The 70,748-nt window shown below is 53.6% G+C and overlaps 1 protein-coding gene across 1 annotated transcript; it reads right to left on the minus strand.

Annotated features, from left to right (window-relative positions):
* Nucleotides 1-3,215: 3,215 nt before the first annotated feature.
* Nucleotides 3,216-49,244, minus strand: SLC6A17 (solute carrier family 6 member 17). The gene is made up of 12 exons (XM_066352814.1): nt 48,888-49,244; nt 33,530-33,899; nt 30,108-30,265; nt 28,348-28,474; nt 27,113-27,294; nt 25,635-25,745; nt 12,221-12,462; nt 11,773-11,965; nt 9,821-10,013; nt 9,460-9,619; nt 7,529-7,691; nt 3,216-7,073 (listed from the first exon to the last, which is right to left on the minus strand). The coding sequence occupies exons 2-12, from the start codon at nt 33,813-33,815 to the stop codon at nt 6,705-6,707; spliced, it is 2,184 nt and encodes a 727-aa protein (XP_066208911.1). The 5' UTR covers nt 33,816-33,899; nt 48,888-49,244; the 3' UTR covers nt 3,216-6,704.
* Nucleotides 49,245-70,748: the final 21,504 nt, after the last annotated feature.

The following is a 70,748-nucleotide window of genomic DNA, read 5'->3' on the forward strand; positions in this document are numbered from 1 at the left end:
CTTTTCTCACCAGGAATAAAATTATGGCAAAACTAGGAAAACACTTGCCCTGGCCTGGTAGCTCAGTTGGTTAAAGCATTAGCTGGATACCCCAAGGTTGTGGGTTCGATTCCCAGTCAGGGCACATACAAGAATCAACCAATAAATGCACAAATAAATGAAACAACAAATTGATATTTTTCTCTCTCTAAACGCCCCCCCAAAAAAAAAGCAAGCTAGAAAGGCCATGTTTGATTCCAGAGTGACACTGACGAGGGCTTTTAAGCACCTGTAGCTTTTCTAGAGCCCCATAGAGAAGGCCCTTGCTCTCAGAGCAGAGGCTGATCCCACCAGGGGAAGCTTGAGAACCCGACATCAAAGCCAGCTCCCCTTCCCCGTGGGAGCTTGGCATGGGGCTCAACCACATTGGGTGACAAGAGCCCTCCAACCTCTTCTTTGGACTCTGCTGACTTTGAGGGACTCCAGGCCTAAGAGCAGGCCCCACGGCTGCCAAGGCAAGGTTCCAGGGATCACCCCTTCTCCCTCGGGGAGCCAGCCTCCTTTCCCGGTGGGCCCTGCTCCCCAGCCTGGGTCACTGAATTGCTGTGTCAGCTATCATCACTGAGGGGAGGGTGACAGGCCTTTCCCCTCCAGGAAGGAGAAGGGCAGGGCGGCAGAGCAGGCCTGAGCCTCCCGTGTGCTTATCAGTTCATTCCACCCTGCCTGCATTCCACCCTGTGCAGCCTGAGGAGACAGGCAGGCTCCAATCCAAATGCAAGAGCCTTCCCAAAAGGGGACTGGAGAGGACCCAGCCTCAGGGACAGCCCACAGCCAGTGAAGGTCAGCTAGGATGTCTCTGTACAAGGGCTAAAGGCAGGATTTGGGTTTCTGTGAAAATCCTAGTGAAGGTGAATTTGGGACTCTGGGGAGCTCCAAAGGTGGCCTTCAGTGGCCCAGCTCTTAAAGGGAAAGGACCAGAAGGCTGCAGGCCACAAGCTTAGGCCTGGCCAAGACTCAGAGCCTGATAAACCATGGACTTGGAATCAGAGGGCTGGAAGGGACCTGAGAGCCAGCTTACAGGCACATTCTCTTTGAACTCTGGGAGACTGGACCGGGCCTGGGATTGGGCCAAGGGCAGAGACCAACAGGGGCCCAGGGGCCTCTGCACGTGGAACCGTGTTCCTGGGAATCACAGGGCCAGGGCCAGCGTAAGTGGACCCCCGGAGCCCTCCTTGCTCGAGGCTCCTGGCCCAACCTGTGTCCAGAGAGCACACACATGCACTTATGTTAGCTAAGGATCCAGCTGGCAAGACTCACTGGCACTCAGCATGTCTCCACTAAAAAGTACAGATTCCTCCCACCTGGGTTAAATTCCAGAAAAAGTAGTTCATTAGGGGGTTGTGTGTCCCTCCTGATGAGAGGGTTGAAATTTCAACCAAAAACATTACTTTCAACCAACAGGTTGAAAATTTTTTTTGAGGAGTGACATTTCTAGTACCAAGACATTCCCCTGTTGCAGAGATCTATGGGGAGATTTGGAGTTGGGGTGGGTGTGGGGGAGGAGGGGTTCCCTTCCCTTTCCCATACTCAGGACAGTGGGTGGTGATTTATTTATCTTTGTGTATCCATAGCTGGCACAGGGCCTGTCACAGTGGATGCTTAACAAATGTTTGTTCAACAAATAAACTCATCCACAAAGAAGTGGTGGAGGGCAAGAAGACCAAGATCTGGATGGAAAGGTTTTTCTGCCATCTGGTGGCTATTCCCAGAACAACACTGTCTTCTCAGGCAGGAGAAGGAAATAGCAAGTTCCTTGGGGGACCTTGACTCTGTGCGTGCGTGTGTGTGCGTGTGCGCACGCTGGCGCAGATCAGGCATCATCGTCCCAGCCTAGAGAGGGGTGCATTGGTGGGTGGTCCTTCCTCCACCCCCAGGAGACAACCTCTTGCTTCTTCCAGTGTCTGGCTTCTTAAGGGCAAGGCAAGAAGAAGCCCTTCCCCTCCCACCAGCTCCTTAAGTGCTTGATAAATACTTGAGATTGAAATTTGAGAAAACAGGTAATGACAAATCTCGTATTTCTTTTTTATCTTTTATATGAAGAGAGGGACCACTTCCTCATAGCCTTGGAAAAGGCTTACTCCTGCAAACCCTCCAGTCCCCTGCTGTCCCCTACCTGGCTCTCAGGCCCTCCCAGCCCCCAGCCCTTCCCTGAGCTGGGCCTCCACACACCCCACCCTTACAGAGCTGCAGTAAAGCAGGGCAGGACTCCCTCTGCCCCCAAGGTCCCCTAAGTGGACATGAAACACCATCCTCACATTGGATGAAGCTTCATGTTCTTCAGATGGAACACCTGGACAACAGAAACCTGGCACCAAGCCGACCCTGAACAATGCAGTCATGCAGTCAAAAACCACTGTATGGTCAGGCCCCGATATAAAATGGCACGGAAAGATGCATAGAGTCAGGCTTCCCAACTGCAAATTGAAAGTTCTGCTTTGCCTGACTGGTGGTGGCAGCACAGTAGATAGAAAGTCGACCTGGGAAGCTGAGGTATCATGTTTAAAACCCCGATGTCGCCGGCTTGAGTGTGGGCTCACAAGCTTGAGCGTGGGGTAGCTGGCTTGAGCGTGGGATCATAGGCATGACCCCATAGTCGCTGACTTGAGCCCAGACATCACTGGCTTGAAGCCCAAGGTTGCTGGCTTAAGCAAAGGGTCACTGGCTCAGCTGGGGCCCCACGTATGAGAAGCTATTAATGAACAACTAAAGTGACGCAACAAAGAGTTGATGCTTCTCGTATCTCTCCCTTCCTGTCTCTCTCACATACCACACAAAATAAGAGTTCAATAAAGATATTTAAAAAGAAAATTGTCTTGATGTGCTGTTGAATTCATAGATGTGAAACCCGTAGATACAGAAGGCCGATGGTATATTTATTATGAAAAATTCCACATATAAGTGGTGCCATGCAGGTCAAACCCATGTTCTTCAAGGGTCAACTGCATCTTTCGCAGAGAGCTGTTGCAAACACCACAGAAAATCCGATGTGTGGAGTACTTGGAGCCCAACAACGCCTGCTACAAGGACACACACACACACACACACACACGTACGTCCCTCCTCATCCTCCCCAGCCCCCAGCCGGCAGCCGCACCCCCAGCACCCCATCCCAGGTCTACCCAGCGCTTCCCCACCCCCTCTCCCCAATCCTGAGCAGAGCAGAAAGGCAAGAGGGGGTTGGTAAGAACAGACACTTTATTGTACACCATGGGGGGAGTAGAGAGGAAGGCTGGGCTCCAGGGTGACAATCCCTTGTCCCCTTCCCTGGCCTGAGTGGTCTTGACCGACCCAGGGCTCTGGCCAGCCGTGGGTACAAGGACTTAAATTGTTCTGAACTAGGTCAGAACCTAAAGTGATGCTTGCTGTGTGTACTTGGGTCTGTAGAAAGCAGTGCTGGGGGGAGGGGAGACCCTGGGCGCCCCTCCCCAGCCTGTCTTTAGGCCCAGTTTCAGGGCCTCGTGGATGCTCTGGGGTCAGGTGCTTGCCCTCCAGCCTGTTGTCTCTTCTAACCCACCGTGCGGAGTCTCTGGGCGGGGCCATGGCAGGGGCGCAGCTGTGAGGATGGCAGAGGGCAGCCCCTACCCATAATACTGCCAGCCGCTTGCTTGGGGTCCGGGACCACGCAGCTCCGGCCGGCTGACTCAGGAGGGCCACTCCCGGCGCTGAGAAAGCAACAGTCTCTGCAGATTTATTGCTGAGGGCGAAGCCACCCTAACTGGCATCAACTGGTGTGCCCCACCTGTCCAGCTCCACCTGGACCTTGGGCTTCAAGATGCCTCAGTGGAGATGGCTCCCTGAGCAAACAGCTGGTGACTGGGCTGGAGGGCAGGGACGGGGACCCTTTCGGGCGCACCCCTGCCCTGGGGTTCGCTCCCTCTTCTGTGGGCGCTGCGTGGACAGCACCAAAGCCAGTGGGAGGGGGGACCCTGTGCAAGGGTACGGGGCTGCTTCCTCTTCCCCGGGGAGAGCTGGGGCTGGAATCTACCTGGTCACAGGCCCCGCCCCACCCCTCCCGGTCCCGCCCCCTTCCGGCGCCCCTGAGGGTGAGCGGAGGCGGGTGTCCGTCACAGGGCCAGCAGCGGTTCCCTCCGGAGCGCAAGGACCGGCTCAAAGAAACCCAGGACAAAGGCGCCGTGAGACGCCCTCCCGGGAGTCTCACCACCTTAAGAATCCAGGACTTTCCTCAGGATGAAGAGCTTGTGACTCCAGTGGTGGCAGCAAGACGCTGCCCAGAAAATAAATTTGGGTACTCCCTAGAAAGGTTCCCCCTTCCCTGTTTCTAGCAAGCCCAGTGGTGTGAAGGCAATGAGTCACCAGCAAGAAAAGCTGTCTTCCCCACACCAGGGGGCTTCCCGCAGGCCCTGCCCTCGGCTTGGCTGAGAGGGGGAGGGGGGACGCTGGGGGAAGGGGAGGGGTGGCGGGAGGGCAGCTGGAGCCCCAGGAACCTGGTGAACACTGGGATTCACAAATCAGCACCCTACACACACCCACACCCACGTATGTGCATACACCACACACGTACACGCACGCACGCACGCGCACCAAGCTCTGGGCCCTACGACTAACACAGCAGACACCGCAAAAGGCTAGGAGCGTGCCCCAGCCCTCGGGGACCAGGCAGACGCCCGGCTCAGAACCCTGTGCAGGCTGGCAGGCTGGGGCCTGGCCCAGCCACAAGCTACAAAATTAAAAATATATCAAATATACAATGAAAATAGATCTGTGCAGCACTGAGGATGAAAATAGTCCTGCAGCCACAGTATAATATTGGGTTTGTCATTTAACGGCATTTACACCCACATGTACAGACTGACTATACAATAGAAATAGAATACACAGACGAGTATATATAGCTGAGCGTCTCTCCTGGGGCCCTGCTTTTCCTGTTGCTAAATCAGCTGAGACTAGGCATGGGGCCAGGTGGGAGGTGTTGTCAGGTGAGGGGCCTGGGGGGAGGGCGTGCTCCAAAGGCTCCTGTTTCTAGGGAGCTGTGGGTCTCTCTCATCCCTCACACTCAGGAAGGCAGGTGGGGCTGAGGGCAGGAAAGGGAGGCAGTGGGGGAGGGGCAAGTGAGGGAGCCAGTGGGGGAGGAGTGGGTCCCCAGGCAAGGGACTCAGGGGTAAAGGAGGAAACCCTGGGCCTAGTCTGTGCTCATCCCCGAACCCTCAGTGCTGAGGGTAGTCAGTCACAAGTGACTCAGGACCCTCTGCAAGGTGTGCAGACCTAGTGCTGTGACCTTTCCCTCCCTGCTCACCACAGCTCTCAGAGGTCTGCTGTCCTAGCCCGCCTGACTGGCTGCCTTCCTTCCTTCCTTCCTTTCCTCCTTCCTGCCTTCCATCCTTCCTTCCTTCCTGCCTGTCTTCCTTCCATCCATCCATCCATCCATCCACCCGTCCATCCATCATCCACTTACCCACCCATTCATCCATCATTTATCCATCCATCTGCCCACCCACCCATCCACCTGTCCATCCAACCACCCATCCATCCTTCCATTGGTCCATCCATCGCGGTGCACACCGCCTTCCCCTCAGGTTCCAATCCCAGCCAGTACTCTGAAAGTAGCCCTGTTCCAGGGTCGGCCAGAAGGTAAGAGGGGGTTGGTGCTGTGGGGCTGGGCCCCAGGACAGAGACGCAGCCCCTCTTCCCTTTGGCAACCCTCAGTGTCCACAGCACTGCCCGTGGCCCTGCCTACCATGGGCCAGGTGGCTTGGGAAAGGTTTCCAAAGTGCATGATGTGCACCTAGGTAGCTGTGTTTACACAACAGAGGGTGAGTAGTGGCCCAAAGGGATAGTGAAATTGTCTTTCCCCAGGTGTGAGGGGTATGGGTCCCTGAAACCCAGGACCCCATTCCAGGGGAGAAGCTGCCAGTAGACAGAAAGCTGGGCCCCAGGTGAGAAGAGGCGGTGTGCTTTGCAATTGTGCTCCAAACCATCCGAATTGTGCTGTGGACACATGTGCTCTGGAAACCTCAAGGAGAAGACAGAGGCCACCACTCTGGGCCCCAGGAAGGGGCTGGGCACATGGAGAGGACAGGGGTTGGCTAATCCCTAATGGAAGCAGGAGGAGTTCAAGCCTAGTCTTCACTCTTCCAGGCAAGATGCAGGAGCACACCCCACCAACCCAGACAGGGCCTAGGGCGCCGGAGATCAGGGCTAGAGCTGGGGGGTGGGGGAGCCTCCCACCTCGGCGGCCAGGACACCATCTGCCTCATAACAGAACTCCAGCCCGAGCCCGAGTCCCAGCACAGCTGCCCCGTCCCCAGTCCCCAGCCTTAGCTCAGGCAGCCTCTGGGATCCCCTACCCCACCCGGTGCCTGTCAGCCCCCCACCCCACCACCACCTGGAAGCACAGAGGGACTCCGAGACCTACGAGTGGCAGGTAGCAGGTTAGGGGGAGAGAAGAAGGATGGCATGACTCCCCAGGGGGCCACGTGGAGTCTCCCCTGTGCTGGGAATCAGAACTTCTGGACTGTTTCAGTTATGCGGCTGCTGTTTGGTGAGAAGATCTCAGAGGGTTAGATGGTGTGGCCCCCACTCAGGTTGAGGAGCAGAATTGGCGGACTGGGGTGGGGGAAGAGGCAGGGCAGATTCCCCCCCCTCCCCAGGAGTGGCCAGGCTGGGACGGGCTCTGGCCTGGTGTGAGGGAGAGGCGAGCGGGAGGGTCACAGCTCCGACTCAGGGGTGCTGGCCAGGAGGTAGCCACTCCCATAGCGTCCATTGGGGTCCCTGCTGGGCTCCAGGGGTGACGTGCTGCCAGGCCCCAGGTAGGAGCGGTGAGCGGGCATGGGGGAGGGCGCCTCGCTAGGCACCTTGCTGAGGATGAAGCGGGTCTCGTCATTCTCCTCCAGGTTGGAGATGTCCTTCATCATGCGGCCCTTCTTGTAGGACACGGAGAGGGTGTTGGAGCCGTCGGAGAGCAGATGGAAGTGTCTCAGGACGAACACCACTGGGATGGGCAGGGTGGCCACGACGATGAGGGTGATCAGGATGGCCATGGCCCAGTTAGGGAAATACAGGTAGCGCTCGGCAGCCTAGGGGCGGACAAGGGTGAGGGCTGCTGCCCGACGTGGCCACAGCCCCATCGCTCGGGACCACCTCTTCTCGCCCTCTCCCCACTTCCCTCCCACAGTCCTGGCCCCGGTAGAGGTGGGGGTCAATAAGGGTTGCTACTTGAGGTAGCCGGTCACCGGCGTCCTAGTTTCTGCACTTGGGAAAAAGATGGGTGATTCCACTCCCCAACATGGGGATGAAAAACGGGTTAGAAAGACTGGATAAGTGCATTAATCTTTCTGACCCTCAGTTTCCCTATCTGTACAATAGGGAAAATGCCACCTCTTTCTGGGTCGTTATAAAGGTTACAGGTCAGGTATGCCATGCCCCGGGCAGGGCCTGGAGCACAGCAGCTGCCCTATAAGGGTGTCTCTATCACCTGTTACATTCAAGGTCTGGGAAGGTGCCCCTGGGGCTCCGGGCTGCCAGCCCTCACCTCCTCTTTGATCCAGGCGCTGTAGCCCGGGGGCGTGACCCCGAGCTGGATGATGCTGGCCGTGGTGAGCACAGCCATGCACAGTGGAGACACGAACTTCCACATGTAGAAATAGAAGCGGTAAGGCCGGAAGCCCAGCATCTCCGTCAGCTCCTGCATGAACCTGCCCGGGGCAGCAGAGGGGCCAGGAGTTGGTACCCATGCCGCGCCTGCGCATTCCCTCATAGCCGTCTCCTCCAGGAAGCCTTCACTGATCATTCCATCCCTCCCCAGCTCTTCCATTGTTCACATTCAGTGCTCCTGGTATATTATCTGTGGCCCAGCTGGCCTCTGGGAAGGCTCTCCTGTCTTCTTCTAACCTCTTCTGACCACATCAAGTCACACCCCACCCAGGGTATGACACAACCCATGGACACAGCCTAGGCTGGCAGATGGCATCAGGTGGCTGTGTACTCGGGCCACCCTCCCCCCAGTCCCAACTGGCCTAGCTCTAGACTCCCCCCACTGGCAAAGAAGTGGAAGTGCACCTTCCCCAGGGTCCAGAAGGTTTCTAACTAACTACCCCTTTTGTGGGTGGAATTCTGTGGGGCTTGCAGGCTGTGTCAATGAATGGCATTTTAAAAAAAATCATCTTTATCTCAATAACACCTAACTGAAATCTTGCATTTCCTTCTATTATAAATATAAATACAAGCAACCATAGTAGCATTAACAATACCTGGACTCTGCCAGCAACAGATTAAAGCTCAGGTATTATCTCACGTTACAACGGAAGATACCTACAAATACCATTTATGCTCACTGCTACTTCGAAATGACCATTGTTATTAGACCCACAGCTAGATCTTGTAACTTAATGCAGCAAAAATAGAAGTACACACACAGACAGATATTCCACCTCAGATTAAACATTATTTTGCTCATTTTCAATATAACGAATTGCCTGTACAACACTCTATACTTTATCATATGCATTTAAAAATAATATTCTGTCTTATCACCCGCCCCTCCTACACTCTCCTGGGAAGTGAGGGACTAAGTCAGGGGCGGTGGGAGGGCCTGATTCTAAGACGAGGCCCAGACATCACAGGAGGGCCAGGCTGAGTGGGTTAGTGGAGCCCTGGCCTTGCTGAGTGACAGGGACCTAGTCCTGGGGCATTCTGGTGATACAGATTGTTTTTGCTTTTTTTAAGTATATTTCTTGATTTTACAGAGGCAGGAGTGAGAAGTATCGACTCATAGTTGTTTCACTTTAGTTGTTCATTGATTGCTTATCTTATTTGCCTTGACCAGGCAAGCCAAGGGTTTCAAACTGGTGATCTTGGTCTTTCAGGTTGACCTTTTAGCCACTGCACCACCACAGGTCAGGCCAGATTGGTTCCTAAATGAGGACTGAGGCCAGCAGCTAACAGTGAGTTTAGGTCTGCCCTGGGCTCAGACCACGAGACCCAGTCCTTTCTTATTGCTGGATTTTTACCCATGCAACCCAAAACTCAGGGCCCAAACCACACCCTGCCTCACACCCCTATGTAAATAGCCGTACGGCTGTGACTTAGGCTGCTGAAGTAGATGAGTGCTTGCAAGGCACGGGCCCCGGTTCACCCACTAGGTGCGTAAGCTTCGCAGAATTCTGAGGGGTTGGTACCCGAGAAAGGTGCTATGATCATTTAAGGCAGTTCAGGGTAATTGCCGGGTCCTGAACCCAGGAGACTCATGTCCTCAGCCTGGCTCTGCCTCTCACCAGCTTGAGCAGTGATGTCCTCTCTGAGTCTCAGTTTCCCTAAATGGTCTGTAAGGTACTTTCGGCTCTGGCATTCTGACTAGGACCCCCTGCCCCATCCACAGCAGCCGCGGGAATACAACGCTCTCGGGGGAGTCAAGCTAGGTCAGATCCCTCCTCCTGTCTCCATCTCTCCCCACGGCCCCCTTACTTCTTGGTGCCATAGATCCAGGCCACAGCGATGTTCTCAAGGATGACGATGATGGTGAGTGGCAGGGTGGCCGAGTAGTCATCAAACATGGTGACAAAGTAGTTTCCGGAGCGCTGGACGAACAACAGCCCCACGAAGAATGCAAAGACACAGCAGCCCACTACAGAGAGCCGGGAGGCCGGCGTGGGGGCAGAGGCGCAGGTGGGCGGGGCCCGGGGGTCTTGGGGGCACCCAGGCCGCCCCATCCCACCCCTACCCCCATCATGACTCAGTCAGAACCCAGTGTTCCTAAGTCAGAGCCACAACCCCGTCGTTGTCCCTGAGGGCAGCCCACCGGCCGGCGGAGGCTGCCGGGAGTTACCTGTGAACATCTCCTTGGGCACCTTGAAGGTGTCGATGATGGGTGTGGTGATGCCTGCCATGGTCCCGATCATGCTGCCCAGGCCCAGGTTGATGAGCATCAGGAAGAACATGACGGACCAGAACGGGGAGGCGGGGAAGTGCGTCATGGCCTCGGTGAAGGCGATGAAGGCCAGGCCCGTGCCCTGCACGGACTGTGGGTGGGGGCGGAGGGTGAGGGCTCCGGCAGGGCCCGTGCCCACCCTTGGAGCCCCTTGCTTCATCATCTCTGAGCGTTAGGGTTAGCTATTTCCTCTTTCCTGGGGTTCCCCACCCCGCCTACATCCTGCTGCTTTGGCCAGTGGGTCTCAAATTTGAGTGGACATCAGACTCCATCCCCACAAAGGGAGTAAGTCACCAACCAATTCAGGAGCTCAGCTGTGAGGCCTAGAATCGAAAAGTTGTACAAGGATCCCAAGTTAATTCAGACGAAGAGGCCCACTTTTAGAAACACACCCAGCTCAAGACATGCCTCCTCTAAGCAGTCTTCCCTGATTGCTCCCAGCTCTGAAACCCAGACCTTAATGTAGTGATCTCAGCCACAGCTGCCCCATGGAATTATAGTGGAGCCTTTAAAAACACCAATGCCTGGGTCTCACCCCAGGGACAAGTAATTGATTGGTCTGGAGGTAAAGCTGGGTATTGGGATTTCATAGGCTTCTAGGCGACTCTGATGGGCAGCCAATGCTTGGGCCCCTGCTCATGGGTCAACTGACCACAGGCTGCTCACTGACATCACTTCTGCACTGTCCTGTAATATATGGTGACTATAGGGAGTACCTCTCTAATTGTGTGAGTGTGTAATTCTTGTCATTTGGATGTTATCAAGATTGTAGCATATAAAAATATGCTATGATCTTAGTTTTATGGGAGGACCAGGCCACGCCCATGAGAATGGGGCAGGGTCTTATGGGAGAGGGCAGTCTCTGATGCTGCCAGTCACCTGGGGAAGAAACAGGGCAGGGGTCCCCAGACAGGGCCCTTTTGCTCCTGCTCACACGGGAACAGATCAGGGGGTTCGGGTCAGGGTTCCCTCGGCGTTAGGATGGTGACTGGAAAAGGCAGCTGACTTAACGTGGCATTCAGACATGTCACAGGGGGTGTCACCTTCCCTGGCCCCCTGGAGCAGCGCAGTGCTGGCTCAGGGGGAAGGGAGCCGGCTCTGCCCTCCGAGAGCCTTGGCATCAGCTGGGACCCAAAGCCCTCTCTCCTGTTCCCCCTCTAACAGGACAGTCTTTGGGAAAGTCTGAACCTATACAAATAGGAATAGAGCAAGGTATCCAAACTTGGGCCTGGACACTAACGAGGGGGCAGTCTCCCCCTGCCCTCCTCCAGGGGCTGAGGGTCCTTGTGGCCCTGAGAGTGGAGTGGGCCGTGGGGACAGCTGGGGGAGGTGGCAGAAGCATCGAGGGTTGACTCAGAGACTGGGGACCCGTTCCCCTACTTACTAGCTATGAGACCCTGACCCAGCTGCCAACTTACAGGCTACTCACCTCACCTATAAAACTGGAACAATATTAACACTCAACTCAGGGCACTGTCACGAGGGACAAAGGGGACAGGCAGCAAAGGGCAGTGGCTAATGTAAACAGTTATTGTCTGTGTGCTGGGTACAGGCACTGTCCTGAGTGGATGACAGGTGACGGTGACTGGCACGCAGGAAGCCCATTCAATAAACCGGAAGGTCGTCCCTTACACTCCCTATGATTTCTGTGACATGGGTATTAACCTCGTCCTCTCAGCAAGACTCAACCTACCTCAGGGCAGGGGTGTGGGCTGATGCCTTTCGTCTCTCCCTCCTTGCTTATCAAGTAGATGAATGAGTCCCTGGTGGCTTTCTGGAACCTGCACCCAAGCCCCAGCACCCATGGCCTGTCTGCCTCCGGCCCGTCCTGGGAAGGGCCGCCCGCCCACCTTGTTCAGCTCGTCCTCCAGCAGGCAGGGGTCGAGGCCCAGGGCTGAGAAGTGGTCCTCCTTCACGGTCTTGATGACCTTGTACATCTCCGCGTAGTCCTTGGTGGTCAGGTGGGAGAAATTGACGTGGGGAGGGATGAGGTCTCGGCTCAGGACGTTGGAGTGGAGGTAGCCCAAGATTTTCTCAGCATTCCTGCAGCGTAAAGAGGCGAGGACCAAGTAAAAAGGCAGAGGTGGGCATGATCCTGGGGCCACCTCCCAGGCACCCAGCATCAATAGAGACAGACATCTGTGAGTCTGTCCTTGGGGTCCAGGACTCGGGATAGAGCTCCTCTGATTCCATCCTCCAGCCCAGGAAGAGAGGGACTCCCCCCACCCACAGTCCCCCCGCCCCTCCTGGGTAGGGTGGACAGGGAGGGGCAAGGACAGAAGGAGAGAGGCCACCTACTCGACCACACATTTTTCATTCATGATGTTGGCCTTGAAGCCCAGCACAGCAAACACCACGAGGGTGGCCAGCACCGAGGTGAAGAAGTTGATCAAGGACACCAGGGCAGCATCGAAGTGGCAGTTGTTGTCCTGCTTGTTGTAGCTGGAGAAAGCGATGACACCCCCGAAACCCAGCCCCAGGGCGAAGAAGACCTGCGTGGCCGCCTCCCGCCACACCTGCGGGTCCAGCATCTTGTCCAGCTACGCGGGAGGGGACCGTGGCAGGGGAAAGGACAGAGACACACAGTCATCGTTTCAGCCAAGGGCGGTGCAGTTCCCACCACATTCCCCTTCTCCAGCCTCCAACAGAGAACACCAGGGGCTCCCTGAGACTTCTTCCACCTCAAACCATAAAAAAAGACACCAACGTCTTCCTCCCACCCACTCGCTCTCCCTTCTATCAGAAATAAAAGACCCGACACGTTCATTCATTCCATCTACACGCTCCAGCTCACAGAGGAACCCACCTCGCCCCGCCCACCCTGAAGCACAGAACCCGGACACCCCCTGGCGGGGGGAAGCCTTGCCATCCCCCCCATCTGCTCTCAGACCCGACAGGAGCCTGAAACACAACAGCATCGAGCCGGCTCAGGGCAGTTTCCAAAGTGTTTCTCATCTGGTCTCCTTTCATTGTTTGTCACTCACAGTGCGGTCCATGACTTGGACCCAGCACAGGGCTTTCGAGACAGGCAGACCCCCCACTCTAAATCTGAAGCCCATTGTTAATTAACTGAGAAGACTTAGGCAAATGGTAGTGTCTGGGGTTTTTTTTATTGATTTTTAATTTTTTTAAATTTATTATTATTTTTTTTTGTATTTTTCTGAAGCTGGAAACTGGGAGGCAGTCAGACTCCCGCATGCGCCCACCCGGGATCCACCCGGCACGTCCACCAGGGGGCGTCGCTCTGTTGCAACCAGAGCCATTCTAGCGCCTGAGGCAGAGGCCATAGAGCCTTCCTCAGTACCTGGGCCAACTTTGCTCCAATGGAGCCTTGGCTGCAGGAAGGGAAGAGAGAGACAGAGAGGAAGGAGAGAGGGAGGGGTGGAGAAGCAGATGGGCGCTTCTCCTGTGTGCCCTGGTCGGGAATCGAACCCGGGACTCCTGCATGCCAGGCTGACACTCTACCACTGAGCCAGCTGGCCAGGGCTGTAGTGTCTGTTTTATGAGCCTCAGTTTTCTCATCTGAAAAGAGGGATTGTGAGTGTCAAACGTATACAGTCACCCTCAGCATATCGCAGTTCACTTTTCGTGGTCTCACTGTATCGCAGATCTTTAAATTGTATATATCTAATTTTATATCGCAGATTTTTTTTTTGCTATCACGTGGGATTTTGCGGTATATAGGTATTTTTAGATATTTATTATTTTAATTATTTTTGCAGTAAAATAAGCATTTTCTAGCCTAAAAAATTTAAAACAATATAAAAATATTAATTGAAACATATTAAAAGAATATTAAGTCTCAATAAAATATGTAGCATACAGCAGATGAGTAGACAAAGACTCACACGTATGGAAAACGCATAGGAAGCGTTTATAAGAGCGTGGGAAAGGTTAATAACAGTGTGGGAAAGGTTTATAAGAGTGTGCGGAGGGTTCACGAAGCCTTAAAAAATATATATAAATAATAAAATAAATATAAGGTCACTACTTCACGGATTTTCACCTATCGTGGGGGGTTCTGGAACCTAACCCCGCAATAGACGGGGGACCACTAAAGTCACCAGTCATGTCTGGCGCATAGCAGCATTTAATCAGGAAAAAAATGCTGCTGACCTTATCAGGGATTATTACTCACATTTTGAAAGAGTAAAGTGAAGCCCAAAGGTGAAATGATTTGCTCAGAGTCATGGAGCTCGCTAGTCGGGGCAGAGGAGTTTCTAGAATACAGATCATCTGGTGCTAGGCCCTGGTGCCCTCCTTAACACCATCTCCTGACTCGGTTGGCCTGTAAAGCAGGAGGTGGTCACCTGCTAGGGTCCAGGTGTGCTGGGAGGGAAGGGCCGGACGCTCAGACAGGTGAAAGCGGTTTCAAATGGTCACAGCGGAACAGGGAGAGCAAGACCACCAGAGAAACGGAGCGGGTCCTCATATTCCGAAAGTAACACAGGCCCCCATTTTCTCATCGACACGCCCCGGGGCCGGGCTGGTTGTGGAAAGCAGACTTTTGTTTCCAATTTTATTATAGAAAGGTAACGTATGATGCATGTACCACAGAGTTATGGAGCGCCCCAGGCGGGGTCTGAGACTAACCTGTAACATTTGAATTTCTGCCGCAGAATATGAATATTCACAGCAAGTGAATCAATAAAGACTAGAAAGAGCCTCACATCTGTTCAGGTCATTTTGCCATGAAATGAGTTCCAGAGAAAAAAGAAATTAACACTTGTTTTTCAGGGCTATTTGGACTTGGTCATTATGAATAAGGAACTGGGGGCCTATACATGCTCCTAACAGAAATCTGAAGATCATTAAGAAAAAAACACAGTAGTCCCCTCTCTTTTACCTGCGGTTTTTTTTCCCCATGGTTTTAGTTACCTATGGCCAACTGCGGTCCGAAACTATTAACTGGAAAAGTCACTGATGTAATAGATGTCAATCATGGCTATTCTACCAGTCTGAAAGCTGGACCTAGTGGGAGGGCTCTGGGTAGTTTGGTGAGTTTTAACTATAAAGAAGCAAAAGATTTTGTAACAGAGCACAGGCGGAGATGGACATAGCTCTGGTCACGTCATTTGCATGTTTAAAAGTCTTTGTTGGGTCCCCACTGTCAGCCAGAAAATCTCTTCCGGCTTTGTTCTGAACATGCTGACTGCAGTGAACTTACTACACTTTAAAAGCACCTGATCTCCCACCTGTGGTTCTTGCCCAGGCTAGTCCTCCTGCCTGGAATATCCTCCCTCCTACTCACTTTCTGGTGAACTCCTATTTATATCTCAAAACTCAGCACAAATATATCACCTCCTCTTTGTAGCATTCCCTGACTGCCTCTAGCAGAGCTAGTCAAGGTCCTGGGCTCTCACAGCTCTTGTCAATACAGCTCTTTCCACACTTTGTGCTTCTTAGGGATGGAGCCCACCTGCCGTCATCTTTCTATGAGCAGCCCTTGGGACCCGGCAGAGAAGGAAAGAGTGAGGTGGGGGACAACAAAAGAGACAGACAGGCAAAGGCTGACCTGTGTTAAGGTGAGCTGACTCAGGCACCGTCAGTACTGAACGCCTGTTGTTCCCTGAACTTAAAGGGGCTTTTTCAGGGTTTCAGGGGTGGTGGTGCATGTTCTCACCATGGTCCTGATCACAGTGTCAACAAAGAAGGAGCCCATGGCCCGGCCACAGGAAGCTCAGCATCCTTTCGAGATGTCAGAATGTGACTGCAGGAGGAGAGGTAGGAAACCGAAGACAAGGCTCACCCTTCTCGGGGCGCCCCCTCCCCCAAACCGGGTGATGGCTTCCTGTCATTTCCTTGGCACAATGGCTGAGTCACTTCCTCACGCAGGGAACGAGGTGTTTTATGGCATCTAACTCGGCGGCGTGAAGATGTTTTCTGAATCCAGGAGCAGCTGTGGAGCGCCCAGCCTGAGCAGCTTTGTGACAGGCACAAGCCCTTGCTCCCTGGCACTGCCCAGCACCTGCCCGTGTGAGAGCCGGATGGGACCACGAGACACCAGGTGGCACTGGAGTGCCAGGTTCCCACTGCCTAAGAGCAGTGTCACCTTCACGAGGGACAAGAGTAATAATAGCTAATGCTCACAGTGTGCAGCGTGCAGTCCTGCACACCCTCCTGACATCTGTGACGGGGCCACCATGCTCCACGCCATATTGCAGCTGGGGAAACTGAGGCACCAAGAGGCCAAGGAACCTGTCCTCTGACTGCTGAGAGATGGGCCTGGGATTGGGACCCATTCACCTGGCTCCAGAGCTCACCGTCTGGGGACAAGGCTGGGCCACCCCATCATCCTACTCCGAAGCCTTGCTTTAGCTGCGTGAGCCGAGTGCCACCACTGACCTCCACTCCTGGGCCTTCAGGACTTGCAGGGACCCCACTTCTCTTCCCTAAGGACTAACACACCCTTGACCCAGTGGCCAGCTTGGCTCACTGGTCAGAACTGCTCCCTTGTCTAGGGCCCAGAGGCGGCAGTGCCCGAGGCTCAGCTGGTACCGGCCCCAGCCCGGAAGACAGCTGTGGCTTCTTCCTCGTGACTGCTTGTAAGTAAGGCACTCATGTGGCTTAAAGCTCAAAAGGCGGGAGAGGGTCCACAGTCAAGTCCTCTTGCTCACCTCTGTGTCCCGCTCCGCTCCCCTTCCCTGGACATAACCATGGCGTCAGTTCCTGTGTACCTTTCAGGGGATATTGAATGCACACATCAGCCATTATACATATATATACACGCACGTATCTGTGTACACGCCTGTGTGTGTATATTCCTCCCCCTTTTTCTCTTACTGTCCACACCAGAGACGTCCACGGAGCTCTCCCCCCTCCTGAGCTTCTGGGCTCGACGCTTCCTCAGTGCGCAAAGCTGGGAACGCAGAGTTCCAGGGCTCCTGCCAAGCTGCCTACTCTGCCCCTCCCCGGCTTGTCCCCATGGGCTGCCTCAGGGACCACCAGGCAGGCCCCTCAGGCCCTGGGCCCCATGTACCTTGGCTGCTGCAAGATGTCCATGACTCCAGGGTCACCCTTCTCCACCTGGACTGCACCCAGATGACTGGTCCCCTGCTCTGACTCAAGCCTTCACTTCTGCCAAACTGCCGGCAGTTGTCACCCAGCACCTGGGACTCAGCCTGACGCCAGCGACGTCCCCCACCTCTACACCCTTCTCTGGAGGTGAGGTTCCTCACCTCCTTGCTCACTTCGGGGTCCGCCTGCCTGGCTGCCGTCAGAATAACCTGGTGAGCACGGCAGAGCCTGGGCACTGCCCGGACCCCACCCTCAGTGGTCCATTCATCAGTCTGCTCGCTGGACTGGGACTGTGGGGGGGGGGGGGTAAGAGGGGCTGAGGGCTGGCGCTTCTGCCCTGTGGCTACAGCTCCCAGGCAACCTGCCGCAGGGGGAAGGGCTGAGCACACCCAGTGCCACCCTGAGCCCTGGGGTGTCCCTTTCCAGCACACCCTCGGGACACTGGGGCCTGGAGGTGGCCAGGGTGCTGCCGCCCCTCTCAGTCCCTACGCCACATCCCACTGCGCACCGCCTCCTCCCTTCTCAGGACAGCCCCTGCCGTCAGCCCCGCGACTTCAGTATTGACACCCGTGTCCCTTTCACCAGGCTGCCTCTGGTCCCGTCACCACCGCCCTTCCCCCGAGCTTGCCCTTCCCCCACTCCTCTGGTCACACCACACCCTCCATCGTACTATCTGAGCTCTGGCTCCGGCTCCAGCTCCGGTGTTAAGGACCCCACACTCCACAGCACTCCGTCTTTCCAGCCCGCTTCCTCTGGTATCTTGACTCCAGACAGTCTTCAGCCCCACTGGGACCTACCTCTCCTTCCCTGCCGCTCACCGTTCGTCTCCTCCGCTCCCTTCCTGACCGGCTTAGTGGGATGGTCCACCCTTTCAGTCTCTCCGTTGTCACCACGTGACCAGCTCCTCACCCTGGTGCCGTCCAACCCTCCACTTGCTCAGGGCTTGCCCCAAGCAGCTGGAGAAGCCACGCGACACACACCTGGGGCCCTGGACAGGTGGGACCATGGACAAGTGACTGAACCCTCTCTGCCCTTCAGTTTCCCACGTGCAAAATGGTCCTAGTAATGTCCACATCGAGGGTCGGTATGAACCTAAGTGAGCCAATAGACGGAAGGTGCTTGTGACAGGGCCCCGCACGTAGTGAGCACCGTCCGTTGTACAACACGTGATCATTCCAGGCACCAGGCTGGCCCACGTCGCCGCATACTCCCAACCCCTCACCTTCAGGAGTCCTGTGTGCTGCACGCACTGCCCCCCTTGCACAATTACTTCACGCTCACTTCTACGTCTCTGAGAAAAACGGCCCCACCAGGAGAGAATGCCCGCAGTGAGCACTTCCACACTACAGCGCCAGCTGCCCGCGTCTCAGCCCACAGGACGGCCTGTCCCCCTGCTCCTGTGGGGACAGTGTGTGCTCCCCACTAGATCAACTCCTCCACTCGGGCACTGGGTCCCCTCTCTCCTGCTTATTCAAGGACACTGGTTGCCTTCTCTCTGACAACATCAATTTCCCCCTTAGCTGGATTTTTTTAAAGTGTATGATTCCATGGTCTCAGTAGAGCAGAGGACTGTGACTGGTGAGCTATTTGGTCTTCATCCACAGTTCGCCGCACAGCTCCTGACACCCTGTGGAATTCCTAAGTGTGGAGAATGATAAAGGTGCCTTTTGTTAGGTGAGTGAGGTGGCTTGTGGAAGCACGTAAGGGTGGGGGCTGCTTGCCAGGAGAACCAACTCCGGGATCAGAGGTTTGGAACTTTCAGTCCCCCGCCACCTCTGGGGGAGGGGAGAGGGCTAGAGCTTGAGTCAATTCCCAATGGCCAGTGGTTTCATCCCTCGTGTCTATATTATGAATCTGCTGTAAAAACCAAAGGGGACAGGTCCCGAGAACCTCCAGGCTGGGGACCACGTGGAGGTGAGGAGAGTCGCTCACCTGCAGGGCAAGGAAGCCCCGCCCCCTCTCCCCCCTACCTTGTCCCATGCAGCTCTTCCATCTGTTCCTGAGAGATATCCATTTATAGTATACCAGTGATCTAGTAAGTAACATGCCTCTCTGAGTTCTGGGAGCCCTTCTAGGAAATTAATCAAACCCAAGAAGGGGGTCGTGGGAAACCTCTTATTCATAGCTGGGATAGGTCAGAAGTACAGATAACCTCAGCTTGTGACTGGCGTCTGAGAGGGAGGGGGTGCAGTTTTGTAGGACTGAACCCTTAACCTGTAAAATTTGATGCTATCTCTGGGTAGTTTCAGAATTGAGTTGAATTCTTGAACACCCAGCTGGTGTTCTGGGAATTGCTTGTTGAAAGTGTGGGAAGACCTCCATCCACCACCACCCCCATTGGAAACTGAGTCTCAACACACGATTTAACAGCCATGACCACCATCAATTTTAGAGAATCTTCATCACCCCGAAAAGAAAGGACATACCCATTAACAGTCACACTAGATTTCTCCCCCAGCCTCCCCACAAACCCAGTCCTGAGCATCCTCTAACTTGCTTTTTGTTTCTATAGATTTGCCTAGTCTGGGCGTTTTGTGTAAATGTAATCATACAACATGGGGTCTTTTGAGACTGGCTTCTTTCGTTCACCCATCTGGAGCATGGCTCAGTCCCTCATTCCTCTTTATGGCTGCCTAATAATTTCACTGGGTGGATATACTATCCTCTATTTCTCTACTCATCCGTTGATGGACATTTGAGCTGCTCCCACTTTTCGGCTAATGCGAACAATGCTGCCATGAACACTTGTGTACAAGTGTTTGTGTGGACATGTGTTTTCAGTTCTCTTGGGTAGGCACCCAGGGGTGGGACTGCTGGGTCATATGCTAACTCTAACCTTTTGAGGAACTTCCAGACTGTTTTTTCCAAAGCAGCTGCACTGTTTCACATTCTCACCAACCATGGGTAATCGGTTATTTTTATCATCCTATAAAATTCTGAATAATACCTTTGATCCCATGGCCCTGTCCAGTTAACGCCCCATTTCTCAACGTCTCTGCCTCCCTCCTTTACAGCAAAACTCCTGAAAATAAGTGGTTTATATTACAGGCCTCCAATTTCTCACCTCCAATTTTTCTTTGAACGCATTACTAGGAGATTGTCCCCAGCACTCCACCAAAACAGCTCTGGTCACGATCACCAGGGACCCCTCTGTTGCCAAGCGCATCGGCCATTTCTCAGTCCTCATTACCCAGTTTCCTGGCAGCTTTGGATGTGGCTGACCATTCCCTCCTTCTTAAAGCGCCTTCTCCACTTTGGGGGATGGACGTCTCCTTCCTCCGTCCCCTCCTCCCTCATTGGCTCTCTCTCCCCCAACCTCTAAACTCTGGGACTCCAGTGCTCAGCACTCAGACCTCGTCTCTGTCTACCTTCCCCCAACCTCTAAACTCTGGGACTCCAGTGCTCAGCACTCAGACCTCGTCTCTGTCTACCTTCCCCCAACCTCTAAACTCTGGGACTTCAGTGCTCAGTGCTCAGCACTCAGACCTCGTCTCTGTCTACCTTCCCTCTCAGGGTGGCTGGAACCAATCCATGGCTTTAAATTCTTGGACCCCCAAATTTATACTTCCACCCAACCTCCAGACTCGCCTATCCAACCACCCACTCAACATCTCCACCTGGGTGTCTGCTAGACATGTAGACCTGTCGCATTCAGAACGGCACTCTCGGTGTTCCCTGCCAAACCTGCTGCTCCCACCGTCCTCCCCAGATCCGTTGATGTTAACTCCATCCTTCTACTTGCTCGGGAAAAAGGTCTTGGAGTCATCCTTAAGCCCTCTCTCCCACACCTCACATCCAATACAACAGCAAATTCGGCTGACTTTCCTTCCTCCCTATATCTGACCACTTCTCATCATTCCCATCGCCATTACCTGGCTCCAATCACAGGCACCTCTCACCTGAAATGAATTCTATGTAGCACTTGGATGCAGCCTCCTAGTGGGTCTCCCTGTCCTGCCCTTGATCCCTCAGATTCTTAATGGCAGCCGAAGTGATCCTTCGAAGATGAAGTCAGATCATGTTGCTCCTCTACTCAGAACTCTCCAATGGCTTCCCTTTCACCCAGAATAAACACCAAAGCCCTTCCCTGGCCTGCAAGACCCTCGTGAGGTGGCTTCCCACTGGCCCTTGACCACATGTCTTACTGCTCCCCCTGCCCGTTCCGGCAACACTAGCCTCCCTGAATGTGCCAGACACGTCCGATCTCAAGGCCTCTGGCTGACTGTTCTGTTTGCAATGATGCAATGCGCTACCCCCAAACATCCACAGGGCCTGCTCCCTCACCTCTCTCGGGTCTTCACTCAACGTCATCTTCTGAGCAAGGCCTTCCCTGTGCACACTCTCTAAAGCAACCTTTCCCCCCATGCCCCCAACCCTCTTTCTCTGCTTTATTCTTCTCCTCACCAACACCACCCAACATTTCCTCCATCTTACGCTGTCTCCCTCCACCAACACGCGAGGAAGTCTGTCTGCTTTGTTCACTGCTGGGTCCCAGGACCCACAGCAGTGCTCAGAATATAACAGGCATTCAGCGAACCTTTGCCGAATGAAAAAATAAGTGAACAAAAGTCATGTGGGTTGTTTTCAATCTTTTGCTACTAAAACAAAATGCTGTGATGACCAGTACCGTGCACAGATCATTCTGCTTGTGGATGAGCACATCTGCGGGACAGAGACCGGGAAGTGAAATCCCTGGGCCGAAGGACGGGAGCACTCGGACTTGTGATAAACATCTCCTTGAAGTTTTGAGGGTTAAAAAAATCTACCATAATCCATCACTGTAAGTTGCTGAGCAAGTCATACGCTTAATTGCATGGCACCCCACACTGACTTGGGTTTTTCACTGGATGGGAAGAAAGTCATCGGGATAGAAGGGGCCTTAAGAATTCCAAAAAGTTCACTAGCCATTAACATGAGATAGTGTCCCAGCAAAACTGCTACTACTGGTCATCATGGTACTCGCCACCCTCAGTCACTGCTTGGAGCCACGGACCGAAAGTGCAGGTCTTAGCAGAGGTCTCCAAACTTTTTACACAGGGGGCCAGTTCACTGTCCCTCAGACCATTGGAGGGCTGCCAAATACAGTGGTCCTCTCACTGACCACCAATGAAAGAGGTGCCCCTTCCAGAAGTGCAGTGGGGGCTGGATAAATGGCCTCAGGGGGCCGTAGTTTGGGGACGCCTGTCCTACAGCGTGGGACATCTCTGTTGCTGGGAGACTTGAGAGGAGGGAGCACCGTCCAGGTCACTCAGGGTCTCCATGGAGACACCCTGCTGCTTTCAGGATTCTGAGATGTCCTAGCCCAAAGCCTTGGACTCTGCCATGGCTGCCAAATGGCAGGACCCCCGTCGTGGACACTGTGGTCAGTCTGATCAGGGCAGCGCACGCACAGCCTGTGCAACCGCGACCCGGACCCTGTAGCACCATTCCCGGCGAGAACTTGCCTGAGAGCGGTCCTCACATCTCACCCTCACACTCACCTATGCTGAAACAGTCCCAGCTCCGCAACAGTCGTCGGCCGTGACTGGGCTGTCAGACGACTGTTTCCGGGAGCGGGTCTTCCTGCAATCGACTTGGAAGGATTCGTACATAGTAACCTCACCGCAGCCATGACCACTGGCCTCACCGGCCTCACAGTGGCACAGGCTGTGAAGGAGATCCTCGCTGGAGGAGTTTGACCTCTGAGGCCCTCAGGCCCCCTTTCCTTACTCACACATCCCTCCAGGGTCAAGGGCAGGAGCTGGCCCAGAGAACTGTTGCTCAGTGGGCAAGGTCTCAACATGGGCCCCACAGACTGCAGCCGGCCTGAAAGTCACAGAGCTACGTGAGCCAGGGCCACACCTGCTGGTTCTTGGTGGCCTGGTTCCTCTACAGCCTTGCGGATTTATTTCTTTATACTTCACCTCGTGAAGACTCTGGCCTCTGCAGATGCTAACGTGGGATGACATGGTTCTCAGAACATCCAGGAAAGGGTTTTGGAAAGGAGGGTCCCTGTCGTTCAAAGTGCACATCAACCATTTTGCACCCATTTGATTGACAATAGTTGAAGATAAACAAATGTGCAGCAACTGGGCCTCTCCTATACAACTGGTGGGAGTGTTAATAGATGCAACCACTTTGGAGAGCAATTTGGCCAACATCTAGTAAAACTGAAGATATGCATACGCTTTGGGACAGCAATTCCACTCCTAAACACATACACTCCAGAGAGACTTGTGCACATGAAGGCCTGTGTAATGATGTTTATCGTAGCATTAGCAATGATGAACACTGGAAAAAACTTAAATAATCAGCAACTGGGGAATGCATAAATCAACTGCAGTTTAGTGCTACTGTGGAATACCATATGCAGCAGCTATAATGGATGCACTAGAATTATGCATATCACGATAGCTAAATATCAAAAAACAGTGTTGAGCAAAAATAAAAGCAAGTTGTTCTAGCTTGCATATATGATGCTATTCCTGTAAAGTTTAAAAGTATGCACAAATGTCTATATGCTATTTATGGATATACATATATATATTACAAAAAAAATTTTTTAATGTGTTACCAGGATAAATCCCAAATTCAGGATAGTGCTTATCTTTGAGGAGAGAGAATGGGATCAGGTTGGGCTATAATGATATGACATCTGTAATATTTTCTTTCTTAAGAATATTTTCTTTCTTAACTGGCCCTGAGCGGTTGGCTCAGTGGTAGAGAGTCAGCCCAGGGTGTGGATGTCCTGGGTTTGATTCCCAGTCAGGGCACACAGGAGAAGCAACCATCTGCTTCTCCACCCCCCCTCCCTCTCTCTCTTTCTCTCTCTTCCCCTCCTGCAGCCATGGGTCAGTTGGAGCAAGTTGGCCCCAGGTGCTAAGGATGGCTCCATGGCCTTGCCTCAGGCACTAAAATAGCTCGGTTCCTAGGAAACAGAGCAACACTCCAGATGGGAAGAGCATCGTCTGGTAGGGGGCTTGCCAAGTGGATCCTGGTTGGGGCACATGCGGGAGTCTATCTCTGTCTCTCTGCTTCCCCACTTCCCACTTAAGAAAAATAAACAAGAAAAAGAATGATTATTATATTATTATGTATGTGTTTATATGCCTGAGATAATTCATAAATAAAAAAGGTGTTTAAAGAGTGTCTGAATCAAATGGGGAGCAGTAGTGTGTGCGCTGGGACCAGCAGCCGATGTCACCAGTGGGTTCCCTTGCTCCTGGAATTAAACACCGGGCTTTCCCAATACCACCACAGGGCCCCTCTGGAGACCGGCGTGACTCTTCACATGTATGGCCATCTCCAGAGTAATCATTTCCTCATAAAGTTTACTACTGAGGTACCACCGAAAGACTCAGTGTGCGCATTAGGCTGGTTCTAGAAATGCAGCTGAAGTACTCCATAAAGCAGTTGGCTTTCTTCTCATGGCTGGTTTCCCCCAAGGAGACCAGGTTTGCCCTGTTCTCCTCTGTCAGACACCACGTGGTCACAGCAACCCTGCACCAGCCACGTTGCCCAGGAGTCACCCTCATGCTTCCGGTGAGTCACTAAGTGCTTCACAAGGTGGACCGCCGTGGTTGTTGCCAGGGAAAGCTCAGAAGTGACTTCCCAGCATGCCGAGGGCCGGTTTCTGCTGCCTGGTGTATACGGAGTCGTGTGTGTCCTGCACATGGCCACCCCCCACACGAGGCGCTGTCACAGGTGCACGGCAGGGGAGAGGATGGGGATTTCCAACCCCACTAGATCAGGAAATTCTTCCCCTTGTGCCACTTGCATGAGCTTTCTGTGTGTGTGTGTGTGTGTGTGAACAATGTTGAAGGCATCATCTAGCAGGGTTCTGACCCATGCCTGTGGACTGGAGTCTCACCAGGCCCTGCTGGTGGCTGATCGGTCAGCTGGCATTGGAGGCGGACTTCCCAGCCTGCCCAGCGGGATTACTAGTTACATTGCCTGGGGCACCTTGAAGAACATCCCAACCTGCATTTGAAATTCCTTTACTCCTCAGTGGACTGGCTCGTGCCAGCTGTGCCCAGTGGTCCGGAAGGGCACAGAGAGGCAGGGACGGAGGCTGGAGAGACCACCGGGAGGAAACCTGGGTGGCCATCTTCAGGACTCCCGTGCAGGCCTGTGACACGGGTACTCTGGTCCTGCGCGGCCCCCTCGCCAGGCTACTGGGAGGATTCTATGAGATGCGGATGGATGAGATGAGGGTAAAATCACTACCCATGGGGTCTATCATCTTTAATAAAAGAGTAACATTGTTCCTCTGGTCTGGGTACGTGCTGGGATTCCTGGGGGGCTTTCTTCTCTTAGGCGTCTTCCTGGTTTCTGCAGTCACAGAAGCACCCCCTGAAACCCACACGGCTCCCTGTCCCCGTGCCCCCGCCACACCTGACTTCCCACTGTCACCTCAAGCACGCCCAGTGCTTTTCCACGCTTGCTCATGTGGTTCCTTTGTCTGCAATGTCCTCCTGACACTCACTGAAATCTTATCTGCTCCCGAAGGCTCAGTTCACATGTCGCCTCCTCTCTGAAGCTTGCTTCTGATTTCACCCAAACGAACGTGATGTCCGTCCCCCGGAGACCCAGAGGGCGGGGCCCGTCCTCGTCTCCAGCGCGTCCCCGCAGGGTCTGACCACAGCAGGTCCCCCGCCAGCGCGACCCTGCGTGAGGCTGATGAGCCCGTGCAGCCCCGGTGGCCCAGGACGCCTACCTTGGGAGTGAACATGTGCAGGATGCCATCGACAGCCCCTCGCAGCAGCAGCCCCCGGACCAGGAAGCAGGCCAGCACCACGTAGGGGAAGAGGGAGCTGAAATACATCACCTGCAGAGAGGACAGGGACCCACCGTGGGACCGGGCCCTCCTGCGGCTGGCACCCCCCTCCCTGCTCACAGCTGGGGCACATGAACCGCCTCTGATAGCTGCCGAGAGCAGAGCCCCGGGACCCCTGGGACCCCTGGGCACGGGGCCAACCCCACTGCACGTCTGGCCTGGGGCCAAGGCACAAACAGGAGCACAGAAAAGCTGGAGTCAGCATGGCTGGGCCTGGTTCTCTCCTTCTAGGGCCGGCGGGGCTGCGCCCGCGGCCTCCCCACCCCCCAGACCCGTCAAGGCGGCGAGGAACCCTTTGCTCTCCGCTCCTCATTTTTTTTGTTTTGTGCCTGCTCCGTGTCCCTGGCTTCAGTCCCCCCCCCCCCCCCCAGGATCTCCCCTGTCCTTACAGCTCCTTTGACAGAAGGCATCCAGGAGGTTACAGTCATGGCTCCCAAGTAAAAAGATCAAAAGAAGGTCCTGCCTCTTGTGATTATAAATTGTGTGCTATTTTCTAACATGTGTGTTTCCACATCCCCATGTGCCTGGCACAGAGCCTCACGCAAAGAAGATGCTCACGCAACGTTTGCTGCGCTGACACAAGTCGGGGGGCTGCTCGCGCCGCGCGGTGTGAAGGTTAGGAGCGTGCGTGTCCGCAGCCAGACCACCTGCGTTCTCATCCTGGCTCCACCACTTAAGAAGCACGTGATCTTGGGCTCTTTACTTAGCCTTGGTGTGCCTCCACCTCCTCGTCTATAAAATGGGTGCAGTAACTGCTAACTCATGGTGGATCAAATGCATTCATACACTGGTAAGTGCCACAATTTTGTGTCAGTCACAATTTGGCCTTCAGAGAGGCAAGAGGAGGTGGCTGAGACCGTGCTACTGTTCCAAGGCTTAGCTTCCTTGCTCGCTGAGTCTGGTAAAGACCCTGGGGCCTCGGGCAGACAGCCAGGGCTCTGAGTCCAGCTCTGAGGGACAGACTGGCTGTGTGGTCTCAGGCGAGGGGCTGTCCCCTCTCTCGGCCTCAGTTTCCTCATCAGAATAATGAGCGGATTTGGCTCCAGGATCCTTAACATCCTTCCCAGCCCTGGCAGTCTGTAACCACTGACACGTGACAAAGGTGAATGAGCCCGTATCTGAAGGGGATCTAAGCTGCACGGAGGAGGTGTGTGGGGCTTGGCTGGTCAGCGCCCGCTGACAGCTGTGTGGAGCCTCCTCAGAGGGGCTGCCCGCCATCGCCTCCTCAGAGGGTCTATGTCCTCATCTTGAGTCACCCTGAGGCCACGCCCACCCCCAGGACCCTGCGGGGGCGACCCAGACCCCTCAGCGGCCTACCCTCCAGACTGTGTGGGTCTGAGTGCCCACTCCCCACTCACCTTCCCCGAGGATTGGATGCCCTTGACGACGGCCATGCCCACAATTGTCCAGGCCACAAGGAGGGACAGGGTCATCTTCCAGTTGAGGCCTCCGCTCTCCGAGATGGAGTTGGAGATGTCCAAGGCTTCTCGGTACCAGAAGTAGGTAGTGGCCGAGCTCTTTTCACACTCCGCCTCCACCACTGTGACAGCAGCAAAGGCCTCAGAGGCAGGCTGCGGGGCCACCTGCTCGTCCCCCAGGGCAGCAGTGGGCAAGGGGACAGCTGAGCGTGGCAGGGGGCAGGGGGTGTGCCTGTTCTGGGTTAACTAGGACCTGGCAGACCTGGGGACTCCGGGGCTCCCGACACGGCCGGGGCGGCGTCAGGACACAATGATTTAAATGCCCACCTGTGCCGCCCGCTGTCCACGTCTGTCTGTGGAGGGCGGGAGGGGTCAGGCGGAACTGGCCTCTAGCCCAGTGGTCCCCAACCTTTTTTGGGCCACAGACCGGTTTAATGTCAGAAAATATTTTCACGGACCGGCCTTTAGGGTGGGACGGATAAATGTATCACGTGACCTAGACAAGCGTCAAGAGTGAGTCTTAGACAGATGTAACAGAGGGAATCTGGTCATTTTTTAAAAATAAAACATCGTTCAGACTTAAATATAAATAAAAGGGAAATAATGTAAGTTATTTATTCTTTCTCTGTGGACTGGTACCAAATGGCCCACGGACCGGTACCGGTCCACGGCCCAAGGGTTGGGGACCACTGCTCCAGCCCCTCGGGAAGGTGCTGAGCTGGGAGCTGATGACCCGGATTCCCATCCCTGGGTTAAACCAGCGGTGTGGCCATGGGAACGTTGTTTCTGGGCCTCGGTTTACCCACCTGGGAGGTGGGATAAATCACCCAGCCCTTAACTGAAATGGTTTGCAAACGAAGACTGTTTCCAGAGAGGGTGGTATTTAAGAAGTACAGAGTAGTCGGTAACAACTAAAGAAAAGTTTCCATTTCCAGAGCTTTACTGCACTCGCTCGTTCGTTTAGTCCCCACGAGAACCCCATGGGACAGGCTGGAGAAAGGGCATCAGAAGGGGGAATGAGGATCAGAGAGGGCAGGTGTCTTATTCAAGGTGACACAGCAAGTCAATGCAATCCCAAATCTGTGCCAAAGCCTCTGAGGCTCATTTGACTCCTTCCTGGGACAGGGCTGACCGGGGTCCCCAATTTGGGCATACTCAGAGGGTCCCGTACTTGCCTGCCACGGTCCCATTCCTGACGACAGGACATTCGCTCCAGGGCAGTGGGTACTGGAAGGACTTAAAGAAGTAGAATATGCTCCACCCGATGATGACATTGTAATACAGCCCGACAAAGAGGCAGACCTGAGGACCAGGGGCCAGGGCAGGGGTCATGGCGGTGGTGGGGAACGCCCCCACCTGTCCCCCCCCTCCCAAGGCGCAGTGCTGGGCTGGTTGCACACAGCAGAGCCCAACCTGGGAGGAGGAGGGGGAGGAGGGGTGAGATCGGGCAGCCGAAGGCCCCTCCTAATCCTCCGTTCATCTGGTATTCAAAGCATCCACAGAGGAATGTTTCTGATATTAAAGTTCTCTCCTTTAAGCAATAAATTCTTAATATGTTAATCCTTTCCAGTTTGAGATTCTTCTAAGATGCTCAAAGCACTTCCCCATCATTTCCTGATGACTGAGGAGCACAACTCCAGAGCTGCCCCCGAGACGGCCCTGGCCTCGAGAGTCCATATGCCCAGACCATGGTGCTTTCTGGAATTTTCTGGATGCTGCTTACTGGTTTCCTGTGTCCACCCTTCTCTCAGGACTTACATCCGGTACTGTCTGCAGCTCACCTCTAGAAAGATGTCAGTTCTCATTTCTCGCCTCTAAAAGGATGTCACTTCTAATTTCTTCGAACTGAGGAGCCCAGGTATTTCTTTGAAAGCAAGGCTTTCTCATACACAAATCTGCTGCATGGATGGTGACAGGTCCCTTCTATCTCCCGGGGCCTGGCTGTATCATGCATCAGTGACACTGCTGGTTGATGTGACAGCTGAGGGCCTCTGGCTTCAGTGATGTCACCCGAGCCCCGGTGTGCAGGAGCAGACAGTCCCGCAGCACCTTATAGGGGATGTAGAGGGAGGGGGACACCCACTTTCTTCACTAGGGTGCTTTTGTTCCAAGGGAGGGCCCACTCACACTCATGGACAGCCCCAGCAGAGGGGCTGTACCTGGCTGTGCCCACCTGTGCAGAGGCAACGCCCAGCACGAGAGGGGCAGCTGCATAGACCCTCCTCCGGCCTCTGCCTGAGCCAGGCTGGGGCTGACCTGGCAGAACCATACACCTGACAGAACCCTCAGGCCATTCCAGTAGCAGATTCCAGTTTTTATCCCAGGAGTGAGCGTGAGTACCTGTGGGCTTTGTCCCTGCGGGAGGCTCGGTATCCTCACCCAGAGCGCCAAGCAAGGCCCTGAGGGTGAGCCGAGGGCCCTCACGAAGCGCCCCCTCCGGGGCTGGCTCCTGTCGGAGTCCTCCTCCAGCTCTGCGCATGAGCACAGCACACCGGCAAGGAGAGCCCGCGCCCCGGGGTACTGCCTTTTCCTGCCTCCCGCTTGCCCCACTGAAGCACTCTTTAACCAAGGAAAGAGGAAGGGTCTCCCTCGCGGGGACCCAATGGGCCAGCAAGCAGAGCGGGGTCTCTGGGGTGGTCCACATGTCCCCGGAGAACTCCGGCAGAGATATTCCAGGTGCCCCCCCACCCCCTGTGAACATGTCCCAGCCTTTCCTCCTTACTAACAATCCCAAACGTATTCCTGCTGCAGGCAGTGGAGGCAGCTCCCAGTTAGGGAAATAACGTGCTCCTGAGACACCAGCTGGGAGGAAATCTCACGGCGAGGGTCTCCTTCCCTGCCCTTGACCTGGCCCGGGGACGCTGGTCTGGAGACCCTGTACCCCAGAGCGGCTCCCCCGCCTCCCGGTGAGCGCCCGCTGCCAGCCCCGACTCACGATGCAGCTGGAGAAGCCGATGCCCCCCAGGCGGGGGCACACGTAGTGCCACACGCCGATGCTGCCCCTGCGGATCCTCTGGCCCACGGCCAGCTCCAGGAAGAACAGCGGGATCCCGATGACGATCAGCAGCACCAGGTAGGGCACCAGGTAGGCACCTGCGGAGGAGGGAGGGATGTCCGAGGGCGTCCGGGGCATGGCGCCAGGGCAAGGGAGGGCTGGCAGCCCAGGCCTGCAGCCCTGCCCACGGTCCTGATCCTCTCAAGCTGTCCCTGGTCCCCGGCGCTCCTCCAGGAATGGTCTGGCTCAGGCGTGTGACCTGCCACTTCCCCGTGACTCCCCGGCCTGAAACACTAAGGGGAGATCCAGACGGACATCAATGCCTCCCGCTTACAAGACTAGACCCAAAGACAGACAGACGGACAGATACTGGACTGCCTCTTGGAATCCGTATGTCACATCGCATGCCAATAGACACACTCACCTCGCGACATACTCTGCGGACACCTGTTCCCAGCCCCTCTCACCCACAGAGCGGCAGCCCAGATGGAGGGGGCCCCCCGGAGGCACAGGCCCTGGGCACAGCCTTCCCTGTGTCTGAGCCAGATGCTGACACAGCAGACCGGGCAGCTCCCGGGAAGCGGAGCTTGGAAGCTCTCCAGGGAGAGGGAATCGGACCAGCGTGGCCATTAATCTACAGCTAATTGGGAGGAACGGGAGAGAAATGAGCAGTTCAGGAAAGTGTAGCAGGGAGGACCATAAAGGGTAGAATGGCTATCACTAAAGATTCCAGACAATAAATTAAACTCGCTATCCTGGGCCTCACTGCAGACACAATCTCGTTTCCAAGTGACAGGGCATTTAGCTGGAGAATTAAAACCATGTCTGGACACAGACGAGTGATCCCGTCGAGAGCTGTGCCAATGACCTAGTCCTGTTAGCAATGCTGTTGGCACAGCCCTGCCTGCCCGTCAAATGGTGCCAGACCAGCAGCAGTCAGCAGTGCCCTGATGGTCACCCAGCACCCCCAGACCAAGCCCTGCAAGCTGGGTGTCTCCAGAAGACCCTCTAGCCACACCACTCTGCCCCCCATAACGTGACATGCGCCCCAATATGTGCTAGCCCACAAGAGCTGGCAGGAATCCAGATTCACACAAGCAAGGTCAACACTGTGTGTGTGTGTGTGTGTGTGCGCGCGCGCGCGTGCGCACACACACACACACAGAACCAACTGAGGGGTCCAACAGAGCTAATCAGGAAAGGCTTCCAGCAAAGCAACCGACTGAGCCTGACACAACAGCATCCAGGTCACTTACACACACACACACACACACACACACACACACACACACACACACAGAACCAACTGAGGGGTCCAACAGAGCTAATCAGGAAAGGCTTCCAGCAAAGCAACCAACTGAGCCTGACACAACAGCATCCAGTTCACTCACACACACACAAACACACACACACACACACACACCCACACACAGAACCAACTGAGGGGTCCAACAGAGCTAATCAGGAAAGGCTTCCAGCAAAGCAACCAACTGAGCCTGACACAACAGCATCCAGGTCACTTACACACACACACACACACACACACACACACACACACACACACACAGAACCAACTGAGGGGTCCAACAGAGCTAATCAGGAAAGGCTTCCAGCAAAGCAACCAACTGAGCCTGACACAACAGCATCCAGTTCACTCACACACAAACACACACACACACACACACACACAGAACCAACTGAGGGGTCCAACAGAGCTAATCAGGAAAGGCTTCCAGCAAAGCAACCAACTGAGCCTGACACAACAGCATCCAGTTCACTCACACACACACACAGAGTCACATGTAAATTCCACTTGTTACTAACAAGCAGCGCCATCACGGTGCTAAAAGGAGAAAGGTTCTGTCTTTTAACCTAGTTCTGTCTGGGTCCTGGGCTTGGGGAGGTGGGAGGGCGGGGACAGACCGGCAGGGCAGCCGAGGGACGCAGCCGCACTGGGTCTGTGTTTCGGCCGCGTGTCCTCGGATGGACAAGATGTTCAGGGAGATGGGTTCAGGGAGTCGGAGAAGTAGGTTGGCCTCTCCTATGGATGTTTCTCTTCTCTCCCCAAAGAACCAGGGAAAGACTCCAGGTAAGTACTGTCCAAAGAGGGGTCCTGCAGCAAAGACCGGCCACCAGCCACCCGCCACCCTTCACTCAGACCCATCCACCTCAGCCCGGCCCGGGTCCGCTGCCTCGACAGCCGGTCACCCCACCAGGCTGAGTCCTCGCTAACCACAGTGCTCGGGGGATGCGGGCTGGGGGCGCAGAGTTTCTGGGTAATCAGAGGTGCTTTTTTTGCATCAGCCCTTGTTGAAATCATTTGAAAACGTGCCCCCTTCCACCTTAAGGACACGTCTGGATTTCCCTTGATGTCCCAGCTGCCTTCAGGAGCCTCGGGCCGGCTGTCTGAGTGGCGGGGGAACACTGCTCAGGGCATTAGGAAACTTAACAGATGGCTGTAGGGACTGGGTTCCAGGACCACTGAGGTCTCCTGGGTAGCTAACAGTCTATGCTTTAAGTCTCATTTCTGGCCAACCCCCAGGTTATTCCTGGGATTTGAAAGCTGGCCTTGGTCTTGGCCTTCTGAGATGCATACTGAGTCAGGGTTGAGACCCAGACTCTGGGGAGCAGAAGGGGTTTGATACCAGAGTAAGATCCTCTAGGGGGATTCAAACTCAGGGCCCAGCATGAGGGCCCCTCCTACCTGGGAAGCAGTAGGTGTGATAACTCCATCTCAGCCAGGCCCAAGGGCCAAGATGTCCAGGTTTAAATCCTGACTTTATCACTAGCTGCATGACCTTGAGCAAGTTACCTAACCTCTCTGTGCCTCAGTTTTGCAGTCTCTAAAATGAGAATGATAATAACATGGGGTTGTTGGGGGGATTCGATGGTTGAGCCACATGAAATTGGTGCTTTGATTGTACCAAGATGCTTAAATACCAACAGTCTCATCTATTCCGGCCTAATATCCAGTAAGTGCCTAGGACAGGGCCTGGCGCCTAGTTGGCATTTAATAATGACAACCAGAAGTTGCTCTTTACAGCGTGGAAGATACCGTGTTAAGCATCCTACGTGTAAAGCTCTTTCATCCTCCCAACTATCCAGTAAGGCAGGAATTCCTATTATTCCCATTTTACAGGCGCGGAACAGAGAGGCACAGAGAGCTGACTTGCTGGGCAGGAACTTGAACCCAGGCCGCCCAGACAGCTCTTAACTGAGCAATTCCCGGATGGTCTTACTCTGCAAGCCTGAGCTCAGACCCACGTGGGTTCCAGTTCTGATCAGGGCAGAGGGCGTTCCTTTTCACCCCTCAGCCCGACCCACTTGCAGGGCACCCCGGGGCCGGCTGGCCTGCCTCTTACCGCCTCCATTTTTCTGACACAGGTAGGGGAACCTCCAGATGTTCCCGAGGCCCACGGAGAAGCCGATCTGGGCCAGGATGTACTGCAGCTTGCTGTTCCAGGCCGGCCGGTCCTCGGTGTCCAGCTCCTCCTCTGCTGCCTCCTGCTTGCCGCCAGGCCTGCCCGCCACATTCAGGATGCTCTGCTTGTAGTCCACGGGCTCCTCGAGGGCCAGCAGGTCGGCCACGGACTCCGTGACATGCTCGTTGCTGTGCTCGCGCTGGGTCACCTTGCTGTTCTTCGGCATCAGGGCCACGGGGGCCGCGCGGCCCGGCTCGTAGCACACGGAGAAGGTGGGACTCGCTGTTGTCAGCTCCTTCTCATCCGGGACCTGTGAAACCAGGTGAGCAGGAGAGGATCAGCTGGCCAGGCCAGCGAGGTGGGAGGCCCACATCGATTCCTTGCCACACACACAGAGCTGGTCAGTGGCAAGGAATACTGAGCTGGCCTTCTTCCCCATTGAGGGTGCCCACTGCAGAGCCCAAGGTCAGCAGACTCAGTTTCCCCACAGGCCTCATCTGAGCATCACTAGAAGCACACCAGATACCAAACCCAAATCAGGCGTCGTCCACAGAAGCATTAGTCCCTTTCATAAATGCAGGTCCAAGTGCTCAAGACCATGTGGAGGTCCCACAGCTGCCCCCTCCCAGAGTCAAGCAGGTTGCTGTGCCAAGTCCGAGCCCCTGTGTTCTCCTGAGCCCCGGTGGGACTCAGGGAAGCCAGCTGCTGCATTCCCTGGGGTCTTTCTATTCAAAACGTTGCTGTGGGCCAACAGCATCAGAGGGACTGGTTAGAAATGCAGAATGTCAGGCCCACTGCAGACCTGCTCAATCTTTCTTTGCATTTTTATAGGATCCCCAGGTGACTCAAAGGGATGTTGACATTTGGGGGGACATGGAGGACTAGAGCTCTCACTGTGGGGCCCCTGGACACCAGGCGCTGTGGCTCCTTCACTGCCCAGGCAGGAGCACTGACCAGGCTTGGCTAAAGATTCTGGCACCAGAGCCCTGAAGGTGTCTGCTCGGAGCCAACAAATCCTGGGTCATTGCTCACCAATGACATTATCTGAGGGCCACCGGAGCCAAGAGCAGGTTCTCCATCCTCCAGCGACAGCTCTACAGCAGATCATATCTGCACAACGGGGGCGGGGCAGGCAACTCGCTGCCCTGCCGTTCCTCAGCCCTCTTTCATCCCCTTAAAGAAACAGCGCCCAAAAAGGAGCCCCTTTGAAGGATCCCTGCATTCTACTCTATTTCCAGGCACCTCTTCATTAAGGGGAGGTCAGAGAATTTAAAATTAAACACACATACACCTGGCCTACAGTTGTCCTCTGCCTTTCTAGAAATATAAATTACCCTGCTCTGTAATTACTTAACTAAGGAAGCCGACGCCCATCTGTTCTCCCCAGACTGGCCGCGTGAACGACAGGGCAAGGTCACCGCGCCGCAGAAGTGTGCCCGCTGCCCTCCCCGCTGGGCTTGACCCAGACCTGCTGGCTGACTCCAGCAAAGACCGACCTTCGAGGGGACTTGGTCAGCTGGATCCTGCTAATGAAGCTGGGAGGCCTGGCAGTTGGGAACAACTGTCCACTCTAGTCTGTGGGGTTCACCAATCCTCCCAGGCCAGGACTTGGGCCACATCAGCAGGTGACACTTCCCTGCCCTCTTCATCTGAAAGGGACAGTGAGTCTTTGGGACTGTCCCCTGCCACCCCAGGGACAGTCAGGGTCTTGGGCTTTGGAATGACTGGGACTGAGCCAGCCTGTCTAGAAGGTCCCAGAATTTCCTAGGAGAGATGCAGCACTCTATTGGGACTCCACGGTAGCTCAGCTGAGAATATCCCGTTGTGTCCTGCAGCTGCCCCAGGGCGGGGCTGTGTGTCTGTGAACGGTTTGGTCCTCGGCCCCCTAGGCTGCTGCCTTGCCCAGGCTACACAAGCCAATGGTGTCCCAGGGCACTGTGCCATGGGGAGGCCCAGTGCTTGCCTGGGCTTCCAGGACGAGCCCCTTCTCCTCCCCCATCAGCAGGTCCCTGTCCCCAAGGCACTCAGATGGAGCAAACCTAAGGCATGTGCACTGGCTGCTTGTCTGGGTATCTCACCTCCCCTATAGCTGACATTGAGAATTTTTATCAAAACCAGAGCTGGGGAGAAGGGTGGGGGTCCTGCTGGAGACCGCAGTGGGCAGGGTGCGCCCGCTCAGAGCCCATCGGCAGGTCTTCAGCCTGCAGCAGGACCCGGTCAGAGCAATCTGCAGCGCGTTAGGTTTGATTGACTGTGCCTCCTGCCACAACCGGAGAAAAGCGAGGGGGATTCCACAAGTCTGCACAATCCATCGTGCTGCCGACCCACCGGAGAACACGCTTCCCCATACATAGCCTGGTGAGTGGCAGCTCTGGTCATCAACATGAGAAAGGGCAGAGGGGAGAGGAGAGAGGGGGAATGTCATTTTAAGCTAGGAGGACTCAAGGACAAAATCAGCACCTTGTGGTAAAGCCAGAGAAGGACAACACAGCAGCACCACAGTCCCCACGGGAAGCAGCTCCCTACGAGCTCCTTCCTTCTTCCCGAGACTAGACGGCGCTGCCATGCCAGACCCCCTGCATGGCTGGCTGGAACCCCGGGGGCCGCCATGCTGCCAGACCCGCGTAAACGAGCAAACCGAGGCACAGGGCCAGGCTGCAGTCAGGACGGGACCTCCGTGCATGTGCTCAGGTGACAACCCGAGTCTGACACTTAGAGGCTTGGGGGACCCTAGTACCATTCTCATTTTATATATGAGGAAACTGAGACCCAGGGAGAGGGTTGCACAGCCTAAAGCCATGAGGTCAGACTCCTTGGGGACGGGCACTGGCAGACGGTGGTGGTGGAGATCAGGGGTTTTGAGGTCAGACAGGCCTGGGCTGGAGGGCTCCCATTTCACTCATTCATTCATTCATTCATTCACTCCATCGCTCACTTGACATACATCTCCTGAGGGCCTCTGCTCAGAGGTCCCCTCCTCAGGAGGCCTTTCCAGACCATTCAATAGCAGCCCTTTGGGGTGCAGCCCCTGCACCCCCCCCCCAAGCATCACCACTGGTCCTTATATATAAGGTCTACCGGAAAGTTCTGTCCGTTTTTGGAATAAAACAAAATACAAATTTTTCTTACCGTCAATAAACTTTATTAAATAATATATTTCCACACCAATCCTATCTTCTGAATATGGTCCGAAATGGTTTGCTGAGCTGAATTAAGCCTTTCTGCGATCTCCGATGTTGTCAGAAAAGGATCTTGCTCCAACATGGTCTTAACAACATCATCATCGATCAAAGATGGTCGCCCAGAATGTGGCTTATCAGAAAGGTTGAAATCACCTGTTTTGAATTTTTCAAACCATCTTCTGCATGTCCTATCAGAAACTGTACCTTCACCAAACACTTTCAATAAATTTCTACATGCTTCTGTAGCATTTCTTCCTTGTTGAAATTCGCATAAAATACAGTGGCGTAAATGAACTTTATCAGTAGCCACGGGTACACTATCGCTTCACACAAAGTTGATACACTAACGTGAATCAACTTTGTTTTAGTTAATTTGCTACGTCAGTATGTATACATTAAGTGATAAAAATAGAGAGGCACACACGCGCCAAATAAACATGTGCTTACGTGTCGAAACTTGTTGTGATAGAAACGAACAGAACTTTCCGGTAGACCTTATACATATGTCGATTTCTTTCTTTCCCACCTAGCCCTTCTACAAGAAATATACGTTCCACAAGAGGAAACGTTTGGCTTACTTGTTCGCTGCTGTATCCCTCGTACCCAGAACAGAAGGCGGACAGTGCCCAGCTCATGTCACACAGCTGTCAGAGCCAAGGTGTCCCCACTCCTGTGCTCTCTCCGTGTTTTTAAGGGGGGCGGTGGCATCAGTACCACTTGGAACAACCCTGCCTCCCCACCGGACTTCCACACCTGAAGTCCCTGTGCCAGCGAAGGTCAGCTTTCAGACCAGCACGTGGGAGTCTGACCGATGACCCCAGAGCATGGCCAGACAGGCACCAAGATCAGGGAGACAGGGAGGGCAGAGTCCTCACTGGCCTTTCTTTTGCAGGTTGGGGAGCCAGCCAGACCCAGGTATCAGGAGGCCGGCGAGATGCTGGGTGGGCCTGACCTACCCCCAACCAGCTGTGCAAACTGGCCCCAAGGCCCTGACCTCTCAGGGTCTCAGTTTCTCTGTGTGTAAAATGGGTTGGTCTGGATGACTTCTGAGGCCCCTTCCACTCTGCGTATACCCGGGGACTGCCCCTCGTGCACGTGGGAGCGAGGGAGGCCTGACAGCCCCAGGCTCTAGCCGCCGCAGGTGTTTGCGCCCGTCTGTCGCGGCACCCTCTCGAGTTGAGAGCTGTTGGGGTGTCATGGGGACACTTTGACAGCCAGCCCAGCTGTGCTGAAATTATCCCCTAGGAGTAGCTGGGTGGGTTGTGAAGTCGCTTTGGTGAGCAGCACGGGAGACCCAGTTCCACGGCATTCTCGCAGGATAAAGAGCCTCCATTACTTAAAGCAGGCTGCAGAGGGGGTCGGGGATCCAGGCCACCTTGTGCCAGGTCTGTTGCCTAGCAACCGGAACAGCTTCCAGCTCAGAATAGCATGCGTGAGAGAGGCAGGACTGAGCCACTGAACTGTGCATCTTCCTAAAGGGAGAAGAAAAGATCCCCAACGAGGAGGCAGAGGGGTAAAACATCTCCTGCCCGGGGGCTGAGGGCCCCACAACCCTTCTCAAGCGCAGCACGGAGCAATGGCCGCAGGGGTGCGGGAGGCTGCTCACCCCAGCCCGGCACCGAGCTAGAGCCCCTCCAGCCCACAGCAGCCAGGGGCCCTGCTGGAACACGCAGTCTGAGCACCCGTGTCTCTTCCTTGGGAATGCTATACCATATAACTCTAGAGAATTGCTTATTTTCCAAGCCAGACACCACCACCACCCCCCGGGAGCTGAGTGGACAAGCCACCATCTTCAGGAAAGCGGGCAGCTACAGTCCCCACAGTGCCCTGCTTCTCCCAGGGTCTCCCACTCTGGAAAGAGGGCTACCCAGACCCCCAGGCCCTAAAGCCAAGGTCCAGTTCAAGACTAAGCCACAGTGAGAGCAAGCAAGGTTGGGTCCGTCTCCCAGACAACTTGACAGCTTCCCGGTTTCCGTTGACACGCGGTTTGGGCCCCAACAGCTCTCCTAATGACCTCAGAGCCTCTGGGCTTCCACTGAGCCCAAAGCCTGGCCACTGTTATCAGAGACACAAACTGTCCTCCAAATGATTTTTCATTGTTTTATTGATACCTCTGGCAGTCACCTGGGGCAAACGGCTCCTGACAGGCCCTGGGCCTCGACCTGGTGGCTGCTGTCCTTGGGTTCTCTCGCCTAGGACACACAGGCAGGGCCCTCACACCGTTCTTGACTTTGCACTCCTGTGGCCACCATCTAGAAGTCAGAGTCCGGGGACGTGTTCAGGTCGGCCCAGACCTGCCTTCTGTGAGACGCCTGCAGCAGGCGCCCAGCTCGCTTTCCTTCCAGACCTTCGGAGGCAGTTTCCTGAAATACCACGTTGCCTGGCTCCCACTTGCTGTGGCGTTTACAGCCCCCCACACACACTGACCCCCTCCATCTCCTGGCCCCGCCCACCCCACACCCTCTGCAGGGACCCCTCCCATGCTCTGCCTGCTGAAGCTCCAGTCATGGTCCCCCCGTCTGGCCTCCAGGACACTGTCTGCGATTCTCTAAGTGAGAATGGATGTCCTTTCTCTCCCCCCTCTCAGCCCGCTGCTTGGAACATTCCTTCACACTTCTACCATCTGGCTTTCTAGTACAGCCGCTTGTTTACATGGCTGATTCCTTTTCTAAGCGCCATGCCCGGCACACACAGAACGGAACGTGGTACTTACGGACATCCCAGGGTCCCTGCCTGCCCACCCTCCAAGAACAACCTGCTTTCCATGCTGAGATCCTACCCGCTGGCTGCGCCTTTGAAACAGAGAGGCTGGCCCAGAAAGCTCAAAGATCTGAGTTCGACCTACCAGGAGGTCCGCACACCCAGCTGGGAGGGGGACTCTAATGGGTTGCAGTCCTGCAGCACATGTGGGGAGGGGGAACCCCAGGACTGGGAAGCCAGCTTTCCATTCCTTATTCATCTGTGAAACAGGGAACAGGGCCTACCTGCCAACTGTATCTGGTTACCACATGGACAGAAGGAGAGAGACAGCGAAAAGCTGACTGAGAAGCCAAATACACAGAACAGTCATCGCTGAGCCCATTTCACAGACGTGCGGGGTGTGACACCACCCTTGCTTCCACAGGCAAACCCTGGTGCGTTACTATATTACATGTGCTCAATAAATCTGGTATGAATGACCTGAATGAGGGAATCCGGGAACTGATGCCTGAGCTCCCCAGATTTTCTAGTCTGATATTATTTGCACCTTTAACCGACATCCCCCCCCCCCCCACCGCCATTTTCTGCTGCGATATTCTGATCCCAAGAACGTCGGATAATCATGGATGTTCCAAGCGGCAGTTCAAAGCTAAGGTACATGAAGAGGTCTGGCCACGGCTCAGTGACTTTTTGCTTCTTAGAAAGGAGCCACAATTTTGCCCTCCGCTTTCTCCGCTTTGTAGACAACATCCATCCTGTCCTCGGAAAAATAAACCTCGGACGGGCACAGTCTTGGCCCAGCGCATTCCCGGGGGCTGGTGGGACCGTGCCAAACGACAGCTCGGGCGAAGGAGCGGCGGAGCCTTCCGCAGCCCGTCACATTTTCCAAGCGTGTTCTCTGCACTCGGTATTTTGTTTTTTTTTTCGTCAAGGGGGAAGGGAAGCAAGAAAATGGGCAGATGGTCGGGGGCAGGAGCTGGCACTGGAAAATGTGGGCAGGGCCCGTGCCAACCAAAGCTTTTGGTTCAGTTTTTACCAGTTCACGGTGGAAATGCATGCCCAGGGGGGATGTAGGAAGACCAGCCTCGGGTCTGTCCCATAGATGGCATTAACAAGCACCAGAATTTCGGTGCTGAGGTTGGAACGTCTGACTGCAGGGCGGGTGGAGTAATAATAACAATGACAACCAAGCACACAGGCCATCCACCTCGAGGGCTGACGCTGTAAGAGCCATTGTGTGGAGCAGCCATGGTCTCCTGTAACCCACCAGGAACGTATGGGGTTGCTAACACTATAATACCCACTGGACAAGTGAAGAAGTCGAGGCTCAGAGGCATCAGTGACCTATATTTCATTGAACCAAAGGCACCTCGCTGCTGGCACGCTCTTGAACGGACCCGAAAGGGTCAATGGAAGGTTTTTTCCCAACTAAGTCACCACTGCCTCCTCAACCAACAGCCGATGGAGACGATGTGTGGAAATATGCCTCTTGGGACTGATGAAATCAGGCACACGGTCAGGAAGTGGAGGCCCTGGGTCCCCACCAACTGCCTGACTCCGGAACCACAACTCTGTCACAGAAAGGACGCGGGTTTTGCACCTGGGGGACCCTGGGTTTGAGTCCGGGGGCCCATTACTGGCTGTGAGTCTCTGGGGAAGGACACAGTCTCTCCCGGGTTCAGCTTCTGGACCTGAAATGATCGGGATGAGGCTCTGACCTCACGGGGCTGCACGAGCACAAAATGAGATGACGCAGAGGACACGCCATGAGCCGGGGCCAGGTTCGTGCGAGAACATGGGGTCAACGGGCTCAGACGGGAACAGAGGCGCATCCGCCCGCTGTCCCGCCATGTCCTGGAACTGACGGGGAACAGCACGCAGGTGCGGGGGCTGGCAGAGGACGCACGAGCTCGGCGCTCCGCCTGACCTCCCGCTTTCCGCTGGGACTGCAGGAGAATGGAGCCCCGAGACTCCTGTGAAGGAAAGATTCTGCTGAAATATAAATATGGGATTCTAAAAATCCCTCTTCTATACTCCCCTCCCCCCTCCTCCTCCTTCCTTTCCTTCAACAAATATTTACTGAGCACTAACTCCAGGCCCTTGTAGAGCAGAGAACAGAGCAAACAATGTTTCAGCCCTGTAGGATTCATATTCTAGTGCAGAGGAACAAATAAATCAGCCAAACACATAATTAATTATGTATAGGCATACATTCTATCTTTAATGTATACAAAGATATCAAATAAATATATAAAAGAGAGTAGGAGGAGATGGCATGAAGCAGGGATGCTACAATATAAAGGGGGGTTAAGAAAGCAACTCTGAATAAGGCCCGATAGAGTAAGAGAATGAGCCATGTGGACATCCTGGGAAAGTATTCAGGGCAGAGCAAACGGGAAGTGCAAAGGCCCTGAGGCAGGACCAAGCATGCTTGATGAGTACAAGGACCCAAAAGAAAGGCCCCATGCCTACAGCATCCTGGGCAAGGGAAAGGCGGGAAGTGCTGAGACAGGAGGAGAGCTAGACTCCGAGCAGGCAGAACTCGTAGGCCTGGCACGTACTTTGGGTTTCCTTTCAAGGCTAACAGGAAGCTGTTGGCAGTTTTTGAGCAGGGGAATAATGTGACTCGTCTGTTTTAAAAGGGATCGCTCCAGTATAAATGAAGAAACAGGGAAGGTAGGTAAGAGATGATGGTGACTCGCCAGGATGTGAGATGAGGTTTGGGTTTTAAACAGAGAGGTAAACAGATGACTCCGAGGTGCTGAAGGGCACAGCCCAGGCAAGCAGACTGTCCCAATTCAGAAATCAAAAAAACATTTTTTTTTTTTTAAATCAGAAGTGAAATTAAAAAGTCCAGGAGCAACAAGTGAAGGCCTCATTCCCTTCTCCCCTCATTCACAGGAGGCCCTGGGTGGTGACATGGGGTCCTCACAGCATCTGCTCAAAACCTCTGACCTGGATTTCCCGGAAGCCACTATTTCCTCTTGTCTCAGAGAGAGACAGAGGGAACCCAGGGTGTCCAATTACCTGAGTTACCCACCGACTGCTGAAGAGCACTTGAAGGAATAGTGATCAGGAACCCTTAATTATAGTCCCAACGTGGTGTCTCTTTCCTGAGAACCAGAAACGTCTGTTGCCTGGGCAGAAAAGCACTCACTCCTGTCAGGAATACGTCACAGAACACAGAGAAGGAAGCAAGCATGTTTGAAGACCTACAACGCTTACATATGTGATCTGTTCACACAAGAACTTGGAATAAAATATGATGCTCATTTTACAAACAAAGAAACCTAGGCCAAGGCAGGGTAAATACCACTTACAAGATTACCTGGCCGGCCTGACCAGGCAGTGGCGCAGTGGATACAGCGTCAGACTGGGATGCGGAGGACCCAGGTTCGAGACCCTGAGGTTGCCAGTTTGAGGGTGGGCTCATCTGGTTTGAGCAAAGCTCACCAGCTTGGACCCAAGGTCGCTTGCTCGAGCAAGGGGTTACTCGGTCTGCTGAAGGCCCGCGGTCAAGGCACATATGAGAAAGCAGTCAATGAACAACTAAGGTGTCACAACGAAAAACTATTGATTGATGCTTCTCATCTCTCTCCATTCCTGTCTGTCTGTCCCTATCTATCCCTCTCTCTGACTCTCTCTCTCTGTCCCTGTAAAAAACTAAATAAATAAATAAAAATTACCCAGCCGTGAAGTAGAAGAAAGGATATTTGAACCGTGGTCTCCCAAACTCTACCCACCGCATTCTTTCCAACACACCAGTGCTTTCCAAGCCTCTGCATGTCTGACCCACAGAGACAAGCACACTGGTATGGCACACTGGGGCACATAGAGGGGCTCTACCACCCAAGGCTGCTCCAGGCTATTCCAAGGGATGAGGGCATCCTGATTGCTGGGCCACATGCCACCCAGCTGTGACACTGGTGAGGAAGTTCCCTAACATACCATGCTGCATGACCGAGCAATAGGCTTGCGTCTCCTTCAGCGAGTCAACAGCGGGGGCAAGTCCAGCTACCGCCATTTCTCCCCGAAGTCGGGAGCCGCCTCACCTGGCCACGTTCTTTACAAAAGCCAACGATGTCATTCAAATTGGGGGACTGGTCGAGGAGATTTCTTCCAGCTGTTCTAAAGGAGTCCCCTGATTACCAGCAGGCAAGTTGTCCCGCTGGTGTGCCAGGACCGTGGACAGCGCCCACCAGGCCAATCTGGGAGCCAGGGCTGGGCCACCCAGCACAGAGCCCACTCTCTGTCTTTTAAACACACAGCGGGGGTGGGAGGAGGAGGTCCATGTCCTCACTGAATACTCACCTGGGAACACCTGAGGAAGCCACTCCACCTGTTCACATCTCTTGAAAGGTAGCATTATCAAATAGCACTCCCCACCTGGAGTGGGATTTTAAACCACAGGAGCCCAGAAGTCTTATAATTAAAGAGAAGATGCAACCAGCAGGAGTCTGGGGTGTGGACCAATAAATCCTATTTGCAACTGAAACAGGTGGCAAATTAGTAGTGCACAGAACTCAGCAGAAAGTCTAATTAAACCAGTAGTTAGAAATAAGGGAATACAACAAGAGACAACTCGTTATCTTCAAATGAGCCCTGAGTCAGTTCTGGACGGCCCAGCGGCAGCGTGGTGGGACCAAGGTAGCTGGTGAGACGACCCCAGGCCTGGGGACTGGGGCCTCGTTCCCTCTGGCCCTGCGCTTGCCCCACGAGGCCACAGAGCAAACAGGGCCTTAAGTCTCACCTCCCAAGTTGGGGACTCAGGTCACCTGGGACTCACCTGACCCAGGATCATTCTCTAACGAATATACCTCTTTCTGAACGTGAGAATAATGTAGTCCAGTCATCCCGAGCTTCTGTTCCCACATGGGAGCTTTCTGTACACGGTGCCTATCTAAATATGATTTTTTAAAGATTTTACTTATTGATTTTACAGAGAGAGGAGCTGGGGGGAGCGAGAAGTATCAACTCACAGTTGTTTCACTTTAGTTGTTCATTGATTGCTTGTCTTATGTGCCTTGACCGGGCAAGCTCAGGGTTTCCAACTGGCGACCTCAGCGTTCCAGGTCGACGCTTTACCCACGGTGTCGCCACAGGTCAGGCCCTAATTATATTTTTACCAGTGGATGGATGAACTGGATTCATCCATGCATAAACAATGTTTTAATTTTTTATAGTATTCATCCTGGGCGGGAGCGATGATGCAAAGATTGCATCTTCACAAAATGGCTGCCTGTGGAGCAAGGTGTCTGCAGAGGCCTCTTGAGTCCTCAGGGGCGGGGGAGCACAGATGCTTTCATCCCCTTTCCCACCCTCACTTACAGGCACGTCCCACTGAGATCCAGGATGGCTGGAGGTGCCAGGCAGGCTAGGACAGTGTGGGCCCGTTCCCCGGGGCGGGTGATTGCTCAGAGAGAGAAGAGATGGAGACACAGAAAGAAGCAAATGCCACGTTTCCCAGAACTGCCCTGGACACAAGTGGCCGAGCCCCCAAGGTGAGGAGGGTGGGCCCCCCAGGGGACAAGACCGGGAAGCCAGCAGCATCCCTCCGAGCGGCCCACGCTGGCCGCTGCTGTAAACCACCCCGGAGTACGCAGACAGCCGCATCTGGGTAAATGCCCCGGTAGTCGGCAAACAGTTACAAAGAACTTACAATGAAGACCTAGCATATCGTGGTCAAGAGCAGGAAGTTTGGAATCTGGCCGACCCGAGTTCCAATTCTCAGGTTGCCACTCACTACTTGGGTGACCTTGACCAAGTTATTGAACCTCTCTGAACCTCGAGTCTGCTGTCTGTAAAACTGCTGAGCACAATTATATGTCCCCTGGGATGGTAGTGAAGATTAAACAAGATGGTGAAGAAATAAAGCACTCAGCACAGTGCGGAAGCCTCAATAAAAATCCAGATATTATCGTTTGGATGCCAAGCCCGGCATCAGTTGTTGGAATCCAGAACTGCCCCCGCCCCTCCTAAAACCTCACGAAGTAGGCATTCCCCCACTGATCACTGGCCCACCTGAGTTTGGGAGAGAGCCCTGACACGGATCCACCCGTGCCACCGTGACCTCTGACAGCCCGGGACACCAGCGCAGGAGGCTGATGTAAGAGGACTTCGCAGGCCTGAGTAACAGTTCTCCCCCATCCCAGCGCCCCACGTGTGCAGCTGCGAGGACTTCCTGCAGTGCAGGCTGGGAGCTGGTGATAACTCAGACCTGGTTTGAGGCAAAAAAGCCCCAATTCATCTTTCCTTTAAAGTATTCTGCTGCTTATCTTAGAAGCTTTAAAGGGATTAATGATGACTTGTCCTTCTGCAGCAAACCTGACAGGAGAGAGGAATGGGGGGAGGGGAGCTGCCCAAGCAGGGGCCAGCTGCTCAGGACTCCTCTCCTCTCTGTCTCTAGCAGCCTTGGAATGTGCCAGACCCCATGGGAAAGGTGTTGATTTCCAGGGAGCATGAGTACCCACACACAGACACACACACACACACACACACACACACACACACACACACGTGCACACTTTCCAGGTGCAAGCTGGAGTCCCCTGGATTAGCATGGCTTTTCCTGCTGCATTGGGGACGCCCTTATTTCCTCCACTCTTTTGTTGTTGTTGTTGTTTGTATTTTTCTGAAGTTGGAAACAGGGAGGCAGTCAGAGAGACTCCCGCATGCACCCGATCGGGATCCACCCGGCATGCCCACCAGGGGGCGATGCTCTGCCCGTCTGGGTCATCACTCTGTTGCAACCAGGGCCATTCTAGCGCCTGAGGCAGAGGCCATAGAGCCATCCTCAGCGCCTGGGCCATCTTTGCTCCAATGGAGCCTTGGCTGTGGAAGGGGAAGAGAGAGACAGAGAAGAAGGAGAGGGGGAGGGGTGGAGAAGCAGATGGGCGCTTCTCCTGTGTGCCCTGGCCGGGAATCGAACCCGGGACTCCTGCACGCCAGGCCGACGCTCTACCACTGAGCCAACCGGCCAGGGCCTCCTCCACTCTTGATGTAAACACATCTTAGCTCAGCACCAAGTCTGGACACATTATGTGGGGGGGGGGGGAGCCGGGGCCCAGGATCCTTCAGGGGACAGACTCCTTTCCTCTCCTGGACGGCTGTCTTGCAGCTTCCAACTCCACCACAGGGAGGACAGGTGGGGAAGAGGACAGCAGGATCTGATCGTAGGGCAGGGATGCCTTGACGTCCACCCAGCAGGCGCCATAACTTAGGACCAAGTCACAGTCATGAACATGCTTCAGGAGTCAAGGTCTGTGCTGAAGGCTCACCCTGGAGCCATCGCAGACAGCCCAGGGCACCCAACGAACCCAGCATAAGCCTGCTCGCCCCTCCCCCACAGCCCTGCTCTAACTCAGGCTTCCCCACTGAGGGTCTCCTGGGGAGAACTGAGGGTTGGAACTAGGTCAGTTTGCAGCTGAATTACAGGTCCTTCTCAACCACGTGTGAAGCCCTGTCACTTTCTTTTGTCTCCAACCCCCTCTCACACCACGGAGCAAGGGCAGGTAGAGAAAGAGCAGTCTGGTTAAGGTCCATAAAGAAAGAGGTGGGAAACTCACTTTATAGAGCATCTGCTGTGTGGCTCCACTCACAATGGGCTCAAAATAAGCCTGCGGCAAAGGCACCATAAGCATTCCTGTTTTTCATCTGAGAAACCAAGGCTCCAGAGGTAAAGTGACTTGTCCAAGGTCACCCTGCACTGGCACATGACAGAGTACTGGGTCATTCTGACCACAATCACAGATCCTTCCCCAAAACCTCTCCTTCACCTACCCACCCACAACCTGGCCCTGTGGGCCTTGCCTGAGGGTCAAAGCTCTGGGACCCTGGCCCAGGAGCCAGGCAGCCTGAGTTCTGCTTATCTCCCTTTGAGGACTTGCCCACCTCTGGTCAGTGGCCCCCAAACACTGAGAGTTCTGACCATTCCGGCTCACAAGTCCTGGTACCAAACTCCACTCAATTCACAAGCAGCTGACACAACTCTGCGTGTGACTCAAGGCCAAACAAACTCACTCCAATCAGAGCCGGTGGGCACGATTTGCCTTCTGCACTGAGTCACCTCCAGGCTGAGCTACAGGGATTCGCTGACAGTCACCACCTCCTCAGCCACACAGCTGCTCTACTTGAGAAAAAGCCAGCTGAGGAGCTGGAACCTCCGATGGTCCCCACGGGTGGGCCATGGCCAAGGACAATCAGGTGTGACCTCAAAGCCCTTCCTGCCCAAGCAATGGGTCCCCCTCACCAGACCATGGGATAATGTAAGCACAGCACCATACACAAGAAGCCCCGGCTGTTAACCTCCACACAGTCTGACTTTGCTCTCCAGATGTCCATCAGTAAGTCCTGTACAGCCTAACAGATCTAACTGAAGTTTTGATTGAATTTTTGGGGCCCTTGCAGGATCTTCACAGTTTCTGGAAGTTCCTGATAACAAGGGCAGTGCCCTCAAAGGAATCTTCCCCACTCCCCAACCCACTCCCTCCTGCCTCGTGTTCACAGCTGATTTGCCCTAAAGATAGCTCCAGTTAGAAACTTCCTAACCCAAAGAATTCATTAAAATATTTCTCAAAGGAAAGAGGAGTGGGATCAAATTGGATTAAAAACAAACAAACAAATATTCCTCTCGACAGCGATTGGGTCCTGTAAGGTGACTCTCGGGATTACGGAACACTTGGAGCCCTGACAGCGCTGTTCGGGCTTTAAAAGGAAACATCAGACTTCCTTTCCCAGCGGCCGCACCCGAGTACCGCGAACACTGCATGACAGCCGAGCCCGGGGCGCACAGGTATAAATGTGGCAGAGGCCTCTCTGCCGAGACGGCGCCCCCATCTCCGCCATTCCGCTCTCAGATGCGCTTCCCTCCAGGGAGGATGGGCTTCCCGCTAGCTCCGAACTCCGAGAGGGCCAGCCCCAGGACTGGGAATTAAATATTCATCTTGGGCGTGAGCGCTCGCTTTTCCTGCCAATGATATTATCAAGGTCACGGGCCTAGAGCCCAGCGGGGCTGGGGTCTCCAGCCGCACAGGAGCCTCCCTGCGGGCGGGAACTGCGCCCTGGGCGCGCGGCTCCTGGCAGTGAGACCCGCCGGACCTCCTCCCCAGGTCTCCGCGGGCGCTTGCCTTTGCAGCTCTGCCCCATTACCTCCGAGTTCTTGGGACCACCTGAGCCCCGGAAGCTGGCGTCGGGTGTCCAACCCGTGAGCAGGGCGCTGGGCACCCCGGAGCTCCGTCGCCAGGCAACGGAGGCTGAAGAGGAAGGGAGAGCCCGGGCCCGCGCAGAGCCGGGCGGATACCGGGGCAGCGCCGCCTCGTACCCCGTTTCTTAGGCCTTTCTGACTAGGGCGGGGCCAGCCAGCTAAAGTTGCGGTGGCTGACCCGGTCAAGCCAGGCAGGGCGCGGCCCGCGACTCACCTGTCCCGCGTGGACCGCTGCGTGGACTCGGAGCGGAGCAGCTGCGGACCCCGACGGGTGGCGGGCGCACAGCCCCTCCCACTGGCAGCCCGAGTCTGGCGGCGTCGGGCACCGGCCGGGGCTGGGAGGGGACCCGGAGCCGCGCGCCTACGACCCTGCTGGCTTCTTGCTCCTTCCCTTGCCGCCAGTCGCGGTCCAGCTCCCGCCCGCGGCGTTCTCAGTCCTCTGGAGAGCGGCCCGGGGACCCGGTCCCGCGGCGGAGGGAGCGCGCAGGGCTGCGGAAGCCCCGGTCGTGTGCCGCCCTCCCTGCACCCCGGTCACGCCGGCTCTGCGGAGCGGAACGGAGCTGGGCGGAGCGCGCCGCGCACTGTTCCCTCGCTTTCCGAAAGGCCACCCTGGCGGCGGGGCGCCGTGACGCAGGCTTGACTCACGCGCGGGCCCGCGTCAATGCGAGGCTTTGGGGCCGCGAGCAGGATTCTGATAGCCGACGCAGGCGGAGGGGGTGGGCAAGAGGAGGGACGGGGCTGTCCCGGCAGCAGCCCCTTGGGGCCCCTTGCCACGGGACCAGGACCCTGGACAGAAGTCACCAGGGCTTCTTCCCTCAGAGAGGAATGGGACCTCAATGACCCAGGCCCTCTTGAGTCCTGGGCTTCCTTTCTTCACCTTTTCAGGCTCGTCCTTTTCAGCCCCCCTCATGACTCCGTCCCACCCAAAGTGGCCGTTCCCCCTGCGCTAGCAACTAGCACCTTCATGCCTTGGCTCCCTTTCTTCTCCTCACTTGGAATGCCCTTCCTGCTCCACGGTCTTTCCAGCCCACCATCCAGCAGGACCATTCATTCCCCGTGCATTTCAGCTCCTCAACACATCACTCATCTATTGAGCTCCTACTGTACACCTGGGCTGCAGGGGTTGAGGTCACGGAGATAACGGTAGGGCACCCCTGCCAGAGGCAGAGTGGGGCTCATCCACATAGTCACAATACAAGACAGGAGGCTCGATGACCCTAGGAGACAGGGAGAGTGGGGGACAGCGAAGGGAGAGGGCACTTCTGACTGGGTCTGGGCAGACCTTATGATGGAGGTGAGACAGGATCCTGGCCTCAGAGGGTGGACAGGACTTCAGCAGACAGAAGGGGAGAAGGGTGACCCCTGTGGAGGGGTCAGCATAACAAGAGAAAAGAGCAGAGATGCAAGAGGGCGGAGGCACACAGGGGGGTGGCTGCTCGAGCTGGAGCAGGGCGGGTGAAGGTAGGGAGGTAGGAGCCATGCTCCCGGGCATAGCGGGCTGTGTGGGGAGTCTGGAATGAATGATCTCTGCTCTAGCGGACATTCAGGGAACCCTGGCATTAGAGACAGGTGTTTGGGAAGGGTGGGTGGTAGAGGCTGTCCCAATAGTCCCACTGAAAGGCAGTAGAATCATTGTCATGAACTCTAAAGGCTCTGAGATTTTACCCTTGCAATCTAACAAGTTAGCCTGCCACAATTTCATGGATGCTAGGAGAAGACACGAGACTCCTGGGCCAGAGACAAAGGACTTTATTACTCAAGGCACAGTAGGCATTACTTGAGCTTCACAGTCAAATCAGCTACCTTCACCCCCAGTCCATGGGAGGAACATGGGGTTGTGCCCAGGTGATACTGCGCATGCTGGGAGCTCCAAACTTAGGAAACCCCAATCTTTTATAATGGGCTGCAGGCAAACCCGCCCAGCCTTTGCCCTGAGTATTGTTACACTTACTATCATTATTATATGAACAGCAGACAAATCTGTCTTCCGCTGGGGAGACGCTATCTCCAACTTCCAAAGCCGTTTGCTGTGCAAGCATCCTCAAAAAAGATAGTCTAGAACAAAAAGTGATCAGTGCCCCTTCTTTTAGAAGCACAAATACGTGCGCATCCTTCTCGAGTTTGCAGTGCTGCCCCCATCTTGAACGTGCCCTACAAGGCCCCTCCTCACCCCTCCCCTCATCTCACACCCTCTCCCCGTGGCCTTCCCCGCAGCCCATTACCCACACCGACCTTCTCTCAGCTCTCCGACTCGCCCACTCCTTCCTGACTCAGCCTCCAGCCCGTGTGCCCTTTCTGTTGGGAAGCCGCTAGGCTCCCCTTCTCCTCCTCCCTCGGTCCCTGCCCGCTCACCCACAGAGTTCACCTCGAACCCTGGTCTTCACATCTCTCCTGACCACGGACAGGAATTCAGTCAGCCTGCCAGGCAGACATTTCTTCTCCTTAGTAGCTTCTGTCGCTGTTGTGGTTAGGTATGTAATGGCCTGACAGGCTAGTGCGTGACTGTCACCACGGCTGATGTGAACGTTCCACAAGGCAGAGACCATCTTCAAAACAGAACGGACTCTCCGTAAAGGTCTGCTGAAAGAATAGATAAAGCATGGTTAGAGGCCCTGGCCGGTTGGCTCAGCGGTAGAGCGTCGGCCTGGCGTGCGGGGGACCCGGGTTCGATTCCCGGCCAGGGGACATAGGAGAAGCGCCCATTTGCTTCTCCACCTCCCTCCTCCTTCCTCTCTGTCTCTCTCTTCCCCTCCCACAGCCGAGGCTCCATTGGAGCAAAGATGGCCCAGGCGCTGGGGATGGCTCCTTGGCCTCTGCCCCAGGCGCTAGAGTGGCTCTGGTCGTGGCAGAGCGACGACCCGGAGGGGCAGAGCATCACCCCCTGGTGGGCAGAGCGTCGCCCCTGGTGGGCGTGCCGGGTGGATCCCGGTCGGGCACATGCGGGAGTCTGTCTGACTGTCTCTCCCCGTTTCCAGCTTCAGAAAAATACAAAAAAAAAAAACAAAAAACAAAAAAAAACCATGGTTAGAAATAGGGGTATCAAGTCTGGGAAAGAGGGCTGCAGAGGCAGACTTGGGACTATAAACATAAAGGGGACAGTGAAGCAGAGCAGGAGAGAGCCCTCCAGGGAGGGCAGAGAAGGTGGTCAAGAGGACCAAGCTTGTGGGAGCACTTACAGGTATTGATCGACTTATGACCTATGCAATTTACGACCATTCAACTTTACAACCACAATCGCTAGCCACGACTGCTCCGCGTCTGGCAGCGCAAGTGTTGCCCAGTTGGGCGTACGACAGTGCGGACCAGCTTCCGGCAGCACTACCATCTCCACGTGCACCATTTCAGCTGTTATCCCAGACTCGGTACAGCAATTTGTGTTTTGTGTCTTGGATATTTTTCCTCAAACCCCTCCTAAGATGTCTACCAAGAGGAAATTGTCTCTGTCTACACCTCAGCCTGCCAACAAGGAAAGAAAGGCCATCGATCTGGACACGAAAATGAAGGTAATTGAGCAGTACGAAGGAGGAAAAAGAAAGTGAACGTGATCACATGTGATATGAAGTTATCACACTCGACTGTGTCGACGATTTTGAAAGACTAAGAAAGAATTCGTGAAGCTCTGAAAGATTCTGCACCCATGCAATCAACAGTTATAACAAAGCAACGAAGCTGGCCCATCCACGAAATAGAGAAATTGCTATATATTTGGATGGAAGATCATATTAAAAAACGGACACCATTAAGTCTTTTTACTGTGCAGATGAAGGTGAGAAGTCTATTTCCGACTCTGAAGGAGCATGCTGGAGAAGATCACAGTCAAGAATTTGTAGCAAGCACTGGCTGGTTCCAGAGATTCAAGAAGAGATTCCAAATGCATAGTGTTCGAGTGACTGGAGAAGCAGCGAGTGCGGATGAGGAAGGAGCACATAAGATTGTTGATAGTCTGGATGAATTAATTACAGATGAGGGATATCTAGAAGAACAGATTTTCAATGTTGATGAAACTGGATTATTTTGGAAACGGATGCCAGCACGCTCTTATATTCACAAAGAGGCCAAAAGCATGCCGGGATTTAAAGCATTTAAGGATAGGCTAACTCTGCTGCTTGGCGGGAACATCGCAGGGTTTAAGCTGAAGCCATTCTTAATTTATCGCTCAGACAACCCCCGTGCGTTCAAGAATGTTAACAAGCACACACTGCCCGTCTACATTCGTCCTCAACGTAAAGCATGGATGACACAAGGACTGTTTGAAGACTGGTTTATGAACTGTTTTATTCCTCAAGTTTGAGAATATTGTTTGGAGAAAGATATTCCTTTCAAGATTTTATTGCTACTCGATAATGCACCTGGATACCCGCCACATCTAGGCGATCTCCATCCAGATGTAAAATTTGTTTTTCTTCCACCAAACACGACTCCACTCATCCAGCCTATAGACCAAGGTTCAATTGCTACATTAAAGGCCAACTATCTCCGAACCACCTTCGCTCAAGCAATATCCGCTATAGATGCTGACTCAGAACTAACATTGCGAGATTTTTGGAAACACTACAACATTTTGATGTGTATCAAGAATATCGCTACCGCTTGGGAGGCTGTGACGACAAAGTGCATGAGTGGCATCTGGAAAAATCGCGCTATGTTAATGATTTTGACGGATTTGACAGTGAACATGAACTTGAAACAATTCAGGGGAATAAATAGTAAAACTCGCTAAACACCTTTCTTTGGAGTGTGAAATGGAAGATGTCAAAGAATCCGGAGAACTTACAAATGAAGAGCTAATCGAACTGGAAGGAGAAAGAGTGGTGGAAGAAGAAAGAAGAGAAGCAGAGAGGGAAGAGGAGAAGCCAGAAAGAAAGGTCACCACTAAGGGATTATCAGAAGCTCTATCTTTACTGAATAAACTTCTTATAGATTTCGAAGCAATGGACCCAAACATCGAATGATTTTTGGACAAAGATTGAATGGATGGCGCACAATGTGTTTTGTCCGTATCGTGAAATTTATAAAGAAAAAAAGAAACATACAATTCAGACAAAGCTCGCCATGTTTATGAAAAAACCAACTCCGGTAACCCCAACTGCTGCCTCAGATGACGACATCAATGATCCACAGCCAAGCACCAGCGGCCAATAAAATGTTTCGTACATGTTCATATATTTTGATATGTTTTGCAATTGGGAAAATGTTTCCTATGGTATTTTTTACACCTGTATTTTGTATTTTTGTATGCCCTTGTATTTTGTAATTTTGTATGTTTTGCAAATATTAAACCAGTTGTACCGGTTAATGCAGTGTTTTACTTAAACCTGATGAATGTAAAAATAAGAAACAAAATGGTGTAGAGATGATACAAATGGCATAAAATGAACAAAGAAAATTATGATATATAACAGTAATTAAAGAAAATTATGATAAAATATGACATAAAGATTTTTATAACATCATTTCACAGTACTGTACATATAGCCTACTCAACTTACGACCAAATCATGTTACGACCAGTCTGTCGGAACCAATCGTGGTCGTTAAGTCGAGCACTGGCTGTACTGTGGGAAGAACCAGAGCAGCCAGGAAAGGAGACAGAGAGGAAAAGTCAAGAGGTGAGAAGACAGTGCATGCCACAGGAGAACCGGAGACGTCTGAGAAGAGAAAGGCAGTCCATGGTCCAGATCTGCAGACAAGCTAAAGAGCAAGGCTGGAAGGTGTCCTTGATGACAGGCCCCATGGGGGGGGGGGCAGGACGCCGCACTGAAGGCCCTGAGATGGAAACAGGAAGTAAGGCTTCCACCGTGAAGTCTTCCTGAACCTTCCAGCTCTCAGTGACTGTCTCTCCGCTGAACATCTAGAACAATGATTCTTCCTTTTACCAGGCCTATAGAAATATAGTTCAATGAGGCATGACCAGGCAGTGGTGCAGTGGATAGAGTGTCGGACTGGGACCCGGAGGACCCAGGTTCGAAACCCCAAGGTCGCCAGCTTGAGCGCGGGCTCATCTGGCTTGAGCACGGGCTCACTGGCTTGAGCCCAAGATCGCTGGCTTGAGCAAGGGGTCACTCACTCTGCTGTACCTCCCTGGTCAAGGCACATATGAGAAAGCAATCAATGAAGAACTAAGGAGCTGCAATGAAGAATTGATGCTTCTCATCTCTCTCCCTTCCTGTCTGCTGTCCCTCTCTCTGACTCTCTCTCTGTCTCTGTCAAAAAAAAAAAAAAATATATATATATATATATATTTTAATGATATAGTGTAATGGTATGAGGTGTACTATTAGCCTCCCATCTTACTAATGGGGGAACTATGGGTTAGGGTGGTTAAATAATTTTTCCAAGTCATACAGTGAGGTCCATCCTGGTCCAAAGTCCTTGCTCTCAAACTTGACATTGAGGGCTACATTATGTAGGTCCCCCTTCCATTTTTCTGCGCCCTGCCTCTCAAATTAGAGAGTGACTGCTTAGAGGACAGGGACCTTTCCTGATCCTTTCTCTATGCCTCGTGTCCCCAGCACAGTGACTTATGCACAGTAGGGGCTCGGTCAGGGCTTACAGGCGGGGCAGCCTCTCAAACATGATGGGTCCGACACAGTGACCTCCTCCACTCTTCTCTCACCTAAGCTGAGTCTGTGTTTCTGTCTTAAATGCCCAGATGCTAAGCTACAACCTCTCCTTTGTTCTACATGGCACAATTATTAGTTTTTCCAGCATGGATATCTTTAACACCACCACCACCACCAATTCTTTGACCATTCTCTCCTCAAGAAGGGAAGCCTATGTCCCTTCCCTTTGAATTTGGGCTCTGTGACTTCTGGAATAAAAGATAATGCTTTGTCAGCCCCGGCCGGTTGGCTCAGCGGTAAAGCGTCGGCCTGGCGTGCGGGGGACCTAGGTTTGATTCCCGGCCAGGGCACATAGGAGAGGCGCCCATTTGCTTCTCCACCCCCACCCCCTCCTTCCTCTCTGTCTGTCTCTTCCCCTCCCGCAGCCAAGGCTCCATTGGAGCAAGGATGGCCCGGGCGCTGGGGATGGCTCCTTGGCCTCTGCCCCAGGCGCTAGAGTGGCTCTGGTCGCGGCAAAGCGACGCCCCGGAGGGGCAGAGCATCGCCCCCTGGTGGGCAGAGTGTCGCCCCTGGTGGGCGTGCCGGGTGGATCCCGGTAGGGTGCATGCGGGAGTCTGACTGTCTCTCCCCGTTTCCAGCTTCAGAAAAATACAAAAAAAAAAAAAAAAAAGAAAAAAAAGATAATGTTTTGTCTATTTCTAGACCCAGGACATAAGCAAATGGTAGCTTCCATGCATTCTTTCTCTGGATGCTTGCTCTGAGAACCTTACTACTACTCTGTGAGGAAGCCCATGCTGCCCGTCGAGAGGCCCATGTGGAGAGGAACTGAGAAACTGAGGCCCCCGCCACCAGCCCTGGATGAGCCCCTGACCGGAGGCCGGCCCCACCAGGCCAGCCTTGTGGATGAGCCATCTGGGAAGTGGGTCTTCAGTCCAGTGAGGTCTCCCCAGCTGACGTGGCACAGAGCAGAGATGAACTGCCCAGCGGAGTCCCTCCCAAATACCTCACCCGCAGACACCATGAGAGAGAGAGAGAAGTCACTAAGCTTTAGGGGGATTTGTGACCCAGCTATAAATAACCAGAACAGCCCTGTAACTGCTGCATAATTATGGAAGTAACAAGAAGGTCCCAGACCACGTGCCATGCTTACACCTTGGAGAACTCCCTCACCCCTGCGTTGGAAGCAGTAAATGGGCCTCTTCCCACAGCCATCGTAGGAACCCCACCTCCCAGACTAACCGTATTAGGTCAGCCAAAAGCCTGAGCGACCCTCACCCAATTAGGGTACCAAACCTAAAACGTGGCCGACAAGAAAGTTCCCACCCACGTGTGTTACAGTATAAAGGTAGCTTTAGAAGACATGCTGGGGCTTACTGTGGTTCCTGGAGATGGCTGTCCTGCTGTGGTCTGTGAGGACGAAGCCCTGGGGCTTACTGTGGTTCCTGGAGATGGCTGTCCTGCTGTGGTCTGTGAGGACGAAGCCAGTCCCATGTGTGCGTGTGAAATTTCACCTGAAGGAAGGGGCGATGCCAGGGTGACGCCCTGGGGACATGGACACTGGAAGTGGGAACCTGAGCTCTGAGTATCTCCAGGGCTGGCCCACACCCACGGCCCTTCTCATTCCTTACTGCCCTTCTGGCCCACGGCCACCATGCCTAATACACTGTGGGTGCTTTGCCATTGAAATGCTACTTGGCTGCATCATGTCACCAATCTGTTGGGGTGAGCAGAAGACACGGGTCATATCTGTCGTCCTGAGTCAGGAGATGGTGAGGTCTCAGCTCTGCAAGGCAGGATGAGCGAGCAGTGTGGTCCCCGCTGGGGCAGTGTGGCAGCGCAGGGCGTGAGCGCTCCTAAGCTGGGTCCTGGCAGTCATGGTCTCACCGCCTTAGCACCAGCTTGGATCCCTCAGGGCCGGAGTGTCCTTCTCTATGAAATGGGAATAATAATAGTGTCCACCTCACAGAGTGACAGAGTGTTGAGTAGTAAATGAAAATTTTCCACGGAACACATTTATAACAGCCAACCTGGCACACAGCGAGGACCTGAGACTTGCAAACTCTTGCTGCTGTGATGACGATGATGATGACGGTGGTGCTGGGGGTGACATAGTGAGGAGCTGGGCCAGTAGCTTGTAAGGGGGTGTTTAGGGCTAGAGCTCTTTGCCCTGGAGTTCTGTACAGAACGAACAGAACTTTGAGCCCAAGGAGGAAGCTTTGCTTTGCAAACCGGCCTATCCAGAAGGTGACCTGTCCGGACTCGAGCCACGTGGTAAGGAAGGAGCAGTAAGAGCTGAATGGGGTAGGGACTTCCCTGGGCACAGCCAGGACACAACAGGCAGCTGGTCCTCTCACCTGGCGCCAACCTTGGGGGATGGCAGCCCTTCCTACAGCTTGGAGCCCTTGCAGTGGTCGGGTTTTCGGACCCCACGAAATCATATCTGAGGAAAGCCTCTCCTTCTGTTGGGAGCTCACGAATGCAAGCCAAGCCCAATCTGTTACCTTATTGGGACTCAGTGGTCGAGAAAGTGGCCCCAGCGACTCTGAATCCAGAGTCCTTATCGAGCAGGCGGGTGCACCAACCCAACACCCCCTGCGTGAACACCCAGAATGCAGGTCAAAATGATGATTCCAAGGGACCCTCCACTTCACGAAAGAACTGGCCTCGTCTCTTTTTCTGAGACAGCCTGCTGTACAGACTCAGATAAACTCAGGGTCTGATCCAGCACGACCTTACCAGGTGACCTTTGACAAATCACTTCATATCTCTGACCTTCAGAGTCTTTATCTGGAAAAGGAGCTAATGATCTGTTCTCTAACCTCATAAGGCTGTTATAAGGATTAAATGAGATAAGGTCCTGTGTAAACTCAAGGCCATGTTATGACTGTTGGTATTACCAGTAGCTCATAAGATTTGCCAGGCACTACTCCAGCTATGCTTATGAATCCATTGCATTATGAAATGGTGTTCAGTATAATATGCATTCTCCCCTTAAGGGCCGGAAGCTTCATTTAAAAAATAACTCACTACTAAGAAACATAAAAAAAGAATATAATTCAGGAACATGACTGGATGCAACATTAACACGGAAAAAATCATAACCTTCAAGTATACCAACCAGGGACAAGAAACAACAAATGTTTCAGTTACAAGAGCAATAACCAAAAAAGAAAAACACTTGGAATAAACTTTAAAAGATGTGTAGTTTATCTGACATAAAGTGTCTGAATGCTACTGAGAGATTGTAAAGGACATTTAAACATGAGGTAAGAAATGACATGTTCTTGGATTGGAAGAGAAAACACAATGAACATGTTAATTCACTCTCAAATAAGCTGTAGTTTTAAAATGACTGCAGGAAAATAACATAAGGGTGAGGTTTTTGTTTTTGTTTTCTTTTTAACCAGACAAGCTAATTCTAAGCTTCACATGGAAAGAGGAAACAGGCAATTAGCCAGAGAAATTATCAGGGAAAGCAATGGGAGTGGTGGGGACCTGCCCCCAGCCAATAAAGCACATTATAAAGCTACATGTTTAAGTTAGTGTGGTCCTAGTTGTGAGAAGTACATGAAGCAGAACCCAAAGTCCAGAAAAGAACCCAGATCCAGCTATTTAGAATGTGATAAAGATTACATTTCAAGTGAGTGGAGGAAAAAGACAGATTTTTAAATAAGTGGTATTGGTTTGGCCATCCAAAAAGAAGTCAATTTGAATCCTTTCCTTATGCTTTATACCAATGTAAGCTGTAGATACACTAAGGTTAATACACGTACAAAAATAAGCCATAGGAAAAAACTAAACCATAGGAATGCACCAAAAGCAGCACTTAGAGGGATATTTATCATCTTAAACAGATATATTAAAAAAAAAAAAAGATTGTTAATCAGTGAACCAAGCAACAATCTCAAGACCTTAAGGAAAGAAAACAGAGAAAGGCAATGATAAAGTCAATGTACAAATTAATAAAATAGGAAGACAAACTTGCAATAGAGAGGATCATCGAAGTCAGGAGCTTGCCCTTTGAAAAGTCTAATTTTTTTTCAGTGAAGTGATAAAGGTACTAAAAGAAAACACGGGAATGACTGTAATAATGGTGAGCGGGGAAGACCTTTCTAAGTATGAGGGCATCCTTGGCAGTCCCTTTTACCTTCTGCTTTTTTGTTCTCCAAATCACTGATCATCATCTGGCGCTCAATTCACTCTCCCATTTATCTGCTTGTTGTTGGCCCCCAACTGGAGAAACGCTGTATCGCCAATGCCTAGAAGAGTCCTGCCCTATGGTGGCTGTTCAGAGATATCTGTTGAGTGATTGTTTAAAAAGTAGGGGAGGTATTTCTTAAGCCCTGGTCAGAGAGCTCTGTTGGTTGGAGCATCGTCCTGGAGCGCAGAAGTTGCCGGTTCAATTCCCCGGTCAGGGTACCTGCAGGAGCAGCTCAATGTTCCTATCTACAAAACAAAACCCAAAAAGTGGGGGAGGTATTTCTTTAATGTATAAAGAGTTACTAAAAATCAGCAAGAAGAGAGAAGAACATGAATAGAAACTTCATAGATAATAAAATACAAGTGGCTCTTATACACATAAAAAGATGTTCAATTCCATTCAGAATGGAAAAATGCAAATTGAAAAATGAGGCACCATTTTCTACCTATTATATTGGCAAATAAATTTTTCTAAAAGGTCAATAACACACATGTGCTAATGGGAGAAGAGTTTAATTGTGCAATCTCCGCGGGAGATAATTAAACCATATTTACCAAAATTACAGAGGCATCTATTCAAGGCCCATTAGTGTATACCAGTGATTTTCAACCTTTTTCATCTCATGGCACACATAAACTAATTACTAAAATTCTGTGGCGCACCAAAATAGATGTTATATTTTTTTGTAGATCTGACAAAAAATAGGTATAATTTTGATTGATTTACAAAATAATAACAGTAATTACTTACCCTTTTTGTTCCAGAGTTACTTTTTAAAAATATCAGATGCCTATATTTGTATACAAGGATTTCTGGTACCAAGAATTAACCATTCAGATGCAACCTTATTATGCGTGTGACCAATAAGAAGCAGCTCTGTTGAAGGACTATAGTTTTATGGTTCAATACAGGGCATTCACACTGGACGGCTACTGTTGTGTTGACCGTTGTCATTTTTTAATTAGACACTCTAAGGGAAAAGAGGTCAGTGCCCCTGACTAAATAGTCAGGTATTGCATGTTTTAAAAATTCTTGCAGCATACTGGATAAAAATCGCTGGTGTATAGCTATCAAAATTTTGAAGGCACAGACTGTGTGTTTTTGCACGTTGTTTAAAGACATTCATTCAAAGACACTCCTTGTAGCAGTGTTTGCAATTTTTAAAAAATGGCAACAATTTAGATGCCTATCAACAAGGACTGTTTAATCATTTATGGTGCCTCCATGCACTCAAATTCTTTGCAGCCATTAAAATGAACAAGCCTTCTCTCTACGTTCTAATTTGGAAATGTCTCCAAAATGTACTGTTTAGTTTAAAAAGGATACAAAATGGTATGAGAGGCTGTGGCCATTTGTGTTTGCTGCAGTGCATGTGGAGACATAAAATATTTCTGGAATGAGACCTCAGAAACTGGTAATAGCGCTTGCCTCTAGGGCGAGGGACAGCGTGGCTGTGGCAGGCATGGGAGAAAGATTTACTTTCCATCCTATACCCTTCGAATTGTATTCTGTACCACGTATATTCATTATATCCCTATCCGCGTCTACATGAATGTGAGGTCTCTGGAAGGGGAGGCCTGATACTGGCCGCACTGACTTCCTCTGCAGAGGGGACTGGAGGCCGGAGGATCTTGGGAAGGGAAACTTGGTGTTGGACTTACCTTAGTTTTGTCTTAATTTGCCTTTGACCCTGGGCATTTATTTCCCATTCATTAAAATAGCAAAATGCGTTCCTCTTTGCTCCTCTAGACTGCCCCTCTCTTCTGCTCTCTCCTGGGCCCCCGCCTACTCTCTGGTCCCCTCCGTCTAGGACCACTCTGTATGGATTGTGGAATCAGACCAGGGTCCTTATCTTAGAGACAGGGGTAACAGGAGTATGTACACCACTGAATACAGCGTGTGTTAAGTGAGATAGCATAGCATGTACCCAGCGAGTGCTCAATAAACAATAGTTCCCATTACATTACTGGCTTTCCTGGAACATGGCTCTAACCCCCCGAGGGCCGACGGCTGACCCTTCCAGATCTGGCTCTAGAATGCCTACTTCCTCGGTTTTGCAGCTTCCTCCAACCTTAGGAGGAAGGAAGAGGTAGCAAAAGCTTTGAGTAATCACAGTATCTTCTAATATGTAGGGAGAGCTGCAAGGACATCCCTCTCGGTGGTCCTGGGGGGGGGCGGCGAAGCAGGGTTTCTCTAATTGCCCGCCTGCTCAGAATTCTGAGGCTCCCACTCCCAACCTGGGAGGGAGCCTTGTTTGTAAACAGAACAGGGGGGTGTCTGCTGTAGCAGCAGCAGCAGCAGCAGCAGCAGCAGCAGCAGCAGCAGCTGGGAGTGGGGTGGGGGAGGGAATGAGCCAGGACCCGAGAAGAAGGGAGGGGGCTGAGCGCCCCCGCCCCAGGCGCAGGGAAGGAGAATCAGATGTAAAACCCGCCTCACCAAGGGCGGGCATGGAGCTTTCGGCACCTGAGTCAAATATAGACCTATTTCCATAAAAGCACCAGCCTGTTTCTATAAATACCTCAGCCAGTTTTCCGGGGTTCTCATGTGACTTTGATGCCTACCTCGTCTGCGGGGATCCGTCACCATGGCGACCAGGCCATGTGACTAGCCACTCTTCATTCATGGCAAGTTGCCGCATCCTGGGTTGGGAGTGGGGTGGTGGAGGGGGGCTGGAGGAAGGGCTGAGAAAGGGAGAATTGGATAAACAAGGAATAAAGATAACAGGTCCAGTCTGGCGGGGGCAGGCGGGGGCAAGGGGGGGCGGACTGCAGAATTCTAGCTTCACTGCAAGGATGCTAAGGATGCTGACAGAATTATTGATCTCTCCAGGGCCGTCAGGGGAGGGACATTTTATCTGCGCAGCTATGGACATCTTATCTTTGAGTCAGAGAAGCGAAGAGCCAGGGCTGGTAGGCACCTTAACAATCCCACTACTCTTGTCGTTTGATAAAGGAAATCAGGCCCAGCAAGGTGGAGTGACTTGCCCAAGGTCACACAGCAAGTCAGTTGCAAAACTAGGGCAAGAACCAGGGCGTGTGTCATTACAGGCTCTTCTCTACCTAATTCAGACTCCGCTCTGGGCTGGGGTGACTCTGGTGAGTGGTGTTTTAGATACCTATTCTCCCAAGTTAGCCCAGCTGGCTGGAGTTAAGGGGCCTCTTAGACAGGTGAAAACAGCTTTTTTAGTCTGTACCAGAAAGGGGCTAATACATCATGGGAAGCCCCACAGTGTAGAGCAAACAGAGATGCCATCCTTGATAATCTATGGAAGCCTTTCTTTTTAAATCAGAACATCCTAGATCTGCCCCCATCTAGCTAACTCCTTCAAACATCACCCGTTCTTTGTCCTCCCTTGCTCGGTGCTGGCAATGAGATGGAAAGGCAGGAAAGACCGTTTCTAACCTCACAGAGCTGCTCTGCTTAGGTACGTGTGGATAAGCAAAGAGAATCGTGTTAACCAACAGCTGTGTCCCGGGGACCTTCAGGTCTGAAATAAGGTAGGTCAGAGAAGTCAGGGAAGGCTTCCAGGAGGAGGTGGGAAGGAGGGCCCAGCCCAGCAGATGTATGGGAAGCATTTTCAGAGATACCTGGTGATGGCACAGGACCTGAGTAGTCAGGCGGGGGACAGGGCTCTGACTGAGGGGAAAATGCTGGCCAAGTCTTGGGATAGGCCGCTGCCAACCACGGAGCTGGTTCACATGGTCCAATCACATGGGCTCAAGCAGGCAGCAGCGAATGGCTCAGGAGAAGACGGATTCAAATCCAAGAAACACTTGCCTTGGAATATTCCTGAAGGAGACAGAGAACAAAAGCAGACATCAGCCGTGGATCCTGTCACCTACCGGGCCTCAGGAAAGATGTCCAGCAGGCTCCACGGAGATTAAACCCCACTGGAGGCTGATAGCGGCTGGAGTGGCCCAGGGCAAGGCTCGGTCTCCCTTATTCGTCACCTATGCCATCCCCATGGAGCTGAGGACATCAGCCCCCTGCCCCTGCCCCACCGAGTGTCAGCCGGCTGAACAGCGGACTGTCTCCGATATCGAAGGTGAGGACAGTTAGTCTGATGAGGGAGGCTGTGTCACCCCACAGGCAGCACAACCATCTGAGCACCGTGTGGGTTTACTAAGGCCGCCAGCAGCCGGAGTCTACCAACAGCGCCCAACCTATTTCTACAACCCTCCCCCGCTCGCAGCAGGGGCGTGGAATGGAAGCCCAGACTCATTCATGGCTGGTTGGGGTTAGCTCAGGGTGCAGACAGAGCCCTGCTTTAGACAGACCTGACTCAGTACCAGCTCTGTCCCCCACGCGTGTGGCCTCAGGGAGCTAGTGGATGCTCTCTGGGCCTCCGTTGCTTATCTGTAAAAAGGGGATGATGTTACCTACTTCGAAGAGCAGTTGTGAAAATTAGAGACAGTGATTACAAAAGGTCTGGCACATAGAAAGTGATTTTAAAATCAGTCGCCTCAGTCCCGGGGGTGGGGGGGTGAATGGGTACACTTCCTCGTGGGTGGGCTCCTGGCTGCCACGCTCACTTCACCAGAATGCATCTGAGTCTGCCCACCTGGCAGCTTCCTGTACACCATCCAGTCTGCCTAGAAGCTTCTCCCACTCAGCTTCACTCATCAGAAGCCTCGCTGTCCTTCAAAGCCCCACGTCAATGCGACTGTCTCCTGCTGTCTTGCCTGGTCCCCTCCAGCCCACGGGATGTCCTGGGGAGGCTCTGTCAGCACTTATCACTGGCCATGCCGCTGTCCTTCAGCGCAGAGCACACCCTGCCTTTAATAGCAGTGACGACAAGAACTATCATACGGAACACCATTTACTGCACTAAGACCCTAACACGCATGGGACTTAGAGAGGGTGAGTGGCTTGTCTCTGGTCACAGAGCCGATGAAGTGCTGGCCTAGACGTGAGTGCAAACCCGAACCTGCACATTCCAAGGGCTCCTGTGCGTCCTGTCATTGTCTTCTCTACAGTACTACAGGGCAGACCCTCCTAAAGTCCCCACTGTACAAAACCGCAGCTTAAAGAGGTGAAGAAACGTGTCCAGCTAACACATCCAAGCAGCAGAGTTGGGATCTGACCCAGACCCATCCAACCACGATCCCATGTGGCCTCCCGACAAGGTAAGTGATGGACGATCCCTCTCCCGCTTCTGTCATGAGATGGTTCAAGCAGGAAGCACAAATTCCTTTCTGTAGATGGAGAAATAAAAGCCTGAGGGTGTTACGTGACATGCCCAAGGTCACAAGGCAGCAGGGGCAGAGTCAGGTCTAGAACCTAGGGCTCCTAAACCCAGGGCTCTATTTTCTCCCTCGCTCTCTGCTGCTGGTGCTGCGATTCTCAAGATGGAGACACCAAGACTCTGGGACCTGGGCCAGGGAGCTGGCCACAGGCCTCAGCCTGGGCCCAGGGTGCCTCCAACCATGGAAGAATTTGCTTTGAAGACCAAGGATGACTGACTCCTGGCAAGGAGAGCTGTTCTTATTTCTGCTCGAGACAAATGGGATGCTGCCACAGAGTCCATGATAAATCTTTTAGCTGAAGACGATGCATCACTCTGGGCTGGTTATGCGCACAGCCTTTGGACGTGGTACAAGTCAATTACTGGGACCAGGTTCTCAGCACCGAACAGTTATGTTTTTATCGGGTGGCTGTGACGGAGCCAGAACTTCCCGAGGATCTGGCTGGGCAGAGGGTCCACTTGGAGTTTGCGGGGGGTGACTGCACAGTGGTGAGATATGCTCAGGAGCCCCACGGGGAAGGTGTCCCCCACTCCCACCATGATGGTTTCCACTCTGTGTTTGCTCCTGAAGTCATCACACACTGTTGGGCCAACCAGGATTAGTCTGTTCATTTTATAATAGAATCACCAGCCTAACATGCCCTCACTCTCAGCTGCCTGGATTTGGGGAACTGTTACTATTCCAGGCTAACTCCTAAGAACAGAGCTGCAAACAGGGCCTTGCTTGTTCAGCCCCGAGCCTCAGAAGCACTTCCCCTATAACCTGAGGCGCTCCTTACCTGAGCCCCAAATACTTCCAGGTCATCAGTCTGCCCCTTCTCCAAGCCTCTCAGGCATGAAGCTTGCTTGAGCTGACCCCTGGGAGCTGCTGTGTGGAGGTGTGGGGGGGTGTCAGAAGATCTGGCCTCCCCCTTCCCCCTAACCCTAAGTGAAGCACATGCCGGCTTCTCTGAGGCCAGAAATTTTAACCTAATATGTCTGTTGCTCCAAGGTGGTCTTCCCCTGGCCTGGTGGTGGCATTCAGAGTTTCCAAACCAAGGTTTGAGGTCCTAGCAAAGACACCATCCTGGGAGATGTGGCTTCACTTACTGCTGTGTGAGTCTGGGCAAGTCTTTAACCTCTCTGGGCCCCAATTCCCTCATCTAAAAAAAATGTGGCCAATGGTTCTTCCTAGCTCCAAAACGCTAAGATTCATCCTCTGGGTTTCCAAGAAGGCAGCTGGAGACGGTTGGAGCATACGATGAGGGGGTTGAGGCGATAAGAATTCGGGAAGGGAGAGATCACACAGAGAGGACAGTGGTCTGAATCGCAGAGAACTTGAATGTCATGCCTAAAGGTTTAGGTTTTATTTCAAAGCTAACAGAGAACCAGGGGGGAAATTTTAAGCATGGAAATAGAGTTGCCATATTTAGCACATAAAAAACACCAGACATCTAGCCAAATTTGAACCGGGCATTCTGTATTTTATCTGAATGCATTGGAAGAGACAAAACCGGAAGCAGAGAGGCCATTTAGGAGGCTGTTGTCAAATAGTTACAGGAGTTAATATTTGTTGAATGTTTGTTTTTGGCCAGGCACTGTGCTAAGTGTTTTGTGTGTATAAATTCATTTCATTCTCCTAACAAGGTGGAGTATCTGGTATCATTCCCATTCTACAGGTGAGGAGGCTACAGCACAGAGAGGTTAAGTAACTAGTTACCTACGCATAGCTAGTTAGTGTGAGAGAACTAAGATGAAAGTCCCAAGCCCACAATCTTAACCACTGAGACCTACTGCCACCCCCAGGGGCCGTGAGAACCTGACCGCAGGCCAGGCAGTGGGAAGTGGACACACTTTGAAGAGGTTTTGAAGCCCCAGTCCTTGGGGTGGGGGTTGGGATACTGTGACTAGTAGAGAAGAGAGAAGGGAGGCTCAGGAATCTGGCTGTATTCAAGTCACATGTTCAGATCACTTGATACATTTCAAAGCAGGAAGAGGGGCTGATAAGGAAAAGAACCTAGGCCTGACCTGCGGTGGTGGTGGTGGTGCCGTGGATAAAGCCTGGACTTGAAATGCCGAGGTTGCCAGTTCGAAACCCCAGGCTTCCTGGTCAGGGCACATATGGGTGTTGATGCAGCCTGCTCCTCCCCCTCTTTCTCTGTCTTCTCTCTCTGTGTCTCTCCTCTCTGAAAAGTGAATAAATAAATAAAAATTAAAAAAATAAAAATAAAAGAACCTACACTTCTTCGGCGCCTACCAAACACCAGGCAGGTGTACAGCGATCCTCGAGGTGTTGAAGAAGCACCATCAGCAGGACGTGGGGAGAGGGGAGAGGGGTGTGAAGGAGAACTTGGGGCTCTGGTTTGGGAAGGCTGAGGGCAACATTAACCAGAGAGAGAGCAGTATGGGGGTCTGGACCCCAAGTGTAGGGCGTTGGAGAGAAGAGTTCAGTCCAGGACATGTTCAAGTTATCGGGTCCAAGACAATGAGGCAGTAGAGGCCCAGAGAGGTTCAGTGACTCTCCTGGAGTCACACGGAAGGTAGATGTTAGGGCAGAAACTGGAACCAAAGTCCCTTGTCTGTATCTGGGGTGCAGGGCACAGAGAGCCCTAGTCTAGGTTCAAAAATGGGGTGAGAATGGAGACGCCCGCAAACACAAGTCGTGGTTGGAATTTGGGGGCCACTGTCCGATGCAGATTCAGGCGTGCTCAGCTCTGAGAGCCGGTCCTGCCCCCTGAGCTCTGAAACTGCAGTGAAAGCCGAGGCCCAGCTGGGCTGAGCTTAGGCACTGGCAGCCCAGAGCAGTCTTCCTGCAGCAGGGTTTCTCCGTCTGTAGAAAGGGAGCGATATCCACAGCCAAGTCGTTCTGAGGATGAAAGGAGGGAGATTCATGGGAAAGTGATGCACTGTGCAAATGTCATCTGTGGTTGGGCTGTTATTCCGTTCCCCTGCCTCTGCCATGCCCCCTCACCCCTGCCATGCCCCTCCATCTTCCTCTTCCCCCCACTCTGCCCTCCCATGTCCTCACCCTCCCTCCCTCCTAGCCCTCCCCCCTCCCCCCCCCCCCCCACACGCATACAGAGCCTGGTCCAGGGACTGTCTGCAGAGGAGCAGCCCAGAGACAGCCTGTGGCCTCCAGGCTCAACCCGCCTGGCTCCTCCCACCCCCACCCACCCCCACACTCACAAACAGGACAGCCCACCTCCTCGGAAGAGATGTCCTCTCTTCTCTCCAGGTGGCCGCCCCCACCGCTCCCTTCCTTCCACACTCATCCCCCTTTCAGGCAGCCCCGCCCCCTGCTGCCCAGACTGCCGCCAGAGGTGGCAGGAAGATGACAGGAGAGGCCCAAGGGGATGCGGAGGCTCCAGCCCTGATGGCCTGGAAATGTACAAAGCCAGTCCCTGAGGACCAAGCGAGAGACTGACGTCAAACCGAGGCTGAAAATACAGCCTAGAAAGTCACGCGGCACCATGAAAAATGAGTCGCTCTCCCGCCAGAGAGTGGGAATGAGGCGTAAACCCGAGTCTCCAAACCGTCGGGGGCTGGCCGCTGTGAGCCTCTAGGATGCCTGTCTCAGGGTCTCAGGGTCACCGACGCCCCATTCATGGGCCAGGGCACCTGCAACGCCCCCATTCCAGAGCAGCCAGTGCCGTGAGACCAGAGGGGCAGGAGGGCTCAAGGGGGCGGGCCAAGGTTGCTGCCCCGCCCTCACCCCTGCCCGCCCCGCCCTCACCCCTGCCCGGAGCGTCTCCGGCTAAGCCACAGTGTGGTGGGGACCTGACCTTAAACTACACCCAGAAGGCCCAGAGAGCCAGGGACCCTGCCTCCATGTGGGCTCCAGGTCCCCGCTGGGCACTGAGCTGTGACGTCCTTGTCTCCTGGGAGCCTGCTTTCCGGTCTAGTTTCCTCCACCACTCACCCCCACAAGTACTTAAGAGTTGTCTCTGTAGTACAGGAGAAACTGAGGTCTTGAGTTGTGGGGTGGCCTGGTGCCCACAGGCTGTCCGTGTCACAGAGGGCCCCTGAATCCTCTGGGCATGTGGTTCTCAGAGACCAGACTTCCTGCCACTCTCAGACATCCAAGTGTCCCCCTCAGACTGGTGTGAAGGGGACAGAGGACCCCCAGGCCATGAGGGCCAGCCATGGTTGGGGTTTTCTGACCAGCAGGGCCTTCCCTGCCAGTGATGTCAAAGGCAGATATCTCCGCCCGTTCTTGCCCTAGCGACACCCCACAACCCACCTACCCCCACCCTCCAGCCCCGATCTCCCACCCCCCACTTCTTGGCTCTCCATAAGCTCCCAAGAAGTAAAGCAGGGCCAGGGAAAGGGATGGGGGTTTCCTCCCAAGTGACCAACGTTAAATTTTCACCACTCTGTAGTAATAAAGAGAGAACTTAAGCTGTTTTAAAAAATAAAGAGCCTGACCAGGCAGTGGCGCACTGGATAGAGCGCCGGCCTGGGATGCTGAGGACCCGGGTTCAGAACCTCAAGATCGCCGGCTTGAGTGACAGCACATCTGCCCTGAGCTCAGGCTCACCAGCTTGAGTGTAGGGTCACTGGCTTGAGCGTGGGGTCATAGACACGACTCCATGGTCGCTGGCTTGAGCAAGGGGTCACTGGCTCAGCTGGAGCTGCCTGGTCAAGGCTCATATAAGAAGCAATCAAGGAACAACTAAAGTGTCACAACTATGATTTGATGCTTCTCAGCTTTCTCCCTTCCTGTCTGTCTGTCTCTCTCTAAATAAATAAATAAAATGTGATTAATCTCACCCCTTGGAGATTGAGATTCTTACCTTCTACACAGTTTCGTGTCGCTGTGTCTGACCTGACCCTCCATCCTCTTTGTAACCCCAGCTCCAATGTTGTCTACCGTCTGGATCCCCCCAACCCACCCCCCACACCATGACCTCGCCACAGTAAACTGCTCTCTCCTCTGAGCTTGTCTACAGACAGGTCTCCTCACACCATGCCTTAGGGCATCACAGCCATGTCTGTCTCCTACTGCAGAGCTCATGGGGCAGAGAGGTGCCTTGGTCATCTCTGCGGCCATCAGGGCTTGGCCCAGCCCAGCCGGGAAGAGGGCTTGGCTCCCGTCGTTCATGGAATCTAACCAAACACAGTTCCCTGGGGACCGCCAGTGCCAGCGGGGTTCCTGCTGGTGCCAGAGGACACTCCACCCTCCTCTCCCTACAGGCCCGGAGCAGCTACCCGAGCGGAGCCTCAACTTCTCTCCTGAGTCCTGAGCCTGAGTACTGCTCAGGACAACCAGGGCCGGCCAGGAAGCCACCCCCAACCCGCAGCCCCCCAAGGTCCAGCACTGGCCCTCACCCTGCCATAACCCCACCGTGGTCTTGAACTCAGTGAGGACAGGGGAGGGTCTGATGACCCGCCCCTGGTCCCTGTCCCCAGAACGTGTGCCTGGCCCAGCAGAGGCACCTGACACACACGTGCTGGAGCCCTGTCTGTTACCCCAGCTCTGTCCCCAAAGCCTCCTCCCCCCAGGGTCCCTGTTCTAGTGCACGTGCATGCATGCGTGCGTGCATGTGTGTGTCAGGGGGGAGGTGCACTTGGCGTTGATCAGGGAAACAAAATGGGAGGGGCTGGTGGAGCCTGAGAGCGCGGGACTTCCTCCAGTCACCAGCAGTCAAGTTTAAGCAGCAGCAGTGGCTGGCGGTTGTTGGGATGTGAGGAAGGCCCAGCGAGCATCTCCGAGGGCCTCCCCCTGCTCTCTCTGATGGACGGAGGCTTTGATCCTGGGGTCTCTGGCTCATAAATAGTGTCCCAGGCTCGGATGCCCTGGGACTTCTCCAAGGGCAGCTGGCTGACAAGGCCGTCCCGGTCCCCCTGCAGCGGGCTGTGACAGGTTTAACCGCTGGCCAGCAGACAGTAGTTACCTCAGATTTATCACCCTTCCACGAGGGCAGAAGGAGCTGTTAAAGGCTGCCAGGGAGCCCTTAAATCACCAAGCTGGGAAACGCTGTCGGCGGGCCGCAGGGCGGGTAGGTAGGAGCCATCCTGGGGCTCGGGCTTCCTGCTGGCTCCTCAGGTTACAGTCCTCTCCAGAGGGGGATTTACAGCCCTGAGCTA

The sequence above is a fragment of the Saccopteryx leptura genome, chromosome 11 (genome assembly GCF_036850995.1).
Source record: "Saccopteryx leptura isolate mSacLep1 chromosome 11, mSacLep1_pri_phased_curated, whole genome shotgun sequence".
Classification (NCBI taxonomy): domain Eukaryota; kingdom Metazoa; phylum Chordata; class Mammalia; order Chiroptera; family Emballonuridae; genus Saccopteryx; species Saccopteryx leptura.

Coding starts and splice junctions, on each gene's coding strand:
- SLC6A17 (XM_066352814.1), bottom strand. CDS start 33,815: ATGCCGAAGAACAGCAAGGTGACCCAGCGCGAGCACAGCAACGAGCAT. Junction 7,692..9,459: donor TGGATCTATGGCACCAAGAA/GTAAGGGGGCCG, acceptor TGCCCCGGGCAG/GTTCATGCAGGAGCTGACGG. Junction 7,074..7,528: donor GCGCCTGGATCAAAGAGGAG/GTGAGGGCTGGC, acceptor GTCCGCCCCTAG/GCTGCCGAGCGCTACCTGTA.